Source organism: Miscanthus floridulus, chromosome 2, assembly GCF_019320115.1.
Source record: "Miscanthus floridulus cultivar M001 chromosome 2, ASM1932011v1, whole genome shotgun sequence".
NCBI classification, from domain to species: domain Eukaryota; kingdom Viridiplantae; phylum Streptophyta; class Magnoliopsida; order Poales; family Poaceae; genus Miscanthus; species Miscanthus floridulus.
The window spans coordinates 149,172,441-149,242,988 of record NC_089581.1 but is presented as its reverse complement, the minus strand read 5'-3'; the positions used below and the strand labels follow the sequence as shown (position 1 = coordinate 149,242,988).

Here is a 70,548-nt window from a genome sequence, read left to right as displayed (position 1 = left end):
TAGTATTTTTCTCTCATACCAAACCAGCCAGCAGTAATAATCCACGATCATTTCAGCCGAAACGAACAGGCTTTGTATCTTCAGTTTCCAGATAAGTTTATACAGTGATTACTGATAGTAGCGTCGACTGAGGTATGAGTATATTGAATGAATATCAAAGGCTGTTTTGGATACTTTCATTTAGAGGAATTGAAATCTACTTAATAAACTAGGCTATTTGGCTTGGAATTTAACATTCCACTTTCCAAAGTTATCATATAAGCCTATCTCGAATTTATAGGGTGAGAGATAAAAATTGATTCTACATATCATCATGCTATGTTTCAACTTTATAATTTATAACACGCTCTACAATTGGCAACGAAAACCACGGACACGAATTCAGCACTAAGCCGTTGCCGAGAAAATCAGCGCTCCATTTCCATGCTGACATTCTAATGGTAAACGACAGGCTCGACCATCTCCTCACGTACATGGCCAACTTTCCCCTCAGGCCTCAGCTCAGCTCCGGTCCGATCACATCACTCGCCAGTTCCCGTCAGGCTATTTGGATGTCAGTCGGACAAGCGATATTATTCGCCATTCGCCACATCACTCGCCAGTTCGATCGCTCTACACCGATCATGTTCATGTCATGCATGGTGCCCCCCGATCCCCTCCGGCAGCCCAAGTCGCTGTGGCATGTGCGCGGGTAGTTGCGCCGTTGTCCCTCACAGCGCGCCGACATAAATGCAGCTCAATTTGCTATTCTCATCATCGTCTCCCCGTCGACGTGCAGGGAGGGCGAGGGACACGCACGTCACGGCATCGACCAGCGCCAGTGCCGCACTGCGCGGCGCTCGCGGCTCGCCACACCACCCATCACGGTCAATGCGGCGGGCGGGGCGAGACTTCTTCAGCGGCCGCCCGCTGCGCCCCGCGGTGAACTGGGCCCGTCCCCCTTGTACTCTCCCAGCCCACAGTCAGTCCCAGCACAGCTAGAGCTAGAGCTAGTGCTTGCCCGCTCACCACCTGGCTGTCCTGAAAGCAGGGACGCGAGGCCGTGCGCGCGCGCAACCACCTACGCATTAACTGGGTAGGCGACTACACGCCACTCTGGCCCGCTATATAAGCTCACCGATAGAGCTCGATCTTCTTCGTCCAGCGCTCCAGAGTCCAGAGCAGCAGCTAGCGTCACTACTACTTGGCTCTAGCTAGTGAACTCCTGCTTGGCCCGACATGGGGAGGGCGCCGAGGGGTTTGTGGAACATGGCGCTTCTGGGGCTGGCCGTCGCGGTGGTTCTTGCGGTGGCCACCGAGGCGCGGTCCTTGGAGAAGCAGAACCTGTGCGGTGGGTGCGGGCTTGGTGGCGGGGGAGGGTATGGTGGCGGCGGCGGCAGTGGCCTTGGGCTTGGTGGTGGCCTTGGGCACGGTGGAGGGCTTGGGGTTGGGTTTGGAGGAGGGAAGGGTGGGGGTGCAGGCGGTGGAGGCGGCCTCGGTGGTGGAGCTGGAGGTGGCTTAGGCGGAGGCGGAGGCGGAGGGCTTGGTGGCGGTGAAGGAGGTGGTTATGGTGGTGGTGCCGGCGGAGGTGCTGGTGGAGGCGGCGGCCTTGGGGGTGGTTCCGGTGGAGGTCTCGGCGGTGGTGAAGGCGGAGGCGGCGGGCTTGGTGGTGGTGCTGGTGGAGGCGGTGGCCTTGGTGGCGAAGGAGGAGCCGGGGCTGGTGGTGGTTACGGTGGAGGAGCAGGTGCAGGTGGTGGCACTGGCGGGGGGTATGGCGGAGGTGCTGGTGCAGGAGGTGGTGCTGGGGGCGGCTATGGAGGTGGTGCCGGTGCAGGAGGCGGTTACGGTGGAGGAGCTGGTGGGGGCACTGGTGGTGGATACGGTGGAGGTGCAGGCGCAGGAGGTGGCTCCGGAGGCGGCTACGGTGGAGGAGCCGGCGGTGGTGCCGGTGGTGGCTACGGTGGAGGTGCTGGTGGAGGCTACGGTGGTGGTGCTGGCGCTGGGGGTGGCCTTGGCTCTGGCGGCGGCGGTGGTTATGGTGGTGGTGCCGGAGGTGGAGGTGGAGGTGGCATCGGCGGCGGTGTCTGATTCAGCCTCTTACATGCATGCAGCTCGACTGCATGCAAGTGCTCGCAGCTCGACTGCATGCAAATGCTCGAGGCACTCCCTTGACTGGCATGCGTGGAGTCAAGCTATAGCATGTGTGTGCTATACCGATCGACCCTGATCATATACTCTCTGCGTAACGGTCATAGTAAACAAAATAAGAATGTTGCAATGCGTCTAGTCGGTCATAGCTGTATGATGGTTTATACGGTATATATACATACACACTGCGTCAGTAGCAAGATGAAAGATTACTTTGTCCTTGTACTATTCTAATTGTATTTTGTCGAAATAAAGATATTATGTATGTACTATATACTACACAAAGTGAGAAGGCCGTTGCAAATTTTATGGTACAGCCAAATATAAATGTGATGATGCGCTGGACGCCACAACAGAAAGGACCTGCTTCCACTTGTTGTAGCAATTACATGCACAAATTTTCGAGGACAGGATCATCAGTTGATCTGTCTAAAGTCCTATCGCAACTAATCGGTTGCTCATGTTCATTCTGTTCAGATTGATAGTAGCGCGCCGGCAGCCACTCCTTTGCCGTTGATGAAGTCGACGACGAGGTACTTGGACGCCTTTCCGGGGTGAGAGCCGCCGCGAACCGATGGCGGCACGCGTTTGGACGACGGACGCGTCAGCGCCCAGCCCGGGCAGTTGCCTTCCGCTTGCAATGCATTATGCATGCATCACATGCATCCTGTCACAGGACAATCACAAAACCATCACCGTCGTCTTGACCGGTTGTTAACCATCGCAATGCACCAACCGATTCAGTGATCACTGATCAAGATACACGGCGTGCTTACGGCGATTGCCAGTTTGCCACCTTGCGACTTACTCGGTGCTGCCGGCCCATGGGCTCCAAGCCTCCAACCCCCCTTCGTTTGTATAATGTCCATAAGCCTATGGGCTGATTAGTTTGGGCTGTCGTGTACCACTACCTTTTTTTTGCCGGACGCCTGGAGTTATGATGAAGTGATGAACCAAGAAAAAAAAACGCTTTCAAAAAAATTTGATGCTCTTTCCTAAAAAAAAGGAATTTGACGCTCGCCATCTTGTGTTCAATTTTTTTCTTCAAAAAACAAACGGGCTGGAGAGGTGCATATTATATCAATAATGCTGGGAAGCGGGCGTCCGTCCATCGGTGGGCCATGGCGTTAGACCAATAACCTTCTGCTCCTTCGTTTCTAAAAACTGCTCATCCACTCATTCCTATCCACACATTTCTATCGCTCATATTTGCTCGCCTGCTACATCCGAGCGCAACGCTCTGCTCATCCACTCATTGCTATACAATCCGTTCGCTTCCTTGCTCCACTTTTCTCTCTCCCCAATCTCCTCCCTTGTGTGCATCCAACACAGAGCAACGAGCACCGATGGTCTGCGGCGTGCCGAAGAGCCACAGCGTGGCGGTGCAGAGGCAAGAAAGCCCCAGCGGCATGCGATCTGCGCAGAGGCGAGCTCGTGTCAACACGGAGGCAGGCGAGCCCTAGCGGCAGTCACTTGTGCACGACGACGCGAGGCCAGCAAGCCTCGCGGGTGACGGCGTGGAGGCAGGAGAGCTCCACGGCACGCGCTCCGCGCAGATGCGACCTCGTGGAGGTAGGCTAGCCTCGACGACAGCCGCTCGTGCGAAACGATGCTAGGCCAGCGAGCCGCTTCCAAGGCGTCGTGCTTGGCCGCTAGGTCTGCTAGGCAGGGCATGATCGGCGCTCGGCTACCGGCCCTGCTAGGCGCGGCGTGCTGCTGCCCTCTCCCAGTCATGCGACCGCTGCCTCCTAGCCGCGCCGCGAGGCCGATGCCTCCCTTCCGCGTCGTGCGGCCGATGTGTCCCTTCCATGTCATGCAGCTGTCGTCGCCTGCAAGCGCCGCTTGGCCACTGCCTCCAGTGAACTCCACACGCCGATGCTCCATCTGCCGGTGACTTGCCCGTGCCGGACATTAGCGTCGTTGCGGGCTCCTTGCGCCACCACCGACCTCTGTGTTGTCGTGAGCTCCATGCGCCGCTACCGACCTCCACGTCGGCATTGAGCTCCACAATGATGAGCTCCATTCGTCCAAGCTCATGTTGCAAACATATATTTCAATTGTGTTGGGTTCATAAACCGGGGTCCCTCATGGATCAGCTTCTCAGTAAAAGCTCAGCCCAGCACACGATGTTGCATAAACTCCTGGGCCAACCCAAATACCTAAATGACTGGCCAGAAGGGCATTCCAATCTCTGAGTCGAAGGCCTCGCTAAGGAGGAACAATGCTCGCTTCCGACTTCGGTCCGCCTCTCCGACCGGAAGGCCTGGCCAAAGAGGAATAGTGCTCGCTTCCGACTCCAGCCCGCCACTCCGATCGAAAGGCCTGGCCAAACACCGCCTCCAACTCTAACCTGCATCTCCGATCGAGGATGCGCCTAACCCTTGCTTACAGCTATTCTCCGACTAGCGCAATTAGAGCCGATTGGGACCAACCGACCAGGGATGCCCGCTCGGTGAGGACCAGAAAACGGACAGAGTAAGTAAGGCAGGGCACTCAAGTCAACCGCAATACCAAGGACCGAACCCTATACACCTATAGGACAGTACCCTGCAAGCTTCCTAGCATGTCAGAGCCCAAGCAGTGTTGTGGGCGCCGATATTTTTCCTACAGTATTGTGGGTGCCATCAATTCCCATACCACACAAACACGATAAGGCTCCTCCCATATGCCCTTGGGCATCAACAGTGTTGCGGGCACCGGCATTTACCATATCAGGTGAACATGGTAAAATCTCCTACATGCCTCTGGGTATCGACAGTATGGCAGACACCAACGTCTACCATACTAGAAGAAGAAGACGCAACCTCCCACATGCATCTAACATTAACAGTGTTATGGGCGCCTACAATCATCTTGTACCCGATGTCGTGGGCAACAAAGACTTAGCATACGTACACTCTCTCTCTCTCTTTTGTAAGGCCATCCCCTTCATCTATAAAAGGGGATGCGCTCTCTCCAAAAGGGGATCGGATTAGTTCACTTACATCGATTCAACACACAACAACAGAGCCACCAGGTTCAAACCTCGAGCACACGCTTGAACACTTAGCACATAGCGGAGCTCCCATCACTCTCAGCCCTTCAGACCAGGGTCCGGACTGGACCTCTTGTACCCCCCATCTTTCTCTCTTTCGTTTGTAACCTCACAGCAAACTTCGAGCACCTAGGTTCAGAAATAAAGTCACCGACCGACTCAAACTGGACGTAGGGCACGTTGTCTGAACCAGTATAAACCCTGTGTTATTGAGTGCTAGGCCACCTCTGATCACAACGTACAACAAAACTACAAATATTTACGTGTTGGTCACTTTCTGCACCGACAAATTATTTTAGATGTTTCAGAGATATGTTACCAGTGCTTCATACGGATGTTGCAAAAGTAGATCGGGATATTGCACTATTGCAAGAATATGTTCCAAATGTTTCACCTATTTTTAGTCTTATGTAGCAGCAAGTGTTTTCTTGTTGCAAGTTGCAAGTGTTTCATGTGGATGTTGCAAATGTTGCAGTGGCTATACATGTATGTTGCAAGTGTATTGTTCCAAATATTTCAGATGCTTCAGACGTATGCGTTGCACATGTTTTATCTGGTTCCTTCATATGTTTCACTCATTTGTTTGGAAGTGTTTTATCCGGATATTACATATGTTTCACACACATGTTGCATGTGTTATGCAATGGCTAAACACATGTTTTCCTGGTGTTTCATACGCATGTTGCAAGTGTTTCAATTGATTCGAATGTATGTTGCAAGTGTTTCATCTAGATGTTGCAACAATAAATGAGCGCTCAAAGTAGATACGGTGCTGCACATGTTGTAGTGAGACCCATCTATAGCAGCCACCTATTGTAGCTGTTGGACCCGTCTGCGTACACGTGAGTATGGAGGGGGCGCCACGGTGCTGGCGCGGGACACGGAGCAGGGTGGGACACAAAGCGCGCATGGGCCACGGAGTGGCGCGGGGACGAGACACGGTCCGAGCACGCGACACGAAACAGCACAGGTCCCCACATGAAGCAGACGCAGCAGGTGCGGTCGTCCAGACACTAGCCCCTTCTGGACATCAGGCGCTAGACATACCGATATTATATTAATAAAGAATGATTTAAACACGGATTATACACTACAATGCCCTAAAAAAGGCAAGAGCAATAAAAAAACACTTCCTATCTATCCGTCGCCTATTTTTCTAAAAGTCCGTTCAGGCGTTGTGTCAACCGCTGATGTTGGTTTACTTTTCATGCACCTTCAAACTCTGTGTTGGGTTGTATGTGCTTCGGAGTTTTATCTATTGGAGCCCAGACCCGGTAACATCAAATGGAACTGCCTGCGCATTATTTTTCTAGCCATTAATTTTGCACTTCTATATATTATGGCCATGTTCATTTCGCTGAAAAAACAAACCGAAATACTATTCCAACTGATTTATTGTGAGAGAAAAACACTGTTTCGGCTGAAAAAACAAGCTGAAAAGTACAAATTATAAGAGAAGCGAACAGGGCCTGTATGGTCCCATTCGCTTCGCTGAAAAAATAAGCCGAAACACTGTTCCGGCTAATTTGGTGTGAGAGAAAAATACTGTTTCAGCTGAAAAAATAAACTGAAAAAAACGAATTATAAGAGAAACGAACAGGGCCTATGCCTGGTTTTATCGTTGCTGCACAAGCAACACGTAATTTTGCCATTGTTTAACTATAGAAAAATTATAAATTGTCCGCTTGTGATTTGTCTTTTTAATTGTACTAGTTATTAACATGTAATTTTGACATTGTCTGATTATAGAAAAAAAGTGTAAGACATTGTTTGATTATAGAAAAAAGTGTAAATTGTCCTCTTGTGATTTGTTTAATTGTCTATTTGTCTCTGTGTCATAACATATTATATTTTGAGTAAAATGCACCGTAGGTAAGGTCCATCAACTTTTAAAGTGTATTTTTGTGTCTTTAAACTTTCTATGTTGTGCAGTGCAGGTCTATAACCATTCGGTTGCTCGGTAATTTTTCATTGAACCCTTTCACTTCAACAACAGAGGTTCCGTTCGCTTTGCTGAAAAACAAGCCAAAACACTGTTTCGGCTGATTGGTTGTGAGAGAAAAACATTATTCCGACTGAAAAAATAAGCTAAAAAGTACGGATTATAAGAGTTGTCTCAAAATAGCTCTCAAGAAGAACACGAGCAGGCGTCGGCTCCGGCAACCACGCCGTCGCTGAGTGAGCGTGCGGGGCCAGCCACGTCGCTGCACCAGGTCAACAACGCCATGGCGCCGCAGGCAAGTAGGATGGCGGTCGTGCGGGGCCAACCACGCCACCGCCGTGTGAACGGGACGGGCGGGCGGCTGCGAAGCCACGTCGCTGCTGGGGCGGGTAGGCAACCACCTTGTCCTGAGTCACGGATCCTCACGCAGAGAAGTACGCACGTGGATGCCCCGAGCAGCGTCTCCATGTTCCGCTTGGCGCTCTTCGTCACGTCGTCGTGCAGCGCTGCCTCGAGCGCATTCTGCATCGCCTCGGCCTCGCGCACCTCTGCTTCGCGTTCTTCAGCGCGTTCTGCAACCACGACGTCATCCGATCGCGAGCGTCCAAATCCTTGTGCGGCTGTGCCACTGCCTCCGCCTGCATCGTGGCCGCCTCGCGTATGGCCTGTCTTCTCTCCTCTGCGTACGCGTACAGGCCGCTCGCCGGCCGCCTCCGCGAGGAAGACACAGGGACGAGGAAGCTCATTGTCGACTGCCCCGCGCAGGGCATCCTGTTCGTGGAGGCCGACACCAAGGACTTGGGGGACGTGCAGAGCTCGTCGTTCCCATGCTTCGAGCAGTTCATCCTCGAGAGCACCACCGCCATCGCGCGCTGCAGGTGACGCATGTCAGCACCATGTCGTCACGTAACGAGGAGCTGCGTGCATGCGTGGAACTGGCAGACCTCAATGTCGTCGACGCTCACGGAGCGATGGATGATGGACTCGTCCTCGTACTCGTCTTCCTCCCCGATCCTCTGCCTCGCCGTGCTAGCCTCACTGGACGACAGCGCTCTCCTAAAAGGAAGGGCATGGAGCGCCGAGATTCCGGCGTACGTGGAGAGAAAGAGAAACCGGCAAGGGCGGCAGCCGGCCACGGCGCCGGTGGCAGCGACAAGTAGAAAAGGGTCGATCCATGCGATCCTTTGGTTTGGGTGGTTCAGATCCGTTGCCCCTCTGGTGTGTTATGGGTTGTATTAGGGGCCCATTTGATTAGTTTTTTTTGGATTGGTTTAATGAACCGCTGGAGCGACCCGCTCCACCCCCATCTTGAGGAATTACAGCAGAGTCATGCGTGGCTAGTGGCGGCATGGCTGTCCGGCTGAGCAGCCCGCCCGCCCGGGCTCCCGCTCGGCTAGCGGTGGTGTAGCAGGCCCGGACTAGTGGCGCGCGTGGTTGCCCGGTGCGAACGACCGACCGACCGCTAGCACGCCTTGGCTGGCCCAGGCGCCTGCGCCACGCTGCCGCCAGTTGGCCTGGTGCGGCGGTGTGGCTGGCCTGTGCGACCGACTGCACACTCGTTGAGCAACGGCGTGGCTGCCAGCGCCCATGAGGGCTATTTTGGGAGGGAGTTATTCAAGTGAAGAGGTTCAATAAAAAATTACCAAGCAACTAAACAGTTATGGACCTGAAAAGTTTAGGGACCCAAAAATATATTTTAAAAGTTGATGATCCAAATAACACTCCTCCAGGGCATTTTACTCTTATAGATTTTTGCCCTTGTCTAACTATAGAAACAATTATAATTTATTAATTGTCTTTATACCAACACATATTAGATTTTTGTCCTTGTATACTATAGAAATAACAATTGTAATTTATTAATTGTCTTTGTACCAACATAGATCATATTTTTGTTCTTACCTGACTATAGAGACAATTGTAATTTATTAATTATTTTTGTGCCAACAAAGATCAGATATCTAACATTGGCCCTGTTGCAGGTTTCACTAAAATTTGACTGCTACTGATGCTAATTTATTGTAAGAGAAAAATATCGTTCCTTCACTGAAAAGTACTGCTAAAGTAGTGCTGAAAAACAAGGCGACTATTTGAAGACAGTGGGCGGATAACTAGCCATGTCACCACAGGGGACGCCCGAAGAAGAGATGGTGGTGGAGACGACCATGCACAAGTGACGCAAAGCAGCAGCTACGCTAGAGGTTGAAGGCGATGATCTAGCCATTCAATCAAATCCAACGACTATAAAACATCACATGAGAGATTGACTACTTTTTTTGGCACAATGATATAATTATATATTTTTAGAATGGAGGTGAAGTACTCTCTCCGTCCAAAAAAAAAGAATATAATTCTAGTACAATGTCATAGTTTAGTATTCTAAGTTCGATCAATTATAGATAAAAAAATATTAATATTTATGATATCCAATAAATATCATTAGATTAATTACGAAATGTATTTTTATAATAATTTCTTTTAGAGCCGTAAATATGAATAGTATTTACTAGAAATTTGGTCAAACGTGAACTGCTTTTGCTGGCACGTAATATGTAGAGCACTGTTCGCCTAAACGGTCGTTTAGCCCGTTTAAACACCGTGTAAACGCTACACGGTGGTGCGCCGTTTTCGTTTAATCACCCGTTTACCCCGTTTAATTGGTTGTTTAGCCCGTTTAATGGGACGTTTTGCCTGAATAATGGCTAAACGGTAGGTGACCGACTGTTTACCGTTTAGCGTTTAGGAAAACACTCTGTAGTTGCATTTTTCTGGATAGAGGGAGTATGAAATTCTGAAAGAAAGAGGTCGTGTAGCAATAGCAACCAACCATCGCAGCGTAAGGGAATGATGCCACTGCCTCGAGAGTTTTCAAGTACAAGTTATAGTATCTGCGGCTAAGAAGTACCCGAAGTCAACAGGCTTAGTGTGACGAGCATGTTACCCTGACTATTGTGAAACATCCGTGTGTGAGGCAACAGGAAATTATTTGCTTGCACGAAGCAAGCGGTGTAGAACCGGGGTTCGAACCCTGGCCGGCCAGCTCCCGCCACGGGAGCTTTGCCACTGCGCGACACATTCGCCTACCACTGCCTCGAGAGTTGAATCACCTGCGAGACTACAACAAAGGCCCTTTTCGCTTGAGCTTATCAGCCAGAATCAGTTAGTTTTCAACCATAGAAACAGTATTATTCTCTCACAACAAATCAGCCCTACAAATAAACCGTAGCAACAGTAAGTCCTGCCGAACCGTACGAAAGCGAGCCAGCTTTGACTACCGGTCGTTGCCTTTTTTTTCTTCTCTCAACATGAGTCAATTTCTAAACCCCTTTCTTAGGAAAACGAAAGAGATACTGTTTGGCTCTCTGAAATGTAACGCAACTTCATTAATCATTACAGAGAGTAATGCATTACCGTTACATATGTTTGTTTTTTTACTGACATATAATGATTATCCTCAACATGTGAATGCAATTCAAATTCATGCCCCGTTGGCTTGGCTGATAAGCCATGGTTGAAAGTATTGTTGGCTGATTTATTGTGAGAGAAAAGTATCGTTCGTTGGCTGAAAAAGTACGGTTTATAAGCCAAGCGAACATGACGTCAAACGTGAAACAACAAAGGCCTGTACCAGTCTGTTCGCTTGAACTTATCAGTCATGCTACATTATTTTTCTCTCACAATAAAACAACATGAGTCGACTTATCAGCCGCAAAAACCATGAGCCGAACAGCGTAAGATCACACTCTTCCCATTACACTGCTATTTGATTCCATTTACGTTATCACTAACTGAACCAAACAGTTCGAGAGTTCTTTTACGGTACACTACATGATACCGGTCGAGCCACTGGTATGGGCGTACCGCGGTCCGCGTATTGCTCTGGATCCGCGTGCTTTGCTGCTCTATTTCGAGAACAGGGGTCAGGGATTCCATTTTCTTTGATTCGACTTCAAGTAAAGACGCTAGTAGTACGAATTTTTACCGTGGACCATGGTGCAAGCGCAACAACTTGCATCGAGCATCATGCCGCGAGGCAGTAAATAGCAGAGTAAATGGCGTCCCTGCAAGATTGAAACCTCCGTTTGATTTCCAAGACAAGAAGTAGATCTGCTATTTACTTATCGGGACCTGTAGTAGATCTGTGCAGGCAGTGACATAAACAGCAGCCCGGGAATCTGCTGCTTCGGATCATGTCCAATCCAGGGCCTCCAGTGCTCGAGACCTGCCGCTGGCAGCGCTGCCCCGCTTCACGCTCCAGAAATGGGAAAATGGAATGAATGCTCGTCAGGCCAAGGCCATGCACAGACGCTCCTAAATGCAGTCACTATAATGCGATGCGCCAAATGCGGAAGCCAGAGGCACGGACTGCAGGGCGGGAGAAGCCGAATTCTGTCACCGTCCGTCCCGGTGCCGAGAGCGTTCACGGGCCGCGCTGATGAAGGCTTGAGAGATCAGCAACAGGCAACCACTCAAATATTCAATGCCGGACGGTCGGATTTAGACGTGTACCGTGTACGTGTATAATACTTACCCGTCATGCGAAAACAATGCCATGTGTGGTTTTCATATAATGCTGCTCGCAACGACCTTCGCAGGTCACGCAGTCTTTCCTCCCCGTCAGTCTCGGTTTCTTGGTGGCTTTCTTTGCGTACATTTGTTCTCGGTTTAAACCTCTCTCTGCCATCTGTGGTATATTTGGAGAGCAATCGGTACTACCCTAGGGGGTGTTTAGTTCCCTAAAATTCCAGAATTTGGCACTATGCAAAAAGAAGATTCCCCGTCACATCAAATTTACGGTACATGTATGGAGTATTAAATGTTGACGAAATCAAAAACTAATTACACAGTTTGGTTGTACTTTACGAGACGAACGTTTTGAGCCTAATTAGTCAACGACTGAACAATTATTACCAAATAAAAACAAAATGACACTGTAGCTACAGTGTCGTCAGAATGATTCAGGCGGCGCTGATTCCACCGAACTAAACGTGGCCCTACTTGCAAGCATCAAAACCTATTTCTGTTAGTTTTTTTTTTCTATCTATCGTCTCAGTGACTCAGCTGTCTGCATTATTTTTTCTGCGGCCACTTAGAGCTCGTCCTGTTTGTTTGAGCTTGTTTGGCTAATAAGTCATTGTTGAAAGTACTGTTGATTGATTTGTCGTGAGAGAAAAATACTATTTATTGACTGAAAAAGTATAGCTTATAAGACAAACAAACGCAAACCAACTAGGCTTAGATTCTGTTTCTCGTGCTATATAAGCAGGCAAAGCTTTTCTTCCCTCGCCATCAACCTTCTCCTCCACCGCAACCAACTTCCAGCCTTCTATCATTTCCTCCCCGCTGCGAAACACTCAAACGGCAGCTTATTCTGTTTCTCGTGCTATATAAGCAGGCAAAGCTTTTCTTCCCTCGCCATCAACCTTCTCCTCCACCGCAACCAACTTCCAGGCTTCTATCATTTCCTCCCCGCTGCGAAACACTCAAACGGCAGCTTTCTACTAGGGGAAGGCAGCAGCCTCTCCCCCCCCCCCCCCCCCCCCCCCCCCCCCCCCACCCCCCCCAACACACACACCTCACGCTTGATGTCTCCCACTCCCAGAGCATACGTGACACACTTGACTCATCGATCGATGCGTCGGCCGCACGAGCATCGGCCTAGACTGGCGTCTCGTCTCGCTCTACTACTGGCCTGCCTCGCCGTGCTCGCTCGTACCCGCGTTGCCGGCGGAGCCGGCATGCCGCCGAACTTCATCTTCGGCGACTCGCTCGTCGACGCCGGCAACAACAACTACATCGTGTCCCTATCCAAGGCCAACTACCCACCGAACGGCATCGACTTCTTCGGCCACCAGCCCACCGGCCGGTACACGAACGGCCGGACCATCATCGACATCCTAGGTGACATGCGCACTCAGTCTCTTTGCCTGATCTTTCATGTTATGTTACTCGTACACTGCATTGCATCGCCTGCCAGTTGATTGCCTCCTGAATTTCTCCACCTTTTCCTTTGGATGATGTTTCAGGGCAAGAGATGGGACTGGGAGGGTTCGTGCCGCCGTACATGGCCCCGGAGACCACGGGGGATGCCGTGATGAGAGGCGTCAACTACGCGTCCGGTGGCGGAGGCATCCTCAACCAAACCGGCAGTATCTTCGTCAGTACATGGCCTCCACCAAATCTGTTGTGTGAAAGCTTATGTTCTACCCCAATGCTTAGCTTGTTCTCACGTAACTTGATCATCGCATCTGCATGAGTTAGTTCCCAAAAACTTCTCTATAGCGTGAAATACAGAGCTACTCTCTCCATTCCAAATTACAGGCTACGTTCGGCTTACTCCATATTCGGCTTGTTCGACTTCTTTTTTCAGCCGGAACAGTGTTTTTCTCTAACAACAAATTCAGCCAGAACAGTGTTTTCTAGCCAGTTTCAGCCAAAATTCTGTCAGCCGAACAGGGCCTATAAGTCGCTTTGACTTATTTGGTTCATCTATTTTGTTATGTATCTAAACATATGCATAGTAAAATATATGTACCAAAAAAGTCAAAGCACCTTATAATTTGAAACGGAGGAAATAACGAATAACGAATTGCTAGCTGCATGCTTGCATTACCGTACAAAAATGCTGTCATTTTACTGTTTCACTGTTCCCTACGATAACTTGTCATCAGTGATAAGCTTTTACTCCTAGTACGTACAAAAATAAATCATTTTGAATGGGAGATAGACACAGATAATGTGGTTGCCTTAAGCCCTTAACGCGAGCTGTTGCTGATAGTATGTGTTTGATCTGCCTTGGACAGGGTGGGCGCCTGAACCTGGACGCCCAGATCGACAACTACGCGAACAGCCGGCACGACCTGATCGCGCGGCACGGTGAGGTGGAGGCGGTGAGCCTGCTGCGGGGCGCGCTCTTCTCGGTCACCATGGGCTCCAACGACTTCATCAACAACTACCTCACGCCCATCTTCTCCGTGCCGCAGCGCGTCACGACGCCGCCGGTCGCCTTCATCAGCGCCATGATCGCCAAGTACCGCCAGCAGCTCACCGTAAGCTTCTCTCGCTTGCAGCTGGGCAACCGCCCTCGCAATGGCAGTGCGTTGTTACCCGTGGTTTGCCGTGCGTTTGCAGAGGCTGTACCTCCTGGACGCCCGCAAGATCGTGGTGGTGAACGTGGGGCCGATCGGCTGCATCCCGTACCAGAGGGAGACGAACCCGTCGGCCGGCACGGCCTGCGCCGAGTTCCCGAACCAGCTGGCGCAGGCCTTCAACCGGCGGCTCAGGGCCCTGGTGGACGAGCTGGGCGCCACCCTCCCCGGCTCGCGCTTCGTCTACGCCGACGTCTACCACATCTTCTCCGACATCATCGCCAACTACAGATCCCACGGTACCGGGCTACTCGATCTAGTCTAAATCACAACTCATATGGGGATTCGGATTCTAATCTGCTGTGCTCGTGTCGTGCAGGGTTCGAGGTGGCGGACTCGGCGTGCTGCTACGTGGGCGGGCGGTTCGGCGGGCTGGTGCCGTGCGGGCCGACGTCGCGGTACTGCGCGGACAGGTCCAAGTACGTGTTCTGGGACCCCTACCACCCCAGCGAGGCCGCCAACGCGCTCATCGCCCGCCGGATCCTCGACGGCGGGCCCGAGGACGTCTCGCCGGTCAACGTGCGCCAGCTCATCAGCACCTGAACTCAACCGGTGGATGGATATCACCAGCCGGTGCTACGGCTACAGCCAGCTGCTTATTACGGAGTAGTTTGGATTCATTTTTTCCCTCAAAGAGATTAGTTTGCAGTGATTGGGCCTTCTTCGGTGTAACATCATTTTTCGTACTTTTACTAGCTAAGGTAGGTAGGAATGTATGTACTATGATGGTATCTCGTGCGCGCCGTTCATCTTTGTTTAGGAGAGTATTTCTGTTCGTTCTAGTTTTCCATTTCACCTCTTGCGACGTGAACTTGTGACATGTTCGGCGGTTAAACCAAAAAAAAAAAAAAGTTTCTGGATGATTGGAGGTATGAAATGCATCGGATGAGGATCAGTTTGGTACTTTGGTTCCATCGTAAAACCATAGGAAACCGCCAATTGAACAGGAGAAGAGAAGACCTGGTCTCATCTCCGAAGTCAGGTGGCGCCCAGCATTGTCATGAACTCATGATAACCTGACCTGAGCGTCCAGCTTGACCTCCGTGCAGCAAGAGACAATCTATGGGAATCACACACAAATGGTAAGCGCAGAGCAGTCATATGAAGAGGAAAAATAATGCGCCACTAAATTAAACGAGCAGCAATACTTTACATAATTTCTCTCACTGGTTCACGATTAAACTAAAAGCGCAGTCATCTGGTCTGTCAGAATTCAGTCCAAATTTGGTTTTAGCGACTAACTTGTCAAATGTCAAATATATTGATTTGCTATGCTAATTCACTGATGTTGTATGTCAACCAATCACTAAATGAAAGGCAATTTACAAATTCTTACACCTGGTGGCTATTTAGGCACAAAATATGAGAGAAGACTCTCCTAATTTCTGATTCAGCGTCCCTCACCCTGTCCGATTCTGTTCGCCATGCTATGTGCTCATCAGGCCTAACCAGAAGGACATTTTTCCTACTAATCCGACACATCTCCCACCATGAACTACCAGACACCCTAGGTACTTCCTCAACATCGATATGGTTTGTCCAGGGTGACAACTCAGATCTGCTCTCTTCCACTTCAGCATCAGTCGAACCTCTTGGCCACATTATGCATACTTTGGCTGATAGCTTAAGCTCGTCTACTACCTTGAGGGTGGCACGGGCAATCTCGTATGACTCTTTCACTGGTGCAATGATGAGAACAAACTCGAGTTTATCCCCACTCACCAGGTCCAGTGTTGAGAACACACCCTTTAAGAATCCACCACAGTCGCAATGTAAGCAGCAGTAGAAGGGATAGCTAAAACATGTGTACCAATCAGGTGTCTAAGGGACAAACCTCACTTGAAGCAGGCAGTCCTCTTAGTAGCATGTGGGGAAGCCGTGAACCAACCTTAGCAGATGGGATGTACTCCCTTGATGCCCTCTTAGAATGCTGTAGTTTTCCTCCTTCCTGAGTCTTCTCACAACTAGCTTCAGGAACAAGGGCACCTTCTTCATAGCTGAAGGCAGAAGTGAGATAGACAAAAGAAAATTTACATATTTTTCAGCATTCTGATAAGATGGCCAGATTAATGAAATCCACTCATGTCCCATCAACATAGCTGAAAGAAATAAAGAAAAGGTTGTTTTTCTAGGAACACTCGGTTGTAAAGGGTCTTACTAGAAGCCAAGATCCTCTGCAGGGAACTGCAGCTGAAGACTTTTGCCTTCATCAAGAATACTTCTCAATCTTGATAGTCTCAAGGACCCAAGGGGATTTTTCTCATTCAGGATATAGTCTGAGACTTGTGCCCGACCAAGGGAAAACAATCCTTCCAGAACTGCCTTCTGTACATTTCTCGGAATGATTGATCCGAGGCTTCTATTTATAACTTGATGCACTGAAAATGTGTGTAAACAGTATATAAACCAGAATGATGATGGGAAAATTGCAGGGTAGCTTATAGTTGCATACTTGCATCTGTTGTCAACATCTACAATGAAATTAAAAAACAACAAAATGTCTACTGCCTTCAGGAAGGAGCAGGACATTTACCTGAGTTTGCAATAGTTGGACCAAGGCCAAGGGTCGCAGGAATAGACATAGCTGCCTTGAAGTTCTCCACGCTAAGTTTTGTATTGAAAATTGCAACCTGCAATAAGCAAGCAATTGTATCACACTAAATTAATTCTATAATTTAATAGTAGAGAAATTGACATTGGATGAACAGAAAGCTTGTGAGAAGAATCTAACAGGCCGGCGCTCTGACTCATAACTTTGTAATATTGATGGTGAGGCGACACCATTCAGCAGCAAGCCCAATTTCCACGCCAAATTATGTGCATCCTGGACACCAGTGTTCATTCCTGTAAAGAAATCGGAATATGCATGTTTCTGATTTTTGGACTTCATATCCATATAGTAAGAAAAATTAACAAAGTAAATCACTAACCAAAACCACCGGCAGGAGGAAAACGGTGAGCAGCATCACCAGAAAGGATTACTCGATTGTTGCAGCAGATGTACTTCTCTGCAACTTCAGCATGCATTGCCCATGGTTTTATGTCTAAAACATGAACATCTGCTGGCTCCCATCCAACTAATTTGACAATAATTTGCTCACATACCTAGAATCATGACGAAACTTGAGATTTAAGCAGGGGTAGATGTGCATATACCCATGAAATTTACACTGTCAATTCACCCATGCATACCAGATTCAAATTTAGGAATAAATTGTTAGAAGAACAGTACAGTACAAGAATTTCATAAACAAATGCTGAAACACAGTTGGATGCAGAACATAGAATTTTAGTAGCTTATAAACTAGAAGCAAGAAAGATGTTAGAATGAGATCCACCTTAGCGCTGAAATCTTCAAACATCTGCTGAGGAGGATAAAATGGAACCTGAAAATAATAAAAGTAATATTAATACACATGAGAAATATACAATTTTCGAACATCTTAAAAGTTAAATCTATCTAACATCGTAAAGGTCGGAGTACCTGCAATACAAATTCCCCATTCTCCAGGTCATGTGCAACTAGTACACCAATTGCGCCTGGATTAAAAACGAAGAACAGCATCCCTGGCCTCTGACTGGACAAATACCTGCCTAGATCTCTGCTAAGAAAATGCACACTGACCAGTTTCTGCAAGTCCCTTTCACCTTCCATAGATATACCTGCCAATTCACGCACGGTACTTCTTGCGCCATCTGTCCCTAGAAGAAGACCACAGTGTAGCTTTCTCTCTATTATCCTCCCCACATTGTTAGCTGACACTCCAACCAGAATGCCCTCATCAGTCTGCTGAAGGGATGTGCACTCGTGTCCCATCAGTATCTTGCTTTCCAGTACCAGATCATGCATTGAGTTACCAATATCACCAGGAAAGCATGTCCGGAAACCAATTCCTTCAAGCTTCTTGAGTAGCAACTCAACTAACTTGTACTGCGAGAAATGTGCAACGGATATAGGACTAATGACCTTGTCAAAATCTGCCAAAAATACTTGTCAGAAGACATACACGGCGAGGTGCAAGACATCAAGCACTCGACATGAGAAGAACTGAACTGGCCTTCCTGTTTCATGTGATCAACCGATCCAAGGACGGAACCGGAGAGTGAAGTACAGTAGACGAACTTCCTCCACAAATCTACTGGTGGCTGGGACCTCTCAATGTCCCCGGCCAAACCATCCAACTTGCGGAAGATCTGAAAATGCCAGTCATCCGTGAAAGCACCGCCCAAACAACACAGACTAGTCAAAATGGAGAAGTTAGAGTACACACCTCCATTGTGCGGTTGTTGATGAAGTGCGCTCGTGGGTGCCTAGTAAACTCCACATTCTTCTCTATCACCGCGCATTTGATCCCTACAAGATTTGAATAAAACAACTGCATCAATGGTTGCTCGTTATTCACAAGAATTTTAGTGACTTCTACCAAAGTCGAAGCCACTGAGCTCGTCGAATCCAATTAGCACACGACACTTGAGAGGAGACTTGGTTTATCACATTTGTCCCATGAACTTTCGCTCAGCTCGCCTACATCAGAAGCGCTAATTGGGAACATCGATGAGCAAGTGGCACGAGGTTCTTACCGAATTTAGTGAGGAGGAAGGAGAGGACGAGCCCAACGGGACCAGCTCCGACGATGAGTACGGGCAGATGCGGCGCGGCGCCCCGGCCTCCGCCGCCGGCTAGTGACGAGAAGAGCGGGCTGTGGCAACGGCGGAGCCACCAGAGCGCGCCCCGGTGCACCGAGAAGAGCCCCCCGCGCCCACCTCCGGTGATCGACAGCATCGATGCGGTCGATTCGTTTGGGGGCGTACGGCCTTCGGCCGTTCGGCGTTGGTAGTGGAATAGGCTGCGGCCTGCAGAAGGGGTTCATGGGTTTAGAAGGTGGGCACGAATACACGACTGCACAGCAAGGTATTCCTGACTCCTGAGGCACCCGCAATCGCCGCTAGCTGTCCCGTCGCCCGCCCCTCTTTTGCTCGTTGCGGATGGGCTGTGATGGCAACCGCGCGTGGCCAACTCGGGGGCAGCGCGCCGGATAGGGCGGGCGCCCGACGCCGGAGCTTAGCCCAGGTGGCTAGATGCTGCGCGCGGAGGATGCCAGGGAGGGCAGCCTGAGACGGAGCGCGAGGTGAAGCACGGTATCGCCGCCGGGGACGTCGCGATAGCCGAGCGGGGCGGAGCCCGGAGGAGGCGCGGCGCGGTGCGCGTGCGCCGCCGTCGAGCGCGGCAGAGCCAGACGGAGGTGGAGAGATGGGCCGGATCTTTTTTTTTTTGGCGAATAAACTGGGCCGGATTTAGGAGGAGGAAGGAGACGGATTTGGGAGCTGCTCATTTACTGACCTGTAATTCTCATAAAAAATACTGACCTGTAGACGCTATAGAAATGTGCCACGTGTCATCCATCCGTAAGGGGTGCATTGGAGAGTGAATGGACCCAGGGTCCATACAATTTAATTCCGATATCCGAAGGAGGTTCAAGAGAGTGGCTAAGGGCGTGATTGGTAGGTCGAATCGGACCGTTTTTGTACTGTTTTGATATCTGACTTTATTCACGTGGCTTGTTTGGTTGTTCTCCTTGCACCTTTTGTGTGTATCTTTTCATTCATCTGTCCTTTTCCATACCGTACGACTTCGTCTTCTCAATTTCCACTTCCCTCTCCATATAGATGGCTTGATTCAAGCATGGCGCAGGGACCTATATGTCATACACTCAAAACTTTCATCCATGCATGCAATCAAACAAGATCTCATCTCATACTGGACCAACAACAAAGATAACCAAACACGACTGAGTGCACGGTTTGAGCATGCATCTCACCATTCTGGACCGGCTCCCCCTCACCAAAGCAACCCATCACGCCCTAACTGGCTAAGCCCGTTCAAAGCCTTTATTTATACCCCCACACAATAAACTAGCTGTTAAACACTCACAGTAGCTCTATTCAAGTGGAACTAGATAATCGTATTAGCAACATGATTTTCCGCTATTTATAGTACGACTACCTAACCTATCAACTCGGCCATTTACACTTCTTTGATCAACACATGGTTGGTGAAAGACAAAGCTCTGTATCATACCTTTTGTCTTGCACTTGTCTTTCATCTTCTCCACTTCTCGCATCCTTTGTTTCTCATCTCTCCATATTGTTGAGCCTTTGCATCACATGGTCCTCGATATCTCCACCATGGTCTTCGTGGATTAGTGCTAACCTTCAATCTCACGTCAAGTCATCAGTCAACAATTGTTATCATTAATCTTTCAGCTTGTTTGGCTATTCTGCTTTCAGCTTCTTTCAGCTTATTCTCTCTCACAGAACACTATTGAATCATCCAAAATTAGCCAAAATCATCCAAAAGTGGATCAGCCAAACAGACTATGGGGGTATGGCCTTCGGTATCCTCAAGACAAGACATGGGCCACACCATCAGAGGTGGCCCTGCCCACAAGATCAAGGCGTGCACAGCGCTGCTTGGCGTGCACCGCAAGACATTATATAATACCAAATAGGATACTTTATTTGTAACACTGTCTCTCCAGACTATATAAGGAGAGACAGGGGTCCCCTAGCGTAGAGGATCCATCACGATCCATCATCTCATTTACATACAGCAATACAATTAGACGCAGGACGTAGGTATTATGCCTTCACGACGGCTGAACCTGGATAAAACCTCGTGTCTGTCTTGCGTCACATCTCGTTCGTAGCTTGCGTACCTATTTACCGATAATCTATTACCTTGAGCATACCCCTAGGTAGACTACCGATCATATTTTATCGATAGTGGCATGCTAGGTAAGGGGTGTGCGTACTGCTCCCCAAACGAACAAGATGGTCATCATCCCTGGTTCTATGGCTACGCCGAACGGCCTCACGTTCACCATCGGCCAGATCACCTGGACCACTGGCTCCGATAACTTCATCGCCATGACCATGGAGGAGGCGCCGATCTAATCTGCGTCGACCACTGCTTCACCAGCATCAGCTACGGCTCCGACCATGTTGGATCTAGCTCCGACCATACTAGCATCGTCTTCAGCCACGCCGATAACCCGTCGTTCGCTTCCTTGCTACAAAGGGAGGCAGATTGACAACACCGACCTGCTCGACTCCATTGATCAGGTCGGCACCAAGCTTGCTGAAACCCTAGCTCTGGTAGATTCGATTCAAAATTGACCTACCGAGCAGGTAACCACTACCCACAATAGATCTACCCGACCAGCTCGGGTCAGTCGTCCTGCATGACTCGATATGGATCTCGTGGTCACATCTACTCCTGAAGGGCACTCTGTTCGTTGTCGACCAGCCCCCGTAACGGGTCTCTGGCTCTTCGAGTGCGAAGCCTTGATGGAGAATTACTAGGCTCAGCCCTACGGCCTACGAAACACTGCTTCCAACTACGCGTACAATATACAACGCTGCTCGGATCTATGTTTTATATATCGACCTCGGCCAAAGCCGAGCAACTTCATCAATGCCGACCAGATAACGCCATACGTCGCCGATCAGACGCTCCGTCTAAAGCTAAGTCATGCTTTAATACTCTTTTAAATATTCTTCGATCTTCGTATATCGTTATAATGTTTCTCCGAACTGTTTTCTCCATATTTGCTCTCCAAATGATTTTTCGAACCCTCAAACAGCCGCGTTGATGCTCGGACGCCTCTAGAGACAGTCCTGTCTCCGGCTCCTCCCTACATGTGCACGAGCATCTGCCCTCTGTGTTATGGGTGGTCGGCAGCGACTCCTTGGTCACGCCTATTCCTCCTACACGTGCACAGGCTCCGCTGAAAGGTCCTAATATGGCTAGAGGGGGGTGAATAGCCTATTTAAAAATCTATAAATCAACTAGAGCAATTTGATTAGTATAACAAATAGCGTAATGCAAACTTGCTCTAGCTCTACAAGGGTTGCAAGCCACCTATCCAACAATTCTAGTTGCAATGAATATTTAGGCACACAAACTTGCTATGTAATTACTCACTAAGAGCTCTCAACCTTGCTACTCTAAAGAGCTCAACTAGATGAAAGTAAATAATAAAGCAAGCTCTCAATTCTAATTACACTAAAGAGCTTGTATCAACTAGTTTGTAAGAATATAAATGAATGAGTAGAGTGATTATACCGACGTGTAGAGGATGAACCAATCACAAGATGAATATATAGCCAATCACTGGGAGAATGCCAAAGACAAGAGACAATCAATTTTCTCCCAAGGTTCACGTGCTTGCCAACACGCTACGTCCCCGTTGTGTCGACCAACACTTGGTAGTTCGGCGGCTAAGAGGTGTTTCACAAACCTCGTCCATACGATTGGACACCGCAAGAACCGACCCACAAGTGAGGTAACTCAATAACACGAGCAATTTACTAGAGTTACCTTTCGGTGCTCCGCTGGGGAAGGTACAACTCCCCTCACAATCACCGGAGACGGCCACGAACAATCACCAATTCGTGCCGATCCTCCACCGCTGCACCGAGCCATCTAGGTGGTGGCAACCACCAAGAGTAACAAGCAAAATCCGTAGCGCAACACGAATACCAAGTGCCTCTAGATGCAATCACTCAAGCAATGCACTTGGATTCTCTCTCAATCTCACAAAGATGATGAATCAATGATGGAGATGAGTGGAAGGACTTTGGCTAAGCTCACAAGGTTGCTATGTCAATGAAAATGTGCAAGAGAGCTCCCTTGAGTCGGCCATGGGGCTATAAATAGAGCCCACATCAAATAGAGCCGTTATACCTCTTCACTGGGCAAAACGCGCTCTGACCGGACGCTTCGGTCATACTGACGGGACGCTGAAGCCCCAGCGTCCGGTCGTTTCCAGTAAGCTCCCCGAGGCATATTTTTTCGACCGGACGCATCCGGTCCACCTTGACTGAACACAGATCAGCGTACGGTGCAATACCCTCGGTACTGTGCAGACCCGTCAGTTTGACCGGACACAGAAACCAGCATCCGGTGCTTTTAGACCCAGCGTCCGGTCAGTTGACCGACGCTAGCTTCTTCGCGATCAACTCGTTTTCACTTCTAACTTCTTCACCCTTGATCCAATGTGCCAACCACAAGAATTTGCATCCGGCGTAATAGAAAATAGGCATTTCATTTTCCCAAAAGCGTCAAATCCCAAACCCATCTCAACCCTACAAACACCACCTCCTTTGTAGATGTGCCAACACCACCAAGTGTATCGCCTTGTGCACAAGTGTTAGTATATTTTCACAAACATTTTTAAGGGTGTTAGCACTCCACTAGATCCTAAATGCATATGCAATGAGTTAGAGCATCTAGTGGCACTTTGATAACCGCATTCCGATACGAGTTTCACTCCTCTTAATAGTACGGCTATCTATCCTAAATGTGATCACACTCACTAAGTGTCTTGATCACTAAAACAAAATGGCTCCTACATTTTATACCTTTGCCTTGAGCCTTTTGTTTTTCTCTTTCTTCTTTTCTAAGTTTAAGCATTTTACCATCACCATGCCATCACCATTGTCATGATCTTTGCCATTGCTTCATCACTTGGAGTAGTGCTACCTATCTCATAATCATCTTGATACACTAGGTTAGCACTTAGGGTTTCATCAATTAACCAAAACCAAACTAGAGCTTTCATCCGCGCTCGGCGTTATGGACTATGGGCTAGCTAGGGCTGGAGATTCAGCTACATACTAACTGTTCGGGCGGTTTATATTAAACATTAATATATTTTCACGCCAACTTATCGCCGACATGCATACATCGTTTCATCACTATTGCTGATTTTTCTCCAAAGTTCATTTATTTTTACATCATGTACTACCCGTTCTACATGTTTGTATTGCAGGATCATCGTCCATCTGGTGCTCGGACTTCTCCATCGATCAACTGGTCGGACTGCTTGGTTCATGGACTCCGCCGCCGACCAGTTGATCGAACTGATCGCCAACTACGCCGATTACTCCTCGGCGCACGGATACTTCGTGCTCGATGACTAAGTGGGCACACTTCACCGCACGGACATCGTCAGCTACGTCGGTGCTCGGACCTCGCTGCCTACGTCAGGGACTCCTCGGTGCTCGGACCTCGTTGCCTACCCCGAGGACTCCTTGGTGCTCGGACATCGCCACCTATGTCGGGGACTCCTAGCTCCTCGGTGTTCGGTCATCGCCAGCGACGCCGAGAACTCCTCACTCCTTGGTGCTCGAATGTCACCAGCGACGCCGAGGACTCCTCGCTCCTCGGTGCTCGATCATCGCCAGCGACGCCGGGGACTCCTCGCTCCTCGGTGCTCGGTCATCGCGAGCAACGCCGGGGACTCCTCGCTCCTCCGTGCTCGGACATCGCCAGTGATGCTGGGGACTCCTCGCTCCTCGGTGCTCGGACATCGCTAGCGACGCCAGCGATGCCGGGGACTCCTCGCTCCTCGGTGCTCGGTCATCGCCAGCGATGCCGAGGACTCCTCGCTCCTCGATGCTTGGACATCGCCAGCGACGCCGGGGACTCCTCACTCCTCGATGCTCGGTCATCACCAGCGATGCCGAGGACTCCTCGCTCCTCGGTGCTCGGTCATCACCAGCGACACCGGGGACTCCTCGCTCCTCGGTGCTCAGTCATCACCGGCGACGCCGGGGACTCCTCGCCCCTCGGTGCACGGTCAACGCCAGCGACGCCGGAGACACCACTCTCCTCGGTGCTTGGACATCACTCGCAACATCGGGGACTCCTCGCTCCTCGGTCCTCGGTCATCGCCAGCGACGCTGGGGACTCCTCGCTCCTCGGTGCTCGGACATTGCCAGCGATGCTGGGGACTCCTCGCTCCCCGATGCTCGGTCATCGCCAGCAACGCTAGGGACTCCTCGCTCCTTAGTGCTCGGTCATCGCAAGCGACACCAGGGACTCCTCGCTCCTCGGTGCTCGGTCATCGCCAGCGACACCGGGGACTCCTCGCTCCTCGGTGCTCGGACATCGCTAGGGACGCCAGCGACGCCGGGGACTCCTCGCTCCTCGGTGCTCGGTCATCGCTAGCGACACCGGGGACTCCACGCTCCTCGATGCTCGAACATCGCTAGTGATGCTGGGGACTCCTCGCTCCTCGGTGCTCGATCATCGCTAGTGACGCCGGGGACTCCTCGCTCCTCGGTGCTCGGTCATCGCCAGCGACGCTGGGGACTCCTCGCTCCTCGCTCCTCAGTGCTCGGTCATCGCCAGAGACGCTGGGGACTCCTCGCTCCTCGATGCTCGGACATCGCCAGCGACGCCGGGGACTCCTCGCTCCTCGGTGCTCGGTCATCGCCAGCGACGCCGGGGACTCCTAGGTGCTCGGACATCACCAGGTACGCTAGTAACGTCGGGGACTCCTCGCTCCTCGGTGCTCGGTCATCGCTAGTGGCGCCGGGGACTCCTCGCTCCACGGTGCTCGAACATGGCCCGCGACGCCGGGGACTCCACGCTCCTCGGTGCTCGGACATCGCCAGCGACGCCGGGGACTCCTCGCTCCTCGGTGCTCGGTCATAGCCAGCGACGCTGGGGACTCCTTGCTCCTCGATGCTCAGACATCACCAGCGACACCAGGGACTCCTCGCTCCTCGGTGCTCGGTCATCGCCAGCGACGCCGGGGACTCCTCGCTCCTCCATGCTCGGACATTGCCAGCGATGCCGGGGACTCCTCGCTCCTCGGTGCTCGGACATCGCCAGGGACGCCAGCGATGCCGGGGACTCCTCGCTCTTCTTTGCTCGGTCATCGCCAGCGACGTCGGGGACTCCTCGCTCCTCGGTGCTTGGACATCGCCAGCGATGCCGGGGACTCCTCGCACCTCGGTGCTTGGTCATCGCCAGCGACGCTGGGGACTCCTCGCTCCTCGGTGCTCGGTCATCACCAGCGACGTCGGGGACTCCTCGTTCCTCGATGCTCGGACATCGTCGGCGACACCGGGGACTCCTCGCTCCTCGGTGCACGGTCAACGCCAACGACGCTGGGGACTCCACGCTCCTTGGTGCTCGGTCATCGCCAGCGACGCCGGGGACTCCACGCTCCTCGGTGCACAAACATCGCCAGCGATGCCAGGGACTCCTCGCTCCTTGGTGCTCGGTCATCGCCAGCGACACCGGGGACTCCTCGCTCCTCGGTGCTCGGTCATCACCAGCGACGCCGAGGACTCCTCGCTCCTCGGTGCTCGGTCATCGCCAGCGACGCCGGGGACTCCACGCTCCTCGGTGCTTGAACATCGCCAGCGACGCCAGGGACTCCTCGCTCCTCAGTGCTCGGTCATCGCCAGCGATGCTGGGGACTCCTCGCTCCTCGATGCTCGGTCATCGCCAGCGACGCTAGGGACTCCTCGCTCCTCTGTGCTCGGTCATCGCCAGCGACGTAGGGGACTCCTCGCTCCTCGGTGCTCGGACATCGCCAGCGACACCGGGGAGTCCTCGCTCCTCGGTGCTCGGTCATCGCCAGTGACACCGGGGACTCCTCGGTGCTCGGACATCGCCAGGTACGCCAGCGACGTCGGGGACTCCTTGCTCCTCGGTGCTTGGTCATCGCCAGCGACGCCGGGGACTCCTCGCTCCACGGTGCTCGAACATCGCCAGCGACGCCGGGGACTCCACGCTCCTCGATGCCCGGACATCGCCAGCGATGCCGGGGACTCCTCGCTCCTCGGTGTTCGATCATCGCCAGCGACGCCGGGGACTCCTCGCTCCTCAGTGCTCAAACATCGCCAGCGACGCTAGGGACTCCTCGCTCCTTGGTGCTCAGTCATTGTCAGCGACGCCGGGGACTCCTCGCTCCTCGATGCTCGGTCATCGTCAGCGACGCCGGGAACTCCTCGCTCCTCGGTGCTCGGACATCGCCAGTGACGTCGGGGACTCCTCACTCCTCGATGCTAGGTCATCGCCAGCGTCGTCGGGGACTCCATGCTCCTCGGTGCTCGGACATTGCTAGCGACACCGGGGACTCCTCGCTCCTCGGGGCTCGGTAATCGCCAGCGACATCGGGGATTCCTCGCTCCTCGGTGCTCGGTCATCGCCAGCAACGCCGGGGACTCCTCGCTCCTCGGTGCTCGAACATCGCCAGCGACGCCGGGGACTCCTCGCTCCTCGGTGCTCGGTCATCGCCAGGGACGCCGGGGACTCCTCGCTACTCGGTGCTCGATCATCGCTAGCGACGTCGGGGACTCCACGCTCCTCGGTGCTCGATCATCGCCAGCGACGCCGAGGACTCCTCGCTCCTCGGTGCTCGATCATCGCCAGCGACGCCGGGGACTCCACGCTCCTCGGTGCTCGGACATTGCTAGCGACACTGGGGACTCCTCACTCCTCGGGGCTCGGTAATCGCCAGCGACATCAGGGATTCCTCGCTCCTCGGTGCTCGGTCATCGCCAGCAACGCCGGGGACTCCTCGCTCCTCGGTGCTCGAACATCGCCAGCGACGCCGGGGACTCCTCGCTCCTCGGTGCTCGGTCATCGCCAGGGACGCCGGGGACTCCTCGCTACTCGGTGCTCGATCATCACCAGCGACGTCGGGGACTCCACGCTCCTCGGTGCTCGATCATCGCCAGCGACGCCGAGGACTCCTCGCTCCTCGGTGCTCGATCATCGCCAGCGACGCCGGGGACTCCTCGCTCCTCGGTGCTCGGTCATCGCGAGCAACGCTGGGGACTCCTCGCTCCTCCGTGCTCGGACATCGCCAGTGATGCTGGGGACTCCTCGCTCCTCGGTGCTCGGACATCGCTGGCGACGCTAGCGATGCCGGGGACTCCTCGCTCCTCGGTGCTCGGTCATCGCCAGCGATGCCGAGGACTCCTCGCTCCTCGGTGCTTGGACATCGCCAGTGACGCCGGGGACTCCTCACTCCTCGATGGTCGGTCATCACCAGCGATGCCGAGGACTCCTCGCTCCTCGGTGCTCGGTCATCACCAGCGACACCGGGGACTCCTCGCTCCTCGGTGCTCAGTCATCACCGGCGACGCCGGGGACTCCTCGCCCCTCGGTGCACGGTCAACGCCAGCGACGCCGGAGACACCACTCTCCTCGGTGCTCGGACATCACTCGCAACATCGGGGACTCCTCGCTCCTCGGTCCTCGGTCATCGCCAGCGACGCTGGGGACTCCTCGCTCCTCGGTGCTCGGACATTGCCAGCGATGCTGGGGACTCCTCGCTCCCCGATGCTCGGTCATCGCCAGCGACGCTAGGGACTCCTCGCTCCTTAGTGCTCGGTCATCGCAAGCGACACCAGGGACTCCTCGCTCCTCGGTGCTCGGTCATCGCCAGCGACACCGGGGACTCCTCGCTCCTCGGTGCTCGGACATCGCCAGGGACGCCAGCGACGCCGGGGACTCCTCGCTCCTCGGTGCTCGGTCATCGCCAGCGACACCGGGGACTCCACGCTCCTCGATGCTCGAACATCGCTAGTGATGCTGGGGACTCCTCGCTCCTCGGTGCTCGATCATCGCTAGTGACGCCAGGGACTCCTCGCTCCTCGGTGCTCGGTCATCGCCAGCGACGCTGGGGACTCCTCGCTCCTCGCTCCTCAGTGCTCGGTCATCGCCAGAGACGCTGGGGACTCCTCGCTCCTCGATGCTCGGACATCACCAGCGACGCCGGGGACTCCTCGCTCCTCGGTGCTCGGTCATCGCCAGCGACGCCGGGGACTCCTAGGTGCTCGGACATCACCAGGTACGCTAGTAACGTCGGGGACTCCTCGCTCCTCGATGCTCGGTCATCGCTAGTGGCGCCGGGGACTCCTCGCTCCACGGTGCTCGAACATGGCCCGCGACGCCGGGGACTCCACGCTCCTCGGTGCTCGGACATCGCCAGCGACGCCGGGGACTCCTCGCTCCTCGGTGCTCGGTCATAGCCAGCGACGCTGGGGACTCCTCGCTCCTCGGTGCTCAGACATCGCCAGCGACACCGGGGACTCCTCGCTCCTCGGTGCTCGGTCATCGCCAGCGACGCCGGGGACTCCCCGCTCCTCCATGCTCAGACATTGCCAGCGATGCCGGGGACTCCTCGCTCCTCGGTGCTCGGACATCGCCAGCGATGCCGGGGACTCCTCGCTCTTCTTTGCTCGGTCATCGCCAGCGACGTCGGGGACTCCTCGCTCCTCGGTGCTTAGACATCGCTAGCGATGCCGGGGACTCCTCGCACCTCGGTGCTTGGTCATCGCCAGCGACGCTGGGGACTCCTCGCTCCTCGGTGCTCGGTCATCACCAGCGACGTCGGGGACTCCTCGTTCCTCGATGCTCGGACATCGCCGGCGACACCGGGGACTCCTCGCTCCTCGGTGCATGGTCAACGCCAACGACGCCGGGGACTCCACGCTCCTTGGTGCTCGGTCATCGCCAGCGACGCCGGGGACTCCACGCTCCTCGGTGCACAAACATCGCCAGCGATGCCAGGGACTCCTCGCTCCTTGGTGCTCGGTCATCGCCAGCGACACCGGGGACTCCTCGCTCCTCGGTGCTCGGTCATCACCAGCGACGCCGGGGACTCCTCACTCCTCGGTGCTCGGTCATTGCCAGCGACGCCGGGGACTCCACGCTCCTCGGTGCTTGAACATCGCCAGCGACGCCAGGGACTCCTCGCTCCTCAGTGCTCGGTCATCGCCAGCGACGCTGAGGACTCCTCGCTCCTCGATGCTCGGTCATCGCCAGCGACGCTAGGGACTCCTCGCTCCTCTGTGCTCGGTCATCGCCAGCGACATAGGGGACTCCTCGCTCCTCGGTGCTCGGACATCGCCAGCGACACTAGGGAGTCCTTGCTCCTCGGTGCTCGGTCATCGCCAGCGATACCGGGGACTCCTCGGTGCTCGGACATCGCCAGGTACGCCAGCGACGTCGGGGACTCCTTGCTCCTCGGTGCTTGGTCATCGCCAGCGACACCGAGGACTCCTCGCTCCACGGTGCTCGGACATCGCCAGCGACGCCGGGGACTCCACGCTCCTCGATGCCCGGACATCGCCAGCGATGCCGGGGACTCCTCGCTCCTCGGTGTTCGGTCATCGCCAGCGACGCCGGGGACTCCTCGCTCCTCAGTGCTCAGACATCGCCAGCGACGCTGGGGACTCCTCGCTCCTCGGTGCTCGGTCATTGTTAGCGACGCCGGGGACTCCTCGCTCCTCGATGCTCGGTCATCGTCAGCGACGCCGGGGACTCCTCGCTCCTCGGTGCTCGGACATCGCCAGTGACGTCGGGGACTCCTCACTCCTCGATGCTAGGTCATCGCCAGCGTCGTCGGGGACTCCACGCTCCTCGGTGCTCGGACATTGCTAGCGACACCGGGGACTCCTCGCTCCTCGGGGCTCGGTAATCGCCAGCGACATCGGGGATTCCTCGCTCCTCGGTGCTCGGTCATCGCCAGCAACGCCGGGGACTCCTCGCTCCTCGGTGCTCGAACATCGCCAGCGACGCCGGGGACTCCTCGCTCCTCGGTGCTCGGTCATCGCCAGGGACGCCGGGGACTCCTCGCTACTCGGTGCTCGATCATCGCCAGCGACGTCGGGGACTCCACGCTCCTCAGTGCTCGGACATCGCTAGCGACACCGGGGACTCCTCGCTCCTCGGTGCTCGGTCATCGCCAGCGACATTGGGGATTCCTCGCTCCTCGGTGCTCGGTCATCGCCAGCAACGCCAGGGACTCCTCGCTCCTCGGTGCTCGGACATCGCCAGCGACGCCGGGGACTCCTCGCTCCTCGGTGCTCAGTCATCGTCAGCGATGCCGGGGACTCCTCGCTCCTCGGTGCTCGGACATCGTCAGCGACGCCAGGGATTCCTCGCTCCTCGGTGCTCGGTCATCGCCAGCGACGCTAGAGACTCCTTGCTCCTCGGTGCTCGGACATCGCCAGCGACGCTGGGGACTCCTCGCTCCTCGGTGCTCGGTCATCGCCAGCGACGCCGGGGACTCCTCGCTCCTCGGTGCTCAGATATCGCCTGCGATGCCGGGGACTCCTCGCTCCTCGGTGCATGGTTAGCGCCAGCGATGTCGGGGACTCCACGCTCCTCGGTGCTCGGACATCGCTAGCGACACCGGGGACTCCTCGCTCCTCGGTGCTCGGTCATCGTGAGCGACGCCGGGGACTCCTCGCTCCTCGATGCTCGGTCATCGTCAGCGACGCCGGGGGCTCCTCGCTCCTCGATGCTCGGTCATCGTCAGCGACGCCGGGGACTCCTCACTCCTCGGTGCTCGGACATCGCCAGCGACGCCGGGGACTCCTCGCTCCTCGGTGCTTGGTCATCACCAGCGACGTCAGGGACTCCACGCTCCTCGGTGCTCGGACATCGCGAGGGACACCGGGGACTTCTCGCTCCTCGGTGCTCGGTCATCACCAGCGACGCCGGGGACTCCTCGCTCCTCGGTGCTCGGACATCGCCAGCGACGCCGGGGACTCCTCGCTCCTCGGTGCTCGGTCATCGCCAGCGACGCCAGGGCTCATCGCTCCTCGGTGCTCGGTCATCGCCAGCGACGTCGGGGACTCCTCGCTCCTCGGTGCTCGGATATCGCCAGGGACGCCGGGGACTCCTCGCTCCTCGGTGCTCGGACATCGCCAGCGACATCGGGGACTCCTCGCTCATCGGTGCTCGGTCATCACCAGCGATGCCGAGGACTCCCTTGCTGCTCGGATCTTGCTACGTCTCGTCGGTGTGCTATCAAGTTGCTCCATGCTGTTTGAATCAGGATGTTGATTTTGGACAGCACGTCTGGGATCTTGATACGCGCATGTCAGACGACGTTGGTAAGCTTTCAGACTTCTTTGACCCTGCTACAAGATTCATTCTTCATCTTTCAGCAGGCTCGGGGACTAAGTGGGCACACTTCACCTTGCGCTGAGTGTGCTTGTTCTTATCTCGAGGCTACACTCGGTGACTGGCTGCATGCTCGGCTGGTCTTCTACTTTTTGACTCTGACACCACGCAACTACGTCACCTACTGTCAGGCTCGGGGACTAGCTGTGGGAGCATGGCCCCCGGTATCCTCAAGACAAGACATGGGTCGCACCATCAGAGATGGCCCGACCCACAAGATAAAGACGTGCACTGCATCGCAAGACATTATATAGTACCAAATAGGATATTTTACTTATAACCCTGTCTCTCCAGACTATATAAAAAGAGGCAAGAGTCCCCTAACGCACATGATCCATCACGATCCACCATCTCATTTACATACAGTGTTCGTGTGAGTACGCTAGCCAGCCCAACTCCAGCCGGCCACCGAACGCATTGGATGCTACGAGTAGTGTTGTCCCATGTGGGATCCATGCGTAGTGTGATCCATTCCAGGCGAGGAGGCAAGTCAAAAGTGGCCGCTAGCAGGAGCATAGAGGCACAGGCCCACAAGGTACCCGTACCCCCGAACTCCGGTACACCAACCCGAGACGCTAACCCAAACCCAATCAGACCGAATGGTCGCCGCATCACCGGACTCCGGCGACCTTATTGAGGTGGAGCCGGCGAGGCCGGGATCTCCGGTTGCCGTGGTGACCATCAACCGGCCGGCGGCGCTCAACGCGCTGACGAAGCCCATGATGATCTCCCTGGCGGCTGCGTTCCGGCGGCTGGGCGCCGACGACGCCGTGGCAGCGGTGGTGCTTGCGGGCCGCGGTCGCGCGTTCTGCTCCGGGGTGGACCTGACGGCGGCGGAGGAGGTGTTCAAGGGCGACGTGAAGGACGTTGCCACTGACCCCGTCGCGCAGATGGAGCTCTGCCGGAAGCCCATCGTCGGCGCCATCGCCGGGTTCGCCGTCACCGCCGGGTTCGAGATCGCCCTAGCTTGCGACATCCTCGTCGCCGGACGCTCCGCCAAGTTCCTGGACACCCACGCCAAGTACGTCTATCGTCCTCCACTTCATACAGATCACGATATGCTCGAATCAGTAAAGTGTTATAACTTAGCTGCTCTCGCGACTAGGATGACAATTAGAGGCACTCTTTGTTAGTTTACTCAATTATTAGTTTTCAGCTAGGCGGTAGCGAAAAAATTCTGTGTTTGGAACTTTGGGATACACGGAAGCTTGGTTGGAAAACTAGAGCTTTCGGTGTTTTTGTTTGGTAATTTTGTAGTAGAACACAAGATTGCCTGAACATAGTTCCACAGAAGCTGTAGTATTGCGCTTTTCAGCTTTGGCCAGAGCACTGAAACACTGCGCACTGCGCTTGTTCTCCAGATCATTACTCAGTACCTTTCCACTTCAATTTATTTATGCCAACCTGTTCGCGTCACTGTTGTGCTCTAATTAATATCTGGTCTTGTGATGTAGGTTTGGGATATTTCCTTCTTGGGGTCTTTCACAGAAGCTTTCTCGCATCATTGGGCCGAACAGAGCAAGGGAAGTGTCACTAACTTGCATGCCTGTTACTGCTGAAATGGCAGAGAGGTGGGGGCTTGTTAACCACGTCGTGGATGACAATGAGGTGCTGAGTAAGGCAATAGAGGTTGCCGAGGCTATTGCGAGGAACAACCGCAAATTAGTTGTATTATACAAATCGGTTATAAATGATGGGTTTAAGCTGGATTTGGAACATGCTCAAGCACTTGAGAAGGTTCGTGCCTGTACATTTTACTTGCATGCTAACGTTTTTTTAATAAAATTATCTATTTTAGCTGATCTTGTGTGGTAGTTTAACTACAAATGCGTATATATCATTGGAAAACTATGGGTGCTCCGTAGGAAATGTTCATCAAACATCCCCAGGGACCTTAACAACGGACACTTCAATTCTCTTTTGGTGATACTGGGCAAAAATTCGAGCTGAATATTTGTTTTTACTAGTTGTTGGTTGATCCTGAAAGCCAGGTGTGGTCTATGGCATTCTATTGGTATTATCAATAGAAATTAGTACAGATTTCCTACATCGTGTCTATTTCACTGACGAGACTATATTCAGAAAATGCACAAGCTCATATCTTTACTGTTCCAATTTCAGGAAAGAGGTCACAACTATTACAATGGAATGACAAAGGAGCAATTCGCAAATATGCAGAAATTCATCCAGGGCCGGAGTTCTAAAACACCATCAAAGCTGTAGGCTGCTGATGACATTTTCTGTGGTCCATGTACGATGTACAGCTGCTGAAAGCGTGTTCAGTAGTCTGAAAAATAAAGATGCCGGTGTGGCAATATACAGATACCGTCTTCTCATATTATGGAAAGAGACATACTTATACATAAGTTAACTGATCAGTGCTCACGACCTTTCAAACACGTGTTGTAGTTAGCTGCCAACCTGTGTTGCTTTCTCTTTTTCTGATGCTAAAACCGATCAGGTGCTGGGATATTTTGTATCTTCCCTGTCTCCCATGTTCCGCAAGTGGTTTAATGGAAAATGGTGTAGTAAGTTGGCTGGTATTGTTGAGGTGTACTCTTGCATCTTACGTAGAACATATTGTTGTAAATTTTGGAAATCTTCGTAAGGATAAATATGTGGGAAATCTTGGCAAGACGAACGCTAAGAAAGCCGCGACAGGTGACACAGAACAAGTGCGGCTGCTAATGTATATTCTTGGCAAAGTTCCAGAGAAGCAGACAACCCCTAAACGGATTGCAACTTTTGAATCTGTGTCACTACAGTGGAGCATTTTTCCAACTGAAGCCCTGAACACGTCAAGCAACAAGCTCAACGTTGACCGTATCTGTAGAGATGCACTAGCAAAGCTCCTATCACTAGATCTGCAATAGGGCGATGTCCTTAACAGCAACTGGTCCAGATCAACATGTTCCAATGCCTTATTACCCATGTAATGGGTACCCTATTTTCTCCAACCCAAAATTCAATAGTACAGCAACTATATTTCACTACATATGTCATAAACAATAGACTCACAAAAGGATGTCGAACTGATCAACTAGCTGTGTGAATTGGTGTCTCTAAGAGTCTCCAACGACCATCTATAATTTAATTATTAGTACTATTGTTTTAAAATACGGTCACATATTAGAAAGCTAGTGCTAATAATTAACTAAAGAGTTAAATGCACCAGTAGCCCTTGAACTCGTAAGCGTGTGTCACTTAGGTCCATGAACTCGAAAAACACACTTTTGGGTTTCTAAACTTGTCAAGTGGTGCACACCACTGCAGATCCATATAATACACGTAGGCATTTTTAGCTGACATGGCATGACAACATGACATGTGTTCTTACATTTAACCCCTCTAATTATCTCTTCTTCTCACGTCGTAGCCCATCACCCGCACGGCATGGTTCAAAGACGTGTCGTAGGGCCAGTGAAGACGTCGGGCCTGCGTGCTTCTGCGATGTCCTACAGGGCTCCGTGAAGATGCCCTCTTTGTAGCTCTGGAAGGCCCTGCTGTGGCGTGCAAGCAAAGCTCGGCCTCAACGGTCCCGTTTGCTTCGCTGAAAAAAGTCAAAACACTGTTCCGACTAATTTGTTACGAGAGGAAAACACTGTTCCGGTTGAAAAAACAAGTCTGAGGTCGTCGCCGGCAGCCTCGCCAGTGGCAGCACATCCAAGTCCAACAAGCAGGCATCTGTCCCCGCTGAGACCATGGAGCTGTCACTGCCGTCAAGGACCAACTGACCAAGGATAATGCGGTACGTGTCGTAGTTACATGTATGGCCGTATGTATATGCTACATACTCAAATGAATATACATGTGTGAATGAGTCATTCAAAGACGCTAGTAGGAAGCTGCTGAGCTTTCTCTGTGGTAGTGTGGTGGGTTCGGTGGAGGGCATCAACGCGATCAGGACGGTGACCCTGCTGACACTGTCCGAGCAAGAGGTGCTCGACACTGCTCTGATCCGACTATTGCAGCTGCAGCGGTGGTTACACGTACGACGCGTTCGAACACACCATCAACCACGTGTTAATCGTAGACCAGTGCGGCAAGGCTCCGAACTACCGCTTACAAATTTCGTCGCCACCATTGTCGGTAGCAGGAGGCGCCTAGTCGATGGTTCCGTCGCCGTTGTTGCCAATGGAAGGGGGCGTGCGCGCCTGGTTGGCGCTTCCGATGCCGTTGCCAACAGTAGATGGTGGCGGCGTGGTGCTGTCAGCACGGCCAACGCCACCGCCGCAGGTGCTTTGCCCATCGACGGGTGGTGAAACAAGTGGAGTGGCATCAGAGTCGTGTAACCTGTGCGATCGAACAGACACAAGAATATGGATTCTAAATTTTTAATAGTCATAAGTGGAGCGACAAGTGTGATATTATTGGCTACACGCGGTGAAGTGTACGTGGCGAGATTACCCGGAGCGAGGGAGGCAGAAGGCGATGGTGTAGCCGGCGACGCTGTGGCAGGTGAAGGTGCTGGAGCCGTCGTCATAGGCGTAGCTGTACGTGCACGGGCACGCTGACTTGACACACGGATGAGTGGGCTGTCGACGTCGCGTATGCGCCGCTGCAGCAGGGGTCTACGGGACGTTTCTGAACCACGCCATGCTATGGTCATGGGCTACTACGTGAGAAGAGATAATTAGAGGGGTTAAATGTAAAAACACATGCCACGCTGTCATGCCACGTCAATTAGAAATGTCTACGTGTATTATATGGACTTACGGTGCATCAGTTGACAAGTTTAGAGACAAAAAAAAATGCATTTTCCGAGTTCGTGAACCCAAGTGATATATGCTTACAAGTTCGAGGGCCGCCGATGCATTTAACTCTTAACTAAAAAATGGTCAATTGAGTGACCGTATTTTAGAAAAATATTACTAATAATTAAATTAAAGAGGATATGTGGAAACCATAAGGACAACAACTTGCACACCCTACACTCAACCTTATGTTTGTCTAGGATATTAGGTTAGTCGAGATAGTTGTGACAATGGATCAACACTAATAATAGACACGCTGGAAGGCAAGTAATTAGTGATCCAATTTTTTGAAAACCGTTTTGTCTCTCCTAAAGAACATCTATCTGGTATAGGGTGTCTATTTCTTGGAATTTTATTTTGTAACCCAACTTCTCCATTTCTATTTAATTAAGATTCTTGAAGCGAGAAATTGTTTTTTTTGAGTCTCCCATAGATCAAATCAAGGGAAAGAAAATTTAAAAGGTCAAACCTGACTTAGAGCATCTCCAAGAGTCTTTAAAAAATCTACTGTCTAAATCATCATTTAAAAAAAATTATTTAAGTACAAATCACTTTCTATCTCTATACCCTCCAATTTTTTTTTTACATCCTGTGCGCCCTATGGAGAGTGATTTTCGCTTTGTATTTTTGATCAGCGAGAAATTCAGAACATGCTCTTAGAAAATATTTTTTCACCAAAATCGCTATCACATAAGAAATATATAAAGAGTCGATCGGAGTTACTCAACTCCACAGTCAACGTAAGTCAAACATCACCAATCTCAAAGCAACGGCCACGTCAAGGGCGTCAGGGCGAGACAACGTGCTCGCCGTGGACCGTGGTGCCGCCGCGCGCCCGCTGCCCCGCTCCCCTCCGCCTTCCGCGCCCCTGCACTGCTGCCTCCAGTATACTGCGGCGGCGAAGCTTCCAGAATTCCTAGCCTAGGGTTTCTCCGGGCAGCCTTCGATGGGGCCTCCCATCTTCCTCCTCTTCCTCGTCCTCACGGCCGCCGCGGTCGTGTCGTCGGCCGCCCGGCGGGAGGCTTTCCGCCGGGACCCAGGGCACCCGCACTGGCACCATGGCGCTTTCCATGACGTCGAGGGCAGCGTCCGCGCTGACGTCCGCCGCATGCTCCACACCCGAGCAGAGGTACTCCCATCTCTTCTCCGCTTCCTCGCCTTCCACACTAAACCTCTCCGCCGGCGCATCCATGGCTCACGTGTACCAGTGCGATCCGCGAATAGGAGCCCAGTTCGACTAGATTCGATGCATAGTCTCTCATGACGTCCGCCGCATGCTCCACACCCGAGCAGAGGTACTCCCATCTCTTCTCCGCTTCCTCGCCTTCCACACTAAACCTCTCCGCCGGCGCATCCATGGCTCACGTGTACCAGTGCGATCCGCGAATAGGAGCCCAGTTCGACTAGATTCGAGCTGAGTCGGAGCATAGTCCCTCATGACTCTGCTCCCTATGTGGGATCTGCCCTTTGGATTTCATCTCTCCTCGGTGAGATTGACAGCTTTGTTATGAAGTGTGTCGTGCCAATTTATTCAGATTTTTGTCACGTGTACAAGTATAATTACATGATATGGCTGTACAAATCCTGGCTGGAATTGAGGATGACGGATTACGTTGCTCACCCGAAGTGTTATGGTGTAATCAAGAAGTTGTTACAGTTAAGCTAGTGCTTTATATAACAAAAAAGGTCATCAAACTTAGTGTAATCTAGACAACAATCGTTAAGTATTGTCCTTCCTTTTTTATCTGAAACATGTATGTTATTGCTTTTATTTTTATAGGTTTTCTGTGTTTATTTAACTCACCAGGAATGTTCTTCAGGTTCCATTTCAAGTGCCTCTTGAGGTTAATGTTGTTCTTATTGGTTTCAATGGCGATGGAGGGTATAGATACTCTTTGGATGGGCACAAGCTCGAAGAATTCCTAAAAGTGGGTTTCCCACTTCACAGGCCCTCTTGCTTCGAGACAGGGGAGCCAATTGATATCGAGCATCATATTATGTACAATGTTATAGCGGTAATTCCTCATTTCAGATAATAATGAATTGCTTTTCACAACTGTGTTATCCTATTGTCACCCAGTGCGATTTTTAGGCTGGACAACCGGAGCTGATTTCTCTTGAGAAGTCACTGAAGGAGGCCATGCAACCTGCAGGAACTTCAAGAGATGTAAGCAGGAATATATTATTTTCCTATACAGTGATCATTAACAGTTGTTCATAATTGTCACAATACACTCTCTAACTATTTTGTCCCTCACAGAGTGAATATGGCAGGGAATTGCCTCTATTTGAAGTAGAAGCGACTGCAGTGGAATCGATATTTCAGAGGCTATACTCATTCATTTTTGACACGGAGCCTGGTTATCCTGCAAACGAGATGGATAGGCCTGTTCCTGTTGCGATATTTGTTGTTAATTTTGATAAGGTGAAACCCTGTATCACCCCCCTCTTGATTGTATTGTCTGCTTCCTGTTTGTACTTTGTGCTCTGATGCCTGCATGCAAATTTTAGATTATAGAAAGTGCAGTCCTTCATGGCTATATAGGAGTCAAGATGCAATATCTTGTTTCATCGTCCTGTACTTTATAGGAAACAGTACATGAGAAGTTGAGAAACTTTTTGAAATGTACATAATAACAACTGTTCTTGGATATTTGTAATAAAAAATCCACCAGCGGGAAAATGTATCCTTAATAAGAGGCGAAACTCTCACCTTTTACAGATTAAAGTCTACCGTAATTTCCCCCATTGAAACTAATTTATTCTCCTCAAAGGACATTTAGATAGTCCTTTCAGCTTCCTTACTTTCTGTAACATCTGGGAAATATCCAGAGCTGAATCTTACAAGATTTTGATCCAAGCTCCACAATCCTTACTTTACTAAGGAGAAAACTAGTGCTCTTAATCTTCATCTTCCTTTCTTATTCTTTTGAGATTTGTAACTAACATGGTACATATTTTCCTTGGCAGGTTAGAATGGATCCTCGAAACAAAGAAGTTAATCTTGATAGTTTAATGTATGGTACAATTGGTGGACTAACAGAACAAGAACTAAAAAAGCAAGAAGCAGAATACATTTACCATTACCGTTACAATGGCGGTGGGGCAACTCAAGTTTGGCTAAGTTCTGGAAGGTGATAATTGTTCTAACCTGCTACTATTTTGTTACAACTTACAAGTTACAGTGAAGCTCCTCTGCTTCCCTATCAAAAAGCCACATTTTCATTCACCACCAGAAGTACCCAGTGCAGAGAGCTCCCGCTCTGTGCGGGGTCTGGGGAAGGGTGTCAGTGGCAAGCCTTACCCTCGCATGTGAAGTGCGAGGAGACCACGACTCGAACCCGGGACCTTCCGGTCACAGGCGGTAAGACTCTACTGCTTGCACCAGGCCCGCCCTTCATTCATTCACCACTAGAAGTGAAGTAAATTAATCCTGTTGTGGAGAGCGCTTCAAAGAGTAATCTCGGGAAAACAAACAAGCATTACCATTTTGAAGTATTGACTGCTTCACTTCATGACAATCATGAAATTATACTTTTTTTTCTTTTTTTTGGACACGTGTCCCTTTTCAATTTCATGATGTGTAGATGTGAACCATCACGCAATCGCACAGTTACATGGTACAATCGCATATCTTTACAAAAATAAAATGGCTGTATTAGCGCTATAGCTCTTAAGTCTTAACACCATTAATTTGTACTCAGGCTCCTTTTTCTATACTTACGCAGCTTCAAGGATAGCGCACAAGATTTAATTTTTATCAGTTGTTATTCTTACTTCATATAATTAGTTTGTCTCCTTAACCAACCATTGTGACCAGTGAACTAGGAGACTTGAGTCTCGTAAAATGTTGCATACACTAAATGAGGTTGGGGTTATGTCAGAAAGGTGTAGGTATGTATCTGTCGGTGTTTCGGACCGGGGGGTCCTCCACCAACTAGTGAATTTATCCTGCGTGTTCCTGATTCCAGATGATGATGCAAAGAGACACAAGGTTTATACTGGTTCGGGCAATTCGAGCCCTACGTCTAGTCTGGGAGATCGATCTTGTATTCCTTGCACCGAAATGCTTGTAGTAGGGGGTTACAAGCTAGGCGAGAGAGGGAGCCAGTCCCAGGTCTCGGCGAGGTGTGGTGTGGGCTGCTTGAGACGTTGCTCTCAGGCGGCTGGGAAGTGTGTGTTACAGGGCGTTGTTCTTCGTGAGTGCCTGCTCTCCAGAAATAGCCCAAGTCCTTTCCTTTTATAGTTTGAAGGGAGGACAAGGGTAGTACATATGCTTAACTATACGGTGTCGTGCGAACAGAGGCGGCGTGTCCGAGCCCTGTGGCCTGTCCCTGTGGCGGCGTAGTCGTCGGAGTGGTCCGTCCTTGGAGCACTGGGGCGGCGTGCTGGTCACATCCGATCCTGTGCGTCATGGGAGCTCCAGGGCTGCCTGGTCTCGGCAGACACGAATCCCGAGATAGCCGAGACCCTGGTGCATAGTGCCGAGGCCCGGAGAGAGCGGTTGATCTGGTGTGCTGGTTCGGAGGCGGTGATGACCCGGGCCAGGCTGCCCATGTCGTGTTGTTTTCGAGGCGGGGATCGCGGGGCACAGTGTAGTGCGGGCGCTGATCGTGGGCACAGCGTCAGAATACAGTGGCCGGTAATCCCCGCCGTGCCCTGTCTCAGCTGGTATGGCGCTGATGCGACCTCACGTCTCGTCGGCCATTCCGCGGTGTCGAGCCGTCGTCCGGCTGAGATTGCGGGAGTGGTTGACGCATTAATGGGACATGACGTGCTGTCGGGAAGATCGGCCGAGACGGGGGCGACGGGCTATGGACAAGCCGGCCTCGAGGGATACGGAGAATGAGGCCTCGCGCGAGACGGAGGTTGGGCTCCTTGCCGAGGCCTTCCGTGAGAGGCCTCGCGCGAGGCGGAAATTGCGTCAGGACGCCGAGACCTCCCGTGAGAGGCCTGAGGCGATGCGGAGAGCCGGGTGGGCTCGGACGGGGCTGGTTATGAGCCCATGGCTTATCCTCTAACTTTGCCGTTGATGGGATTTTAGTGCCTCTTTTGGTGTACGCTCGGGGTACCCCGTTTTATGGTACCCGACAGTATCTTCTTGAAAGAGAAAATTGCATATTTGCCAGCCAAAACAGTGGGCTTCGCAGATTTGCCATGCTAACCGTGGGTTTCGTAAAAATGCCAGCCAAAACATGTGCTTTTTGTTTCCTCGGCCATTTTACCTTTTTTTCTCCTTTCCTTTATCTCTCCTAAAATTAGCCACGCAGAAGGACAAATTGTTCCTGGGGCAAATTCACTCTCCTGGAACCAAATCAACAATCAATCGGTCGTTCACTTCGTCTCCCCACTGCTAGAAGGTGACAAGGTGCTGCGGCTCTTCAGGTTCGGGCAGCAGCGCGCGGCCTAGGAGGCAGCAGATGTAGCAAGCAGGCAGCATGCCGCCGATGCCGGGGACACGCTGTGGAATGCCGCGACGTGTGCCCTCTGGTAAGCCAAGAGCCTGCTGCTTTTCTCCTGTGACGACCCTACCCAGTGGCTGTGCCACACGCTGATGACATTGGAGAGGGAAACCATGGGCCTCGGTGAGTTCCTGAAGCTGTTCGATCTTGAAATCAGAACCGCCTGATCTATGGATTTTAGGCGGGGGGAAGCATCGGGCGGCGGGGGCGCCATTGTTCATACTTCATAGGGTCGGGCAGACGACAATCGTCCAGATGAGCGGCGGGGAGACAAGCCAAAGACTGATTGATCGTCTGATTCGGTTCCGCGAATTTGTTCTAGGGGCAATTTTGTCCTTCTGTGTGGCTGATTTTAGGAGAAATAAAGGGAAAAGAGAAAAAGAGGTAAAATGGCAGAGAAAACAAGAAGCACATGTTTTGACTGGCATTTTTACAAGCCTATAGAAAATCAAATAAAAGGAACGTCTTTTCATTCCCGAAACATCAAATGGAAAAGAACGGGGTGTATTTGTTACTTCTAACATCTCTAGTAGACGTAAGGCTAGTTTGCATCTTTATAATCAGGTTCCACCAAGCACAGTGTGAATCCTTCTCTTTTCTCTCTGATAAGCATAGATATTGTAGCAATTCTATTTTCTTTATATTATCATGGGAACTTGGAGGGCAAACCTGGCACATTGCTGAGTCTCTCCACTTTGTCCTGGAGGTCGTGGTTCTAATCAACCTCCTTGCAAAATAAGCAAGGGTAAGGCTAACTAACAATTCCCTACATCCCACCTTGTGTCAAAATAAGAGAGAATTTCTTGTGTGCCATTAAAAAATTGCTCTCCCATCTCTGCCACAAAAAAAGTGTGTTTTCCTCTGGTACCACAATTTAAGTTTCTTTTACCTCAACTACCATTTCCATCTGTTTTTGGTGACTTGGGCGTTAGCTGTAACGGGAAAAGACCAATTTGCCTCTGTGTGCTGTAGGTTCCTGCTAGATTTCGTTTCCCTTCTATGCCACTCATTGATGAAGCACTGCTGCTGCTTTTCTATGTAATATATAGCAGCAGGATTGAAAGAAACTACTCCAAATCAACAAGACTACTAGAAATTAGTACTCTTACATTGCCAGAAGCTCTCCCCAGACCCCACACAGAGCGGGAGCTCTCTGCACTGGGTACGCCCTTTACATTGCCAGAAGCTCACCACAAATTCCACAAAAGCTCCTTGGAATAGCATTAGCAGAACAAGCTTAATTACCTTTGATACTTCACCCTGGTTCCCTAAGACCACCATAATTTACTGATCACAACTCCTTTGTACCGAGACAACAAACAAGATCTTAGAAGAAACCACAGTCTGCAGCTAATCTAATGACATCCAAACCCAACCTAACACTAGAGCCAGTAGTGCTCGTTGTAGCACTGATGATCAGAAATCAAGCAGATGCTAGTGCTACCCTACCACTGTCGTGCCTGTAGACCACAGGCGAGCGGAGCGAGCTTTGTGGCCTTGTGGGGACGCCGTCGTTAGGCGGAAGCAGCCATCTCTAGGGACGGGGACGTGAGAAGCTCCACCGCATGTCCCAGCCTTGTCCGCATCGGAGCCTCCCATTTACCCATTCCCCTCCCATTTACCCATCCGGGAATGCTTCCTCGTGGCTGCGTCCGGAAGAGTAGGCGGCAGGGACAAGGAGGTGCTGACCAGGATCGGCAGGGAGATGCGCTCCATGGAGCTGGGGGCGATGAGGTGCTGACCAGGATCGGCAGGGAGATGCGCTCCATGGAGCTGGGGGCGATGGCGCAGATGGGCATGGGGGCTTCAGCCATCGCAGTAGTGGGCGACTGCATCGCGGCATGGATGGAGAAGAGGGAGCCGATGGGGCACTCGTGCCAGCCAGGGCAGCCACGGTCGGGGCGGTGCCTGATGGCAGCGCGGTGGCATTGAGGGGGCCGGCGGCGCGGACGCATGGGTTCCCCTGACCTGAGCGCTCCATCGACCTGAATGTCTAACTGGCGTCCGACGGAATGGAATCTATTAGCAACCTACAACACACAGCGGTAAATTTGTCTTTTGCCATCCACTTAAGTTCAAGTCAGCAAAAACAAACGGTAGTGGTCTGGAGATAGAAAAAACTTGATTTGTGGTACCAGAGGGAAACACACTTTTTTGATTGCAGAGAGGGGGGAGCAACTTTTTTTTTTTGGTGGCACACAGGGAATCCTCTCTCAAAATAAGCACAGCGTACACCCCCTTTACATTATCATGGGAACTTCTGGCCTTTAAAGGGAAGGTGTCAAGGTCATAAGTTTAGTCTTGCCAATTGCGTGATCGGTTTGCAGCTATATCCACACCCCATCTTGTAGTCATTCCCATCAGTGTACTCAGCTATGTAGCGGAAATAATATTTAGATGATTGTTTTCCATGATTACTTTATAAAGTCATGTATTTTGCATATTTAACTGCCTGTAAATCTAGCTGAAATTCAGATTTATTTTGTGTTATTTGGTCGTTACCATGTGCCAACAATTATAACGGATAGGTAAACCGAGAGACTTAGAACTGTGCAGAGAAAGGAGGAAGCGATGATGGCTTCCACTATATGGGCTAAGGTCGAGATTTGAACAAGGAAAAAAAATTGACATGGGTTTTATGATTTGTTTACTTGCATGCCATAGATAATTTCATGTGTATGACCTTGTCCATAAGGAATGCTTGTGTAGAGCTGCCGTACCAGACCATTATTCATTGCACTTTGGAGTTGTTTTCTTTTATGATGCACTTCAATTGCTCAGGCAGCTTTAAGTTATTTGTGCTCTAAACTCCCACTGGATTGGCCTCTGCAGATTTGTTGTAGTAGATCTTTCAGCAGGCCCTTGTACATATGGGAAAATAGAAACTGAAGAAGGCAGTGTCAGCTATAGGTCAATGCCACGGCTATCACAAATAATCTTCCCAAGAGGACTTGCTGCCCCAAGTGCTAGTTCAACGCAAGATATTTTCATTGGGCAGCTCGGAGGTTTAATTTCAACTACCATTGAGCATGTGATAGCTCCTGATATAAGGTATTTTCAGAAAGTAGAAATACCTTGCTTCATTCAAAGTTTCTTCATTATTTGAAACTGTCAGAATATTTTGTCTTGAATCTTGATCGGATGAAGTATTCACAGCAAGCAGTTGGTATTTGTATTGTTCACTTTTCAGCGTTTTTATTGGAAACATGTGATGCTACCTTGGTACCTATGTATGGCCAATCGTCTTTAGTTCCTCATGCATATCTTTGTCTGTTAACGTCCAGGCTAACTAGTCACTCTGTCTTGTATGATTGTACTAAATGTCTAACAACTTATCACCTAACCTAATGAATTACAGATTGGCGTTTTATATTTGTCTTCCATCAATGCCTCTAACTTTGCAAAAAAGGATAACAAATGATAGCTAACTTTGCAAATAAGGACAAAAAATGAACAAGTTATAGATGAATTACAACTTATGCTAACTCAAGGCATTTCTAGATTATGTTGGCCACGCGATACATGATATCTAGCATTCTAGCTCAACCTATGTTTTAGATGTCATGAATTCTTCTTCTTTTTTTAATTATTCTAATGTTACCCTTTTTTTTTTTGCATTCCAGATTCGAAACTGTTGACATGGCAGTGAGGTTGCTTGTACCTATTATTGTGCTACAGAACCACAATAGGTACAACATTCTTCAAGAAGGCCATAACTATAGCATAGATGTTCAAGCTATAGAAAGGGAGGTTAGTTGACTTTTCTTGTATGAGTTTTTATGTTTCTGAAGCTACATGGGTTCATGGTTGCCTTGCCAGTGTACTAGTTAAGACTAAAGACTATTTATTTGGGACATCAAAACTAGTCCTGAATAGGGAACACAGATGCTCTTCTAGCACAACTTGCAATTAGTGTTAATTCCAGCATAGTTTACTATCAGTCAGCTTTGCTGCTTCAAATCCATATGCGAACAGTTTTTCATCATCAAAACGACTTACCAGTTACAAGGAACAATGTTTTGTGGCAAATGCAATAAATTGTTAAATTGTTTTCCTCTGTCTATCTAATTGCCATATGCATTATCCTTTAGGAGAGTGTATAGTAACAATCTGTGCTCGAGTTGCTATCTTGTTAAAATTAACCAGATTATGAGCTAGTCTGTCAAATTAGTGCATATTAGGGCCTGTTTGGTAGAGCTTCACTCCCTGATCCTTGGATCCAGCTCCTTGATTCTGTTGGAGTGATTCAAGTTGATTCTGGTGGGGGACCAAGGTGGGGAGCAGGTGAGAATGGAGCGGTTTTTACCTCCCACCGCTTCCAGTGTAAATGGAGAAGTGATTATTTTCTGCTCCCCACCAGAATCGCTGTGGGATTTTGCTGTTTGATTGAGGAGTGATTCTCGTGGAGAATCTGCTCCAAGGAGCGCTGCCAAACGACCCCTTAGCTGAAAAAGAATATCAGTACAATTAGATGGCTTAACCTACGCGACATATCCTGGACAAATTATGTTTTTGCTGGTTTTGTACAGCAAAGAACCACATATGGTTTGTTGATTAGGATCCATATATTATATATAGTCTATTTTCTTTCAACTTGTGACCTGGATTATTACATGCCATTATGCATCCTCCACATTTTCTTAGAAGTTCACATTTTTCAGGTTAAAAAGATGGTCCACCCTGGTCAGGAGGTAATAATAATTTCAGGTTCGCATGCGCTGCACCAGCACGAAAAGTTAGCTGTTGCAGTTTCCAAAGCAACACGTAGCCATTCTCTTCATGAAACAAAGAGTGATGGCCGATTTCATGTCCGTACCAAAACTTACTTGGATGGAGCAATACTTAAAGAGGTCTGTTGGATTTTGGCTTTATCCAAGTGATCATGTTTGAACTGCAGAAGAAATTTGCAATTGTTGCTAGTGCACATACCTGCAGGTTTTGTGTGCTTTCTGTATGCTTAAACAAAATGGACACTTCTGGCAGTCTTTATATTTTTTACATTGTCCAATTTTCACATTTTGCATATACTAATGTCTAAATGAGAATTTGGCACACAGAGAAGTAGGCTTGGATTTACGTTAAAAAAGAAGAAGTAGGCTTGGATTCACCTGACCTGCCATCTATCATATAGCTGTTTAATCATGCCTTAAGGATAAACAAGCACGATTGTATGATTCATAATCTTCATCTCCTGATTATATACTTTTGTAATGGGAAAGGATTGAATCAAGTGCAAATAACAGACATGTTCTCACCAAATGTAAAAGGCCATCATCAAATGGATGTGTTACTGAGTTTCTTGAAGTAAAACTCAGTTTCAAGATGGTGCAGAGTAGGAGAATTGTAAAGATCGGTCTAAATTTCTTCTTGTCTTAAATTTTGAATGCAGCATTGCAATGATGTGCTCTCGACATATACAGGAAATGGAGCGGTCTGCTGATGTGCTGTCTGCTGGTTTATTAGAAGTTGCAAATCCTTCTCTCTCAAGTAGATTCTTCCTAAAGCAGGTGCATAATATGTTCTGTCTGATATATCCTGCAAGCTAGCATCTGTTTCATGAGCCTCTATACTAAATATTTTCCTACTTTTATTTATATGAGTGGTCTTATGGATTTTTTTATTGTGATTTTTTGGCATTGGCTACAGCATTGGACCGATGGAGAAGATGATGTAAAAGATTCTATTAAGCACAAGCCCTTGTGGGAATCTTACATGCCCAAAAATAAGAAAGAAAGGAGAGGAACTGGAAAGAAGAAACATGGAAGTCTGTACAGAACTTATGGGACCAGAGTAATCCCAGTGTAAGCTTCACTTGCATGGGCAGGCGCCTCTTCCCCCTCTCTCTCTCCATCTCTAGCAGAACATGGTTACAAAATCAATCTATCATGCCTCAAAATTTAATTCTGACAATGATCTAAAATTAGACCCTTTTTCTTAATAACCCTTCAGTTTTGTATTATCACTGGCCGATGTCGACGCTGAACTTCTCATGGAAGAGGAAAGTCTTGTTTGGGCAAGTAAAGATGTTGTTATTGTGCTTGAGCATAACAATGAAAAGATTCCTCTAAGGTATTTTTGTGTTTCTGTCAGGCAAAGATATTTCATGAATTCTTGTATGTACTGCATTGCTGAAGTTACTTCTATATTTAATTCTTTATATCATCCATTTGCTGTCACAGCTATGTGTCAGAAACGACTAGGCAGTTTGTTCTTCCGTCTCTCGCACAGCGCCACATCTTGGCTGGTCTGGCATCAGCAGTTGGCGGTCTGAGTGCACCATATGAAAGGGCATCATGTATTCATGAAAGACATGTAGTGAACTGGCTGTGGGCTGCAGGCTGTCATCCGTTTGGGCCATTCTCAAACTCCTCCCAGATCAGTCAAATTCTCCAGGATGTAGCACTGGTAATGTTATCAGCAATAGTTTTTCATTTCTATGAAATGTACAATGAGTAGGCAGGGAGCGAGGGTGGTCAATGCTTCCTATTTTTAAGTGAGGCTTAAAGTACAAAAGCTGTTCATGCTTCCTATGGTTTGCACAGTGCATAGGTATGCAAACTGACCCAAAAAAGAAGAAGAGGCCAAACTATGTCCCAATTGCTTGTGTGAGTTTTTGCCAGTTTCAAATTTTTGGATCAACATAACTTGGCTATGCAATGCATCCAATTATCCAAATCCAAGAAATCTTGGTACTGTCGTCGCATAATTTTTTAGTTTGTTGATATTTCAATGGCATAATTTTTTTTTCTGTGCTTTCATATCCACTACCACTATGTAACCCATGTTTTAATGTGTGTAGAGAACTACAATTTATGCTCAAGTCGATGCTGCTCTTCGCAAAATAAGAGACACATCAGAGGTCCTACATGCAATTCAGCGTACATTTATTCACCTATTTCCTCAATTGCACAGAAAGTATAACTACTATCTCTGGTCTGGTGCAGTTTGTCCAATCTTTTGCATCAGAGCATCTTAAGACGCCATTAGGAGAACTTGTGAAAGGTAATAAAAACAAGTCCACCACTGAGTTATGGGTAGAGAAATTCTATAAGAAGGTAACCACTCTTCCGGAGCCTTTCCCCCATGATCTTGTTGAGAAGTTAGAAGAGTACCTGGATGTAAGTATATATATCTCATATATTGCATAAGTGTACTTTCATGATGAAAGATGCATATATATGTTCTGATTTTCCTTAATCTATGATGCCCTTGTAGAAACTTGAAGGGCAACTCGTGGACTTGTCTTCCTTGCTGTATGACCACCGGCTGGTGGTTGCATATCAAAACAGTACCGACATCCTGCAAAGCACTATATTTACACAACAGTATGTTTATACAGAGATGCTAGATTTGCTCATTTGCACCTGGCTACTCTTTTTGGCTGTCTTTTTGAAACTCGCTGTTTTCATTCTGTTTCATTCGAATCATTTTTACCCCCTTTTTTTTTTTCTCTTGACAGGTATGTGGAACGTGTTCTAGCTAACGAGAGAGACAGGATGAAATGCTGTAGCATTGAATATAGTCATCCAAAGCAGTCATCCCAGGCTTTTGTCTATGGAGGGATCCTTCTGGCTGGATTTCTTGTGTATTCACTGGTCATTTTCTTCTCTTCACCTGTTCGCTAATTTTATGCCCAGATGCAGAAAGTCGTGGATGCTTTATGGTAAGCTAGGTTTGTCTGGGCTGTCAATCTTCACGAGGGAATGATCTAAATTGTGTTGGATACAGAGGGCTTCGGCACAGTTTGAGTGCTATTTTTGGATACACAAGCAGTCAGATGGCTGATATATGTAAGTGAGTCATTTGCCCGCGATAAGCTATAGTCGATTTCGCATAAGAGCTGGTGCGGGCTACGAAAATATGAAATAGTTTCCCCCCATTTTGCAACTTGTTACTGACAGAAACCCGTTTGTTAATAAACCCCCCAGTTTCTTGAGAACTAGCCAGCAGACATGTTGTGGCCTTGGAGTTGTGCAAGGGCAAGTAGTCACTTTATTTCATGGCAAAATTTCTGAAAAATTATGTTCCATGGCTCGTGTATTTTTTTCACCTTTTGAAAATTGCCTGAAACTTGTCTAATTTTCTTTGACTTAATTCGTAGAAAGCTCATCTAGAAGGGTATGAAAGTCGCTTCATTGTAATCAATACTTTTTGGGAACTCGTGGGAAATTGCAGGTGTCAGTTTTTAAAACCTTCTAAATTTGAACTTTCAGCTCGCAAACTCGGTTTGAAGACTTGGCTGTGATCCGGTTTTGTGCTGTTTTGAATTATGTAACTTTCAATGTTCTTGACTTTCTCACGTATTTCGGGCCTGTTGGCAGCGGCTGCGGCTTGAAACCGCAGCGAACAGGCTTTTCATTCTCTGAACATGTGAGAACTGAGAAGTGAGCTAGATGGTGAACATCCACCGTGGATTCGTCGAATCTGGTGATGAGATACCGGCTCAAGCTTGAGGATCAGCAATTATGAGTCGATGACCTCCCTCAGTCCTGTAATATAATGCATTTTAGCATTTAAAATGTTCTTAAATATAATACATCTTAGAGAACAAAAATCAATTTTACATTAATTACTTTTTATTTATCGATCAATCATCATTAATCACATTGATGATAGTGTCTGATTAGAAGATAAAATGATAGTACACACGTCTTTTATGATCTATTTTAGTTTGTCTTAAAATTCCTAAAATGTACTATATTACAGGATAGAGGGGGTAGAACTTGACGAAGGTGGTGTGGAATCACCACAATCAAACTCCCTGCTAATGCTACCATTAAGGCGTTTGTGACGCCTCGCTTCACTCATTGCCGCATGCGTCGCTAGCCTAAAAACACAAAATCAACTTCCGCACGTCTTTCTCTGCTCTGCTCCTGCCCTTACCCCTTCCGCGCTTCTCATCCCCTGTCGTAGCGCACCAACGCTCGGTGTCCTCCCCTAGCTGGAGCCCTTAATGCATGCAGATCCGATGGCCCTCTCCCCCACCCATATGAGATCTATGGAGCACGAGTGAGATCTACTCGCATCCGACGAGATCCATGGAGGTGGCGCGGTGGTGTTGCATGGGAGTGGACGGCTCTCCTCCACCTCGGCACGGCGCCCTCCCCACCCTGGGGGCGTCCTCTCTCATCCTGGCGACCAAGCTCCCCGCACATCGGTGGCCATGGTGCTCCTTGCCCCCATCTCCCCCATCACCGCTGAGCTAAGCCCGGTACTGGTGGCAGAGGTGCTCGTGCACCATCGCTCGCCGTCGTCTCCGACCTCGACAATTGGAATCGATCGGCCCAGGCTTCTCCTCTCGTATGATGCAAATGTATGTTGCAGGTGTTTCAGTCATTTCAAAGGTATGTTGCAGTTGTTTATTATGGATGTTGCAAAAGTAGATCGGGGGATGTTGCATATGTTGCATATATTGCAAGTGTTTCAAAAGCATGTTGCAAGCATTTGTTCAAAATATTTCATCTGTTTTCTGATGTATGTTGCAATCGTTTTTCATCTGGATGTTGCATATGTTCACACATATGTTGCAACAATATGTACGAAATGTTTCAACTATTTTAGTCTTATGTTGCAGTTAAGTGTTTTATTATGTTGTAATTATTTTATCTGGATGCTGCTTATGTTTCACACATGTTGTAAGCGTACGTCCCAAATGTTTCATATATTTTAAATGTATGTTGTATTCAAGTGTTTCATGTTGCAAATGCAGACCGCCGGTGTTGGTGTCCATCGGGGTGGGCAGGACCAAGTCATGGCCATCGACGAGTGGAGGAGGCACAGGCCGCCGTCGGCAATGTGGGGAGGAGGCACTCGCCGCGCGGTGCTATTGTGGAAGAGGCGGGGGCGAGTCTTCCGGGCAGCGTGGGCAGCAGATCTGAAGCGAGTAGTTCGAATGCGAGCGTGGGAAACAGAGTTGGTGCGGGCGGCACGTGAATCCGAACGGACGGGGCAGAGACGCGGCACGTGAATCGTTAGTGCAAACAGATGTTTGGGATGTCTTCTTGCTGCCAGTGATGAAGGGCGAGCATAGTGGCGACCACGAATGCAATGTGGGAAGCATTCGCTACTAAGAGAAGAGAGGTGGTGGGGTCGGTGGCCACGACGTTAGAGAGGCATGGATGGACGGGTACCGCGCATGGGAAGACGAGGATCGTTGCTGCTACGCACGGGAAGGCGGGTCGTTCCTGTGACATTTCACGACAGGAGGTTGTCATATTTTTCCGGTTGTAGCAGCCTATAACACTTGTAATTTTAGTAGGTTAACCAGCCATCCAAGCAACATTTTCCAATCCAATGTGTAATTTTACAGACCTGTGTTTTACGGTGGTATTTTAGTCTAAAACTAGCCTTAAAAAGGCCTTATTTTCTATCTTCTATACCTAGATAGGAGAAAATCACTAACAGATTTCTATATAATATGGTAAAGCCATGTCATCACAAGTACATTACTTACTGTCAAGCAAGTGCAGCTAAAGAACCGAAGCATCCCCACCTTAGTAGCATAGGAGACGCCTTCTATTTCCAATCCTGGTGTGTAAACTGAATAATAGTTGGAGTCTGCAGGTCTTCCTCCACGGCTCCACCTCCTCGTCTTCTCTTCACAATATCCCTTTAAAATAATGGGAGACGGTAGCGCCCGGGCGTTCGGACCCAAGAGGCGTCCAGACGCAGCTCCCACCTAGCTTGTAAAGTTATTTGGTTCCACCCCAAGGCCGCCTGCCCTGGGCTCAGGGGCTAACCAGCCGGTGGCTCCATCCGACCCCAAAGTCATGGAGCTTGATGAGGATCCAGTGACAGAGCCCGACCCTCTGGCCGATTGGAGGACACCTTACCTCGACTACCTCCTCCGTGAGGCGCTGCCAATAGACAAAATGGAGGCTCAACGGCTCACGCGTCACGCCAAGTCCTTTGTCATTATTGAGGGCGAGCTCTACAAGCAAAGCCACACTAGGGTCTTGTAGCGCTGCATCCCCATCGAACAAGGGAAGCAGTTGCTGGGTGATATCCATGGTGGGGTCTGTGGGCACCATGCCTATCTAGAACCCTAGTCGGAAACGTGTTCCAACAAGGCTTCTACTGGCCGACTGCAGTAGCCGATGTTGAATAGATTGTGCGCACCTATGAAGGATGTCAATACTACGCTCGACAGACCCACCTACCGGCCCAAGCACTCCAAACGATCCCCGTCACATGGCCATTCATGGTCTGGGGACCTGATCTGGTCGGACCTCTCAAGAGCGAGCCCGAGGGCTATATGCACTTGCTTATCGCCGTAGACAAGTTTATAAAGTGGATAGAGGCTCAACCGATCTCTGCGATCAAGTCCGAGCAAGCCGTGATGTTCTTCCTTGACATCGTCCATTGCTTTGGTGGCCTGAACTCCATTATAACAGGCAATGTCACGTAGTTCACCGGGAAGAAGTTCCTCTAATTCTACGATGAATACCACATCTGCGTCGATTGGACCGCCGTGGTGCACCCTTGCATGAATGGGCAGGTGAACGGCATGGTCCTATAAGGCCTCAAGCCTAGGATCTTCAATCGGTTGAACAAGTTTGGTAGACGATGGGTTGCAGAGCTTCCTGTGGTGCTCTAGAGCATGAGGATGACCCCCAGTCGAGCCACCGGCTACACGCCATTCTTCATGGTCTACGATTCTGAGGCTATCCTCCCAACTGACCTCGATTATAGAGCATCGAGGGTCAGGGCGAAGGCATCCCTCGAGGATGCCATGAACTAGCTAGACGAAGCGCGCGACGTTGCCCTCCTCTGCTCGGCCAAGTACCAGCAAGCGTTACGCCGGTACCACAGTCGTCGAGTGCGGGGTTGGGCGTTTAACGTCGGGGACCTGGTGCTCCGCCTTATCCAGAGCAACAAGAATCTCCACAAGCTCTCTCTGACGTGGGAGGGACCGTACGTCGTCGTGGAGGTGCTCTGACCAGGCACCTATAAGCTCAGGACCATCGATGGCGAAGTCTCCATCAATGCTTGGAACATCGAACAGCTACATCGCTTTTACCCTTAAATCTACGCATGCTTGCTCTTATCGGTTTCGCTATCATCTCCTCAATCTTTAGTGAAACCTAACCCCAACAACGATAAAGGGTCGGGCCTCACTCGGGGGCTGATAAGGGTATATATATCCTTTCTAAAACAGTCGCCATACTCGACCCTTTCTCACGTTAAAAACGTAAAGGTAAGGTTTGCGGAAACAAACGCTGAGTAAAACTGGTCAGACCACAAGAAACCTACGCCCCAACAGCTATGACGTTTTTGCTCACCAGCATGATCAGAGTTTTTTTGCCTGCACCCCGAGCTTTAGCCTCCGCCTTCCTAGGAAGGGTTTGGAGGGGCCAGATAAGGGTATATATATCCTTTCTGAAAAGTCATCGTGCCCAACCCTTTCACACATTAAAAATGTAAAGGCAAGGTTTGCGGAAACAAACGCTGAGTAAAACTGGTCGGACCGTAAGAAACCTATGCCCCAACGGCTATGATGTTTTTGCTCACCAGCGTGATCAGAGTTTTTTTGCCCGCACCCCGAGCTTTAGCCTCCGCCTTCCCAGTAAGGGTTTGGAGGGGCCCACCGGTGGAATCTCCATCAAGGATAGGCCAGTGGGTCACCCAAGTCGATCGAATGGCTCAGGCCACTACCGAGAGATGCGTAAGGAGCAGAAGGATGCCCCATGCGGGTTATGCTGACTCTGTCATGAATGATGGACCTAGATTCTACTTGGACATATCCGATAAGATCTCCCTGAACCCGTCCCTTGAGCCATCGAGGTAACTTTACCAACCCCCACTTTACTTTTCCAGTGCATGAGCATTCATTCATCCATTCTCATACATCCAAGCATCGCATGTGCAATTATTGCATCACAACACTTCGTGTCGCGTCACAAAGTGGTAGTCGTCTGATCCAACATGAGCTGCGACCGACCGAGGTTCGAAGGCTGACCCACGAAGGGCTCAAGGCCGCCTCACGTCAAAAAGAGCCAAGGGAGAAAACACAAATGAGCCCCAGCGGCCTTTGCCCGACCCACTCAAAAGCAGACAGGGTCATCTCGACCTTCTTGTTCGATCCTAACCTCGAGCCATAGAATCTTCATCAAGGGGAGGCTAGTAGGCCACCTGACTTGGTCTCTAGAACAATTTGGGCATCTATCGGGAAGCGTGTTAAGGAGTAGTGGAATACCACATGAGGGCTATGCCGACCCCATTACGAACAATGGAGCCAGATTCCACTTAGACTTGCCCGTTAGTGAGCTCACCGAGCACGACACTCGAGCCATCGAGGCAAGTGACGTTAGCTCAACCACTCTGGTTGTGAAAGCCGCGGACGAGGTGACAATCACAAAGATGAGCTGACCCCTTGACCAGACCCTTGCAATGTGCGAGGGCTCGAGGGAAGTTGGACTCGCAAGGAGACCAAATGTGCTGTCGCAGAACGATGTTTGTAAAACAAAAAACGCTTTCTCCTACCAGTTTCGCTATCATCTCCTCGATCTTTAGTGAAACGGCAAGGGGTCGGGTCTCACTCAAGGGCTGATAAGGGTATATATATACCCTTTCTGAAATAGTCATCGTGCCTAACCCTTTCTCACGTTAAAAACCTAGAGGCAAGGTTTGCGGAAATGAACGCTGAGTAAAACTAGTTGGACTACAAGAAACTACGCCCCAGTGGCTACGACACTCTTGCTTACCAGCGTGTCCAGAGTTTCCTGCCTACACCTCGAGCTCTACGGTCTTAACAATAGGAAGGGTCGGAACGCATTAACCCTTTTTACACATAAAAAGGGAGAAAGAACAAATTTGTTCAAATGAAACAAAAGAACAAGCTTGTTTAGATGAAACAGAAGGGTTGGAACTTGTCCACTTATTACAAGTGCACCGCCTGACCTATCTGACTAAACTAACCCCTCGGGGATCTTCTATCTTGGTAGAAAGGTCATGCGCTAGGGGGGCCACCTCCTTCTCGATGTCATCTAGCTCGGCGTCGGTATAGATGGGCGCGAAGCCTTATGTGGCAAAACCGCCCGAAATAGCACACTTATGGAGGCGCTCATCTTCCACCAGACACTAAGCACCCGGAAAGCAAGCTACAACGGGCGGTATCCATCGGGCACACCCCAAGGGAGAACCCGAAAGATCCACATTTTCCCCAAGGATCCAATAATGAGAACGGGTTACAATACTTGTCCATTTCATACATCAGAGTTTCTTAAAAAGTACATTATTACAATACCAAGTATCAGAGTACGGAATGATAAATAATGGAATTTAAAAATATACATCTAGCGATAGGGATGAGGATCCGTTTGAGCCCACCAGAAGAATCCTCCACACAAGGTACTTCTCATGCATCACCTGCAACAGGGGTAAAATAAACCCTGAGTACACAATGTACTCGCAAGACTTATCCGATTAGTGGGAATAATTTTCCGATTTCAAGGAATATGATAAGCTTTATGGTTTGCTGGTTTCTTTTGGCAGAAAGCAATACTAATAGTGAGTCTTTATTTATGTAATATTATGAGCCGTATTAAGTTATCATCTAGCCCGTCTATATACACACCTATTCTACTTTCAAGCAAGAGTTGAGCAATCGGTTCTATTTCTTCTCCTTCCAACTTTTAGTTCTTACTATGGTGCTAAACCGCAGACAAGCCGTACCAGATTTCCCGGTGATTCGCGAATCAATGTGCCTAGCTGGGTGCCCTGAAAACACACGCCCCGCTTGTACCCTAGGCACAAGCTGGACTAACCCATCACTCTCCTGTCCCGGGTGTCTAGGTCCCCATCCAAACTTAGACTCCTAGCCCCCACTCCCGAGTCCTAGACTTAGTGCGGTACAATGACCTCCACCATCTCCGCCTCCAATCAGTCAGTCCTAAAAGAGCCAGATCCACGACAAGAGAGCAACAAGTCTTCCCTACGCCCATACCCAAGTATGCGCTCAAGACAATAAATCTGTGACTTGCCTAGAGTCATATGCAACAATCGGTCCTTAATCGGCACAGACAGGAAAAAAGTATAACCGAGCTATGCCCTGTTGGCCACCGGACACAACCCCTTACACCCACCAATTCCCAAACTATATCCCTACCCGGTCACCAGTTACCTTTACCATTTTATCATGAGTGATCATATTTTATTACCTATTTGTGAGTAATGATAGGTTACTCACGCTACCAATATCCTGAACATAGCAGCTACTCGACCTGTACTAGTATGACCCATGGGTAGATATATTTATGCATGTAGTTTCCATAAATGCTTGTAACTTAAATGCATATCATAGATATATATTCAGTGATCATTTAAAATAGGGGTTATGCACCGGGGCTTGCCTTGGGCAGGCGGTAGGTCAGCAAGGTCAGCACCAGCAGGCTCCGAGGCTCCCTCCTACATGAGGATCTCCTCCTCGTACTCCTCAATCACCTCGTCGTACTCCTATTCATCGATGAGCACGAATTCTACTAGCTCACGATCTACATGAAATGGTGATGCCATGCTTAATGATATGACAACAACAACTCTTAAAATAAAAATACGTCGATTTAACTAATAAGCTAGTGATACCGACCACAGTGCTAAGCTACCTATTGTTACCGATAACAAGTTTGAAATATGACATTCATTATTATTATAGCAACTACAGGTATTCTTACTCCTAATACCGATTTGCGCTATATACGATAAAACAAGGGTAATAGCTACTCCATCTAGCATCCTACTCTAGGACTACGAAATTTACAGCAAGTATATACCAACCTAGTGAGTCTACCGGAAAACTTTTATAGCTAAAACTATTACCAATTTACCACAAGAATTCCTACAGTTATTAATCTACATAATACTAAGCCCTTTAGTTTGAATTTATGAAACTACCATCATCACGGTTAACTGTAACCAAACTGTACTAACAAGTAGATGATAATTTTGCAAACCTAACAAAATTGGTTTTATTATTTTTGGACCACTACACAATTTACTATAAATTATCAAAGTTCAGCTTGAAAACTTAATTGAATAAACGTTAACAAATTCGCTAGGAAAAATGAAAACCACTTTCGAGCTCGCGGCCCACCTAGTGTCAGCTCGGCCCAAACCAAATTCCCTCCTACGCGCGTGCGAAGACACTAGCGCGGCCTAGCTAGGCATGGCCCACGCGCGCCAGCGGCCCACGGGAAAGCAGACCCGTGCGCGTGCCACAATATGCAAAAGAGTCCTCGAGTTCTCATCAAATGACAACATGGTCCATTCCACTATTCCCTCTTCTCACTAACTCTCGCACTTAACCCCTTCGCTTACTCCAAATTCACATAGCGACCCCCCTGGCCGGACTAAACAGAGCCACAACCTCCCGGCCAGACACCAGCGAGCACCGACCCTGCCGGCACACCCCAGCAACCCACGAGCTTCCTTGTGCTACGCGAAGTGGATTGAGGTAACATACTCCCAAAATGGCGTGCCACGCAGGTGTGGCCACATGCCACGGCGGTGACTGGCCACGGTAGCCCGACGTCGGTGAAACCACCTACTCGAATGCCTCAATTGCTACTCGGGGACCACCAGTAGGCTGCATTAAACAAAGTAGTAGTCCTAATTGGTTCGCTACTACCTTCAATCGCGTCGGCCACGAAAACAGCGTCTACTGATGTCCGCCAGGGACGGCCACGCGTGCCGATGAACTTCTACCCTAATCGAGTCGACCAGCTACTCTAGGAGTGAAAGAACCTCACCAGCGGTGTGACAGATGGACTAGGCGAAGGCGCAAGACTCGACAAGATGGTTGGCCATGAATAGGGGGTCACGCTGGTTCCCGACGAGCACAGCGACAGCGTCTCCGGTGACCCGCTGCTCCGTCGATGAAACCACTACACGATCACAATACCCAATCAACTATTACTCATGGCACAACCTAAATGAAACAACAAAGCGCACCACGACACCCTGGCCATGCGCCCGCTCTGGCAGCCATGGCAGACCGCCATGAGGGAAATGCCCTGTCTCACCTCGCTGAGGGCTGAACAAAAGCCGGGGTGGCTTCACTCACACAACAACTATTTGGGCTAGTAGAGGGCACAATTGATTGGAAAATGGTGGAGTGGTTGAGGCTAATTTTCAGTGGCGTGCTCTAAAGACTTATGGCGGTCGGCATCGACAAAATTCCAAAAATGGCATCCTTCCTTTGTACCTCTGCCACAGAGACCGATTTGGCGCGATGCTGTCCTTCCACGACCACCACATGTGCATGAAACACAGACAAGGGGCAGCACCTTGATTCGGTTGCTTGGCATGGCTCGGCCGGCCAATGACCTTGCAGGCAAAATGACCGGCGCCCCTAGCATTGAAAGGTCCTAATATGGCTAGAGGGGGGGGGCTGAATAGCCTATTTAAAAATCTACAAATCAACTAGAGCAATTTGATTAGTATGACAAATAGCGTAATGCAAACTTACTCTAGCTCTATAAGGGTTGCAAGCCACTTATCCAACAAGGGTTGCAAGCCACTTATCCAATAATTCTAGTTGCAATGATTACTTAGGCACACAAACTTGCTACTCTAAAGAGCTCAATTAGATGAATATAAACAATAAAGCAAGCTCTCAATTCTAATTACACTAAAGAGCTTGTATCAACTAGTTTGCAAGAATGTAATCAAGTAAGTAGGGTGATTATACCACCGTGTAGGGGATGAACCAATCACAAGATGAAGATCAAGCCAATCACCGAGAGAATGCAAATGACAAGAGACAATCGATTTTCTCTCAAGGTTCACGTGCTTGCCAACACGCTACGTCCCCGTTGTGTCGACCAACACTTGGTGGTTCGGTGGCTAAGAGGTGTTTTACAAACCTTGTCCACATGATAGGACACCGCAAGAATCGACCCACAAGTGAGGTAACTCAACGACATGAGCAATTTACTAGAGTTACCTTTCGACACTCCGTCGGGGAAGGTATAACTCCCCTTACAATCACCAGAGATGGCCACGAACAATCACCAACTCGTGCCAATCCTCCACCGCTGCTCCAACCATCTAGGTGGTGGCAACCACCAAGAGAAACAAGCGAAATCCGCAGCGCAATACGAATACCAAGTGCCACTAGATGCAATCACTCAAGCAATACACTTGGATTCTCTCCTAATCTCACAATGATGATGGATCAATGATGGAGATGAGTGGGAGTACTTTGGCTAAGCTCACAAGGTTGCTATGTCAATGAAAATGTGCAAGAGTTATGGCTTGAGCCAGCCATGGGGCTATAAATAGAGCCCCCATCAAATAGAGCCGTTATACCCCTTCACTGGGCAAAACGCGCTCTGACCGGACGCTCCGGTCATATTGACCAGACCCTGGACTCAGCGTCTGGTCCACTGATTCATGCCACATGTCACTAGCTTCAAACGTTGTTCGTCAGATTTCAACGGCTACGTAGTTGACCGGATGCTCTGGCTAAACTGACCGGACGCTGATGCCCCAACGTCCGATCATTTCTAGTAAGCTCCACGAGGCGTATTTCTTCGACCGGACGCATCCGGTCCACCTTGACCGAACATAGACCAGCGTCTGGTGCAATACCCTAGGTACTGTGCCGATCGACCAGTTTGACCAGACGCAAGCTGCTAGCGTCCAGTGCTCTCAGACCCAGCGTCCGGTCCACCTTGACTGGATATAGACCAGCGTCTAGTGCAATACCCTAGGTACTATGTTGATCGACCAGTTCGACCAGATGCAAGCTGCCAGCGTCCAGTGCTCTCAGACCCAGCGTCCGGTCAGTTGACCGACGTCAGCGTCTTTGCGACCAACTCGTTTTCACTTCTAACTTCTTCACCCTTGCTCCAATGTGCCAACCACCAAGTGTATTACCTTGTGCACATGTGTTAGCGTATTTTCACAAACATTTTCAAGGGTGTTTATACTTCACTAGTTCCTAAATGCATATGCAATGAATTAGAGCATCTAGTGGCACTTTGATAACCGAATTTCAATATGAGTTTCACTCCTCTTAATAGTACGACTATCTATCCTAAATGTGATCACACTCACTAAGTGTCTTGATCACTAAAACAAAATGGCTCCTACTTTTTATACCTTTGCCTTGAGCCTTTTGTTTTTCTCTTTCTTCTTTTTCAAGTTTAAGCATTTGACCATCACCATGACATCACCATTGTCATGATCTTCACCATTGCTTCATTACTTGGAGTAGTGCTACCTATCTCATAATCATCTTGATAAACTAGGTTAGCACTTAGGGTTTCATCAATTAACCAAAACCAAACTAGAGCTTTCAGGCATGGCCTTGAGCGCAGGCGTGAGAACGTGACAAGCCGGACACGCCCACGCGCACGCACTGCCATCGTCAATGGGAGTAGTACCCGGATGGCAGTGCTAGATAGTGTGTGATGCGAGCAACACAACACGACGTGACACGAGCAGCAGCCACGGCGGACACAAAAGGGGAAGTAGAGCCACTAGTCATGGCCAAGCCAAGCGCGCGCCGTGCCAACATAGACAATAGGGACCCAAACCGATAGTGCCAGGACAACGCACGGGTGCATGTGCGTAGATGGAACGGCGGCCAGCTCAGAGACACTCATGGCGTGCTAGCGCAGCAGCACAGTGCAGCCAAGGCAAGGCAGTGGCAGGGATGGCTAGTGTAGCGGCTCGTGCGCGGCGTGCTCGCACGAGCGTAGCAGTGGCGATGTGGCTAGCTCAGCAGGTCTAGCTAGCGGCCAGCAGCGGCAGCAGTAATGCCAGGCAAAGGCGGTGACTACGGCCGACACCGGCTTGGCTGAACCATGTGATGTGCATGCTTTTTAAAGCTGTTGCCAATTCCTACCCGATGGTCCAAACGCCAAACCAAATCATCTATACGCAAGAGGGTACGTAGGGCTATCAACCAAAGCCAGGACATCACGCCACTTCCTAAGCCGGTCGCTCTACAAAAATTGACAAAGGTGGCTTCTTCGACCCAATTACGGACTTAACGTGAAATGAACAAATCATGATGGTTTTGCGTCGAATTCAATTTCTGAGCCTCCTGATATGCTAGCTAGCGAACCTCATCCTCGATCGCACATATTTCATCATCGCCTATGAAGTACATACTACCAACTCTATCAAAGTTTGCATAATCATTCTATAGCATTTTTATTTGATAAAAAATCACTTAAAATACTAAATATTATGTGACATGAAACGTAACGTTGATTTCTTGTTTCATATAAATGTTTTAAGTGCTGTACATTGATTTATACTTCCTATTATACACATTTGCACATAAGTAAGATACTCATGCAGTGTTTTAGCAAGAACAATACAATGTAACACCAAGGGTGTTACACCTTGACTCATCGTCACCAAATCGATGTTCGCGTAATGAGAACGGGCGATCGAGAACGATCGGTGTCGGTGCAAAATGTGTCCAACAAGTAAAGATTTATAGTTTTGCCATGCATTGTGATCGGATGTGGCTTAGCACTCAATGACATAAGATTTATATTGGTTTAGGCAACGGGCCCTATGTCTAATTGAGGTCGATTGGTGACTTTATTCTTGAGCCTAGGTGCTTGAAGTTTGTTGTGGGGTTACAAATGAGCGAGGAATAAAGTGGGGGTGTAAAAGGCCCGGTCAGACTCTAGCTCGAGTGGAAGAAAGTGACGGGGGCTAAAACGTATGCTAAGTGTTAGAGCGTGTGCTCTATGTGTGTCTCTATGTGCCCGAGCTTGTGAGCTGTTGAGACTATTGACACCATGTTTGGTAGCCTGTGTAGCCGTCGAGTCACCGAATCATCGAGTCCTTGGGTCCTTGGGTCGTCGTATTTTTGGAGAGAGCACATCCCCTATTATAGTTGAAGGGGATGGCCTTACAAGTCAGAGAGAAAGAGAGAGTGTATACTAGCGCTGCCTAGTCTTGTTGCCCACGCCATTGGGTATGGGATGGCTGCCATCGCCCACCTTACTATTCATGCTCTGTTGTATCTGGTAGGCTGCACAATGTTCACCTGGTATGGCAAATGCTGGCGCCCACAATATTATTTATGCTCTAACATGTCTGGCAGGCTATATAGTGTCTACCTAGTACAGCAAACGATGGTGCCCACAATACTGTTTATGCTCTGATGTGTCTAGCAGGCTGTATAATGTCCATCTGACATGGCCCAATGGCACCATCCTATAGGTGCATAGGGCATGGCAGGTACGGTCCTCGGTGTTGCAGTTGACTTGAGCGCCTTACCTTATCTATTCTACCTGCTCCCTAGGCCCACACTAAGTGAGCGTCCCCGATCGGTTGTTCCCAGTCAGCCCCGATCATGTCAGTCAGGAAAGAGCAGCGAGCAGAGGTTCGGTGTATCCTCAGTTAGAGAAACAAGGTTAGGGTCAAACTATGGTCCCACCATGGCCAGGCCTTCTGGTTGGGGCTCCGACCAGATCTCCTAGCTAGAGGTGCCGGTCGGGGACCGGATCATGGTCTTGGCCTATCATTATGTATCTAGGCTGACCCAGGTGCGTGCTATCACTGCACCACCTACTGGGCCGAGTTTTGTAGGGAAGCGGGTCCATTGGGGACCCTAGGTTTATGAACCTAACAATTGGTGAACGCCAAAGCAAAGCACGCTCCTTGCCATATCACATGCCCGATCCATGATCTGGGTGGCGTGAACCACGAGTGAGCTTGTCTCCTGCTCAATGGCCAGCTTGAGCTCATCGTAGACCAGCTAGATGACAATGCACATGTTGTCATGTTCGTTGGTCTCCTTCTAGAGGGTGTCCTTCACTTCGCTGAGCTCCTTCTCTAGGCCACGGCTCTTCACCACCTCTACCCTGAGCTTGTCGTTGAGACCTACCCAAGTCACATATCAACCGTATCAAAAGGCTTACCATGGATTCTAGGGAGAAAGACAACAAGGGAAACCAGAGACTTACCGTCCATGTCCGCCCGAGGCCTGCACACCTCATTGCGTTGTAGGGTCACCTCAGCCTCTAGGCGCTAGACCTCTTCTTGGCATTGACCGACCTCCGCGGTGAGCCTAGCGGACACGCCCTCGGCTACAACCTTCATGTCCCTCTCCCTCTGAAGCTCACCCTTGAGGTGGTCGATCCATTATTGATCATCGACGCGCTCCTAGTGAGCCAGCTCAGTCCCCATAGCAAATCATCCCACTCCTTCCATAGCCGTTCGGCCTCCATGGCATCTGTGTGTGCCTTCTTGATCAGGGCCATGAGCTTCTCCTTGGCCTCACAGGCGTCGTCATGAGTGTCCTTCTCCCTGACTCAGAGGTTAGCCACCTCCCGGGCGGTAGGGGCAAGCTTAGCCACCTCCTGATGGGCAGCAGCAAGCTGTGTGGCTAGCCCCTCACTGCACTATGTCTCCTTAGCAAGGAACTAGGACTTCTCCCAGATGCGGTCCATAAGGATCTATGAAGAAGACAAGACTTAGAGGCATAGGAAGAGAACATGAGGGTCAGAAGCACGGTCATATCATACCTGGCCAACCAGAGCGACAATGTCATGCATCGAGCTCAGCATGGTGGTTAGGGCATGAACCACATCCCCCCAACCTTAGTGTGGATGCTCCCCCATTCCCTCTCCTCTACTACTTCATCGAGGGTAGCCACCCGAACCAGAGACTGGAACGTCCCCATGCTGACCTCAAGCGGCGCCAACCTCTCTAGCGATAGAGGGGGTGGGTGATGCGGACACTAAGGCCTACCTTGTTGCCACATCTATGAAGGATGCCTCGAGTGTGCCCCTTCTATCCACCCCACCGCAGACACGACCACCTGCATGGATGGTGGCTCTGGCTGTGCCTCCTCCGCCTATGATGTTGAGGACACGACTAGCCGCACCACGCCCACCATAGGCACCCCGAATGCACCCTCCTCTACCTACTCTCCTATGGACACAGCCATCGGCTGTGCCTCCCTAGTCGATGCCATGGCCACCCTGACGCCACTCATGCCCTCCACTGACATGGCGCCAGCCGGCTCCTAGCGTGTTTGCCAAAGGAGGATCTTTTTTGAAGTGAGTCGTAGGAGAGTACCATGTCCTCCAACACTTCAAGAGACATGGCGATCAATTCATGGCAAAAATTTGTTAAGACAAAAGGATGAAAAAACTTTTGACTCACCCTGATGCCATCATATGAGGACATTTTGGGGTCGGCTTGCCCAACCCTGGCTGCTCCTCATCGGCACGTTGCCACTTCAAGCCCTCCCTCGGCTTGAAGGGCTCAAACGAGTTAGAATGGCCACCTCCCATCAACTCTAGAGGCACCACCAAGGGCTCGGATGGAGCGGAGTGACCCGTTTCCACTGGCTCCAGAGCCCCCATTGAAGGCCCAGACAAGGCAAGGCGGCCTGATTCCACCGACTTTGAGGCCACCGTCGAAGGTCCAAATGGGGCGAGGCGTCTTGATTCCACCGGCTCTGGGGGCGTGTCATCCCCCTCCTGCCCTGTGGCATGCCATAGGAAGGCCTTGCCTGCGGCAAAGGTGTGTCCTCATCCCCAGTGGCTAGATCATCCCATGGGATGGGGAACATGGAGCTATCATCATCCTCCTCCTCCTCCTCCTCCTCTTCTTCTTCCTCTTCTTCCAACTAACCTTAACTCTGCTTCCCTCGCTGCTTCAACCGTTGTTTCTTCTCCTCATCATCCTTCTTCTTCTTCCATCGTTCATCCATGGTATGGTTCGCTGCCCTCATAGCCACGTGCTCTGGCAGCAGAGCAACAGAGTCCTAGAAGACTAACCCCATCGGTAGCTCGATGAAGCTCATGTCTAGCCACATCATAGAGTGCAACAGTACTGGGAACACAGCATTGGCCTCCCCTATGGCCTCCTTGATGCTCTGTGTGACCTCACTGTCATGAAGCAACCCTTGGGCAAGTGTTTTCCTGATGAGCTACGCACCGGGTGTCATCTCGTAAAGCAGGAGGACGCACACCATTAGTGGTGCCACCCTTCTCGCATGATACCCCCCATGATGCCAACCCCATTATGGCCACAGGTCTTTAGGAATATGATGGCCTCGAGGAGGTCGCACATCCTCTTCTTCTCCTTGATGGGTGTCCCCCACGACCATCACGGTAGTACCTCTTCGATCAGATGCCTAGAGAAGACCGACAAGGGAGCGGCAGGGTTGTTCTTTAGGTAGAACCAATATGAGTGCCACCCCTTGTTGGATCTAGAGAGCTGGCAGGGCATGTACTCGATCGCCTACTGCCCTTGGAGGAGGATACCCATGCATCCCATCGGCATCGAGGTCTCCCGCCCTCTCCTTCTTCTTGATTAAGGAGATAGAAAGGAAATATCTGCACAACTCAAAGTGGGTCTTGATTCCTAGGTACCCCTCCCACATCACGATGAAGGCCATGATGTGCTGGATCCCATTGGGGTTCAAGTGTTGTAGCTCAATCTGATAGTGGTGTAGCAAACCCTAGAAGAACTAGTCGGGAGGAACCATGAGTTCGTGCTCATGGAAGGGCACGAAGGAGATGACATAGCCGTCGGGCAATGTCGGCGCATCCCCATGGCCAGGCACAAGCCACTCCACCGCATTAGTCCTCCCATGAAGAAGACCATGCTTGACAAGGCCCTCCATGCGTGCATGGGAAACATTGGAGCAATACCATGAATCCATGAAGGATGGAGGCGGCTGTGGAGAAGCAAAGGCGGTGGCAGAGAAGCGGAAGCTACAGATCTAAGGCTCCGGTGGTGGATTAGTAAGCACAACAGATCCAAACAGCGGTAGTGGAGAAATGGAGAAGGTAAGGCTATGGTTTTGGTGTGTAGAAACATGAAGGGGGAGGCCACTATTTATAGGACAGAGCGGGGCTAGAAGGTGAACCATCCGCTAAGATTCATGCGCCCACTGCGCCGCATCATGTCACCTCCCTCCAAAGATCACGTGCACGCTATCTCTGGCCATGCCCTTGAAGGATAAGTCAGATGACAGTTCACCCATTCAATGGGCCAAGAACCATTGCAGGTAAGGAGGGATATGGAGCTAAAAATGCTCCTACAACCCATTTAAGACCAGGAGTTCAAAGGCTAAAAATGCTCCGTCTTGCCCAACCCCAAGCCCGTGATTTCCATCTTGTCTAACAGGGACCTATACCGCCGTCAACCACTCCAGGTCTAAGCATATGGGCCTAGGTCAAAACTCTGACACTAGGGAAGAGACTGGCATGCCTCGATGTAACCTGTGGCCATGATGGGCCATACCTGAGGATTCACATTAAGAACAGTGTCGGGCATGCCGGTGCTCTTCTGCCTAACTCTCGTATGAACGCAGACAGGCGTGTTAGTTCACCATGACATCCACCGAGATAGAATGGAATGCCTTGACCGACAGATGACGCTTGCACATGGCGCTAGTGACGAACAGGGCCATGATGTGGAGCCATCCCTATTGACATCTATAGGATCAGCGGGACCCACATGATGGAGAAGAAGGATCCGGTGATCCTAGAAGCCTTCTTCTCTCTCTCTCTCGTTCTTCTCCTTTTCCTTCGCCTATAAAAGGGAAAGCAGGGCGCCCCTATCGGGGGCCAGACAATGAGCTAGAAACATAAGAGCATGACATGAGCACACAGCTAAATGGCAATTGAGCTCTCATCACCTGTTCACTCCTTCCACTAGAGACTTGGGATCCTCTCCGGCTCTCGCCTGTTTGTAACCACTACTACAAACCAAGTGCTAGTAATATGAGCTGCTGCAAATTGGACATAGGGATGTTCCTTTTGAACTAGTATAAACCTTTGTGTCCTCCAAGCACACCATCCGAGCTAGATGTGCAAATACAAATTTACACGTCGGTGGTCCGAAAGCACCGACAATACGTTTGAAGCAACTGAAAACACTTAAAACATATGCTTGCAACCATACATATATATATGCAACATCCAGATCTACTTTTGCAACATCCAGATGAAACACTTGCAATATACATCTCAAACAGATGAAATAGTTGGAACATACACTTGAAACATACGTGGGTAGCCATTGCAACATGTGCAACATCTCGATCTATTTTTGCAAACACCGATTGTTGATGTTTCAGTTACCACCGACGAGTAAATTTGTCAGAACCTTCCAAAGGTAGAAGATTCAACAAGCACATTGGTGAGAAAACCACATTACCCAAGCAAACCATACCAAAGATGCCATTCCTATCTTTGATGGCACTGGTCCCAAGATATGGAAGGATAACTACAAGAGTTACTTCGAACTCTACAATTTACCTGAGGGTATGTGGGTGACAGCAGCAACCCTGCATTTCAAAGATAATGTGGCCAAATGGTACCAAGCTTACAAACAGAACCATACTATGGATAATTGGGGGATAGCTCTGTGCAGTAGTGGAACAAGAAATTAGCGCTGGCGATTTAAGGTCTTCAATGAATGAATTATTGGAGTTGAAACATACAGGAACGATGGAGGAATACACCAGTAAGTTTCAAGCTCTCCAGTTTAACATCATCATGTACAATGCCAACTATGATGACTTATTCTTCACACCCAAGTACATCATGGGATTGAAGGACAAAATCAGGGGTACAGTTGAGCCTCAATTGCCACAAACTATCAATAAAACAATTATCATAGCTAGAATTCAACAAGGCTTATTGGAGAGAGCAAGAGCCAAGTACAACAGAAATACAAATCAAGCAAGAAATTATGCTGCACCAAACATCAAGCAAGAAATTATGCTACACCAACAAAAGGGTCAGGCTAGGCGGAGATCGTAGCCTTGGGGTCAGGCGAGGTGGAGCCCACCCCCGAGGTCGGGCGAGATAGAGATCGCGGCCTCAGGGTCAGGCGAGGTAGAGCCCGCTGAAAGCTCTAGTTTGGTTTTGATGAATTGATGAAACCCTAAGTGCTAACCTAGTTTATCAAAGTGATCATGAGATAGGTAGCACATTCCAAGTGGTGAAGCAAATGAAGATCATGACATGATGATGGTGTTGCCATGGTGATGATCAAGTGCTTGGACTTGGAAAAGAAGTAAAAGAAAAACAAAAGGCTCAAGGCAAAGGTATAAGTGGAAGGAGACTTTTCATTTTAGTCATCAAGACACTTAGCCAGTATGATCACATTTAGGTTCGATAGCCATACTATTAAGAGGGGTGAAACTCATATCGAAATGCGGTTATCAAAGTGCCACTAGATGCTCTAACTCATTGCATATACATTTAGGATCTAGTGGAGTGCTAACACCCTTGAAGATGATTGTGAAAATATGCTAACACATATGCACAAAGGTGATACACATTGTGTTTAGCACTTGGGAGCAAGGGTTCAGAACTTCACCGGTGGAGTGTCTGGTCAGTAAAAGCCACGGTTTCACAGAGTGGACCGGACGCTGGCCTCAACTAGACCGGCGCGTCCGATTAGTAGAAGCAGTGAAGGTGCTGGCATCGATCTTCGACCAAATGTTGGGTCACTTCATGACCGAATGCTGAGTAGGTGCATCCGATCTCGCTAACGTGGCAGCACATAGAAGAAGAGAAAGGACCGGACGCTGGTGCTGCGTCTGATCATGACCGACCTAAAGCTTCCTATCATGAATTTCCACCTCTAGAAGCTTACTGGAAGTGACCGAATGCTAGGGTCCTATGTCCGGTCAGACGTGATTAGACGCATCCAATCATGAATGAAACCTTACTAGAAATGACCGGACATTAGGGTCCTATGTCTGGTCACTTTGAGTAGTGCGTCCGGTCACAACTTAAATATACTGATGACCGTTGAGATCGGGTGATCAGTATTTGAAGTAGGGGCCACATGGCGTGCATCGCGCGACCGGACGCTGGGGTCCTATGTCCGGTCGATCTAAGTGACGCGTCCAATCACCCCATTTTTAGTGGACTGAGGAGCCAACGGCTCTATTTTGTGAGGGCTTCTATTTAAGCCACATAGCCGGCTCAAGCTCGCTCTTTTGGACATTTGCATTGACATAGCAGCCTTGTGAGCTTAGCCAAAGCCCTCACACTCATCTCCATCATTGATTCATCATCTTTATGAGATTAGAAGAGAATCCAAGTGCATTGCTTGAGTGTTTGCATCTAGAGGCACTTGGTGTTCGTGTTTTGCTATGGGATTTGCTTGTTACTCTTGGTGGTTGCTGCCACCTAGATGGCTTGGAGCAGCGAGGATTGTCAAGCAGAGGTTGGTGATTGTCATCGGCAATGATCGTGGTGATTGTGAGGGGTTCTTAACCTTTCCCCAATAGAGAGCCAAAAGGTACTCTACCAAATTGCTCATGGACTATGTGATCCTCATCTT

General features: G+C 49.9%; 4 protein-coding genes across 6 annotated transcripts; 3 read left to right on the top strand and 1 right to left on the bottom strand.

Annotated features, from left to right (window-relative positions):
* The first annotated feature begins 12,736 nt into the window (after positions 1-12,736).
* Positions 12,737-15,287, top strand: LOC136540064 (GDSL esterase/lipase At4g16230-like). Its single transcript, XM_066532051.1, has 5 exons — positions 12,737-13,004; positions 13,130-13,260; positions 13,907-14,152; positions 14,235-14,490; positions 14,571-15,287. Exons 1-5 carry the CDS (start codon positions 12,737-12,739, stop codon positions 14,792-14,794), a joined length of 1,125 nt encoding a protein of 374 aa, XP_066388148.1. The 3' UTR covers positions 14,795-15,287.
* Positions 15,288-15,463: 176 nt separating this feature from the next.
* Positions 15,464-19,519, bottom strand: LOC136540062 (uncharacterized). 2 transcript variants are annotated; one of them, XM_066532050.1, is made up of 12 exons: positions 19,186-19,519; positions 18,833-19,105; positions 18,523-18,605; positions 18,310-18,445; positions 17,736-18,229; positions 17,590-17,637; positions 17,182-17,356; positions 16,983-17,095; positions 16,785-16,881; positions 16,410-16,629; positions 16,086-16,248; positions 15,464-15,997 (listed from the first exon to the last, which is right to left on the bottom strand). In XM_066532050.1, exons 2-12 carry the CDS (start codon positions 19,032-19,034, stop codon positions 15,584-15,586), a joined length of 2,145 nt encoding a protein of 714 aa, XP_066388147.1. In that variant the 5' UTR covers positions 19,035-19,105; positions 19,186-19,519; the 3' UTR covers positions 15,464-15,583. The 2 variants fall into 2 exon arrangements, with proteins under 2 accessions (XP_066388147.1, XP_066388146.1); XM_066532049.1 differs by having other exon boundaries at positions 18,833-19,519.
* A 13,003-nt stretch (positions 19,520-32,522) lies between these two features.
* LOC136540061 (probable enoyl-CoA hydratase 1, peroxisomal) lies at positions 32,523-34,419 on the top strand. Its single transcript, XM_066532048.1, has 3 exons — positions 32,523-33,057; positions 33,491-33,773; positions 34,158-34,419. Exons 1-3 carry the CDS (start codon positions 32,636-32,638, stop codon positions 34,257-34,259), a joined length of 807 nt encoding a protein of 268 aa, XP_066388145.1. The 5' UTR covers positions 32,523-32,635; the 3' UTR covers positions 34,260-34,419.
* A 3,179-nt stretch (positions 34,420-37,598) lies between these two features.
* On the top strand, positions 37,599-50,423 carry LOC136540060 (uncharacterized). 2 transcript variants are annotated; one of them, XM_066532046.1, is made up of 16 exons: positions 37,599-37,919; positions 38,611-38,805; positions 38,883-38,957; positions 39,051-39,215; positions 39,761-39,924; positions 45,085-45,303; positions 45,876-46,002; positions 46,914-47,102; positions 47,673-47,759; positions 47,899-48,053; positions 48,202-48,321; positions 48,432-48,657; positions 49,052-49,111; positions 49,197-49,370; positions 49,468-49,577; positions 49,712-50,423. In XM_066532046.1, exons 1-16 carry the CDS (start codon positions 37,737-37,739, stop codon positions 49,875-49,877), a joined length of 2,415 nt encoding a protein of 804 aa, XP_066388143.1. In that variant the 5' UTR covers positions 37,599-37,736; the 3' UTR covers positions 49,878-50,423. The 2 variants fall into 2 exon arrangements, with proteins under 2 accessions (XP_066388143.1, XP_066388144.1); XM_066532047.1 differs by lacking the exon at positions 37,599-37,919 and adding an exon at positions 38,045-38,085.
* Positions 50,424-70,548: the final 20,125 nt, after the last annotated feature.

Coding starts and splice junctions, on each gene's coding strand:
- LOC136540064 (XM_066532051.1), top strand. CDS start 12,737: ATGCGTCGGCCGCACGAGCATCGGCCTAGACTGGCGTCTCGTCTCGCT. Junction 14,153..14,234: donor AGTACCGCCAGCAGCTCACC/GTAAGCTTCTCT, acceptor GTGCGTTTGCAG/AGGCTGTACCTCCTGGACGC. Junction 14,491..14,570: donor CGCCAACTACAGATCCCACG/GTACCGGGCTAC, acceptor CGTGTCGTGCAG/GGTTCGAGGTGGCGGACTCG.
- LOC136540062 (XM_066532049.1), bottom strand. CDS start 19,034: ATGCTGTCGATCACCGGAGGTGGGCGCGGGGGGCTCTTCTCGGTGCAC. Junction 18,606..18,832: donor CTTCCTCCTCACTAAATTCG/GTAAGAACCTCG, acceptor CAAATCTTGTAG/GGATCAAATGCGCGGTGATA. Junction 15,998..16,085: donor GACTGCCTGCTTCAAGTGAG/GTTTGTCCCTTA, acceptor GGATTCTTAAAG/GGTGTGTTCTCAACACTGGA.
- LOC136540061 (XM_066532048.1), top strand. CDS start 32,636: ATGGTCGCCGCATCACCGGACTCCGGCGACCTTATTGAGGTGGAGCCG. Junction 33,058..33,490: donor TTCCTGGACACCCACGCCAA/GTACGTCTATCG, acceptor CTTGTGATGTAG/GTTTGGGATATTTCCTTCTT. Junction 33,774..34,157: donor ATGCTCAAGCACTTGAGAAG/GTTCGTGCCTGT, acceptor TTCCAATTTCAG/GAAAGAGGTCACAACTATTA.
- LOC136540060 (XM_066532046.1), top strand. CDS start 37,737: ATGGGGCCTCCCATCTTCCTCCTCTTCCTCGTCCTCACGGCCGCCGCG. Junction 48,322..48,431: donor AATGAAAAGATTCCTCTAAG/GTATTTTTGTGT, acceptor TTGCTGTCACAG/CTATGTGTCAGAAACGACTA. Junction 48,658..49,051: donor TTCTCCAGGATGTAGCACTG/GTAATGTTATCA, acceptor TAATGTGTGTAG/AGAACTACAATTTATGCTCA.